The sequence below is a fragment of the Urocitellus parryii genome, chromosome 6, assembly GCF_045843805.1.
Source record: "Urocitellus parryii isolate mUroPar1 chromosome 6, mUroPar1.hap1, whole genome shotgun sequence".
Classification (NCBI taxonomy): domain Eukaryota; kingdom Metazoa; phylum Chordata; class Mammalia; order Rodentia; family Sciuridae; genus Urocitellus; species Urocitellus parryii.
In genome coordinates this window covers 61,595,032-61,667,120 of record NC_135536.1, presented here as the reverse complement: position 1 = coordinate 61,667,120, position 72,089 = coordinate 61,595,032, and positions in this window count along the sequence as shown.

The following is a 72,089-nucleotide window of genomic DNA, read 5'->3' as shown; positions in this document are numbered from 1 at the left end:
TCCTAATTCTTCAGTGTGTTTAATAGTTTCTAACCCTGGGACCAGGGAGTATACACCTTTTCAAAACTGGAAGTCAGTTTTACCTATTATCACATACGCTGAGTATTTTGACTTTTGTAAAGAATGTTATTGTGAAACATGGCATATGGCATTTTACTTGGCCAATGAAAAGTGAATTTTTTTTGAGAGAGAGAGAGAGAGAGAGAGAGAGAGAGAGAGAGAGAGAGAGAGAGAGAGAGAGTTTTAATATTTTTTAGTTTTCGGCGGATACAACATCTTTGTTTGTATGTGGTGCTGAGGATCGAACCCAGGCTGCACGCATGCCAGGCGAGCGCGCTACCGCTTGAGCCACATCCCCAGCCCCCAAAAAGCGATTTTTAAAATTTCTTAAAATCTTTAAATCAGAATTTTGAGGGTCCTGGTTCTAATTTCCTTCTGTTTTTAACCTTACTTTCGTATTTGTTTTCCATTTAAAAGTTATTGTTAAAACTCACATTTTATACTTTATTTTAAGCTTTATTCTAACTAGTACAAAAAAATTAAACAAATATCTAGCTAGTGACAGCCAATTGAGTATAAGCACTTAACTCTTTTCCTGCCTGCCTTTAATTTTTAAAAATTAAAAGGTATAAAAAGAGAATAGAATGGGAACTCTATGTCCATGAGCAATTAGAGAATTCTTGAAAACAAAGTGGCTGGAGGGGTGGTGGCCCGGAAGAAAGGAGGCTTTGGCATTTATCCACCAATTCTCCTCTCCCCTATGTCAAAAGGGACAGCGGCCCTGAGAGTGAGCCTGTGTACAGGTCAAGGGAGGAGACACTGCACAAAACTGTCAATCACAACTTCAGGTATATGATGCTCACACCAGAGGTGACTCCATGGCCCTGCACGCAGTTGAAAGTGGGTAAGTCAGAACTGGATCCTCCATCTCAACGTGAAATTCCTGCTTAAAGCCTCTTAGAGGCTTCCCCTCTGCTCAAACAAAAGGAAGGGGCCTAGAGTTTCTATGCCCTGAAACTCCGTTTATGTGCATTTGGGGGATGAGAAAAGCCATAATTTCTACCATGTTTTCTAAATGATCCATATTAAGTGTCTAATGACCACAAAGTCCTGGTCCTTACCATGACAGCTGAGGCCCTGCACAATCCAGATGAACCAACTTCTTCTGATCTGAATCTCCTGCAGGTTTCTTTTCCTCAACCCCCCTCCACTCTGGGAACACTAAATTCCAGTTTTAGAACTTCTCACCAGTTTCAATCATGCTATAAGATCTTTAATACTTGTTCAATGGAATGCATGCCTTTCTCTCTGCCAAGAATGTTATTCCTTCTTTGCCATTTGCTCTGTGCCTTCTCTGCCTGGTGAATGACCTCTTATTCTTTAAGACACAGCAATAATATTACCCCTGCTGCCATACCTTTCCCTTCTTCTTCTTATACCATTTCCTGAGCAATACATCACTGATACTTGTGGAGTTGCCCATTGGTATTGTAACTGTTCATATGCTGGTATCTTCCACTTGACTGTGAATTCTTAGAAGTACAGACCATGCCCCTTAACACTCCAACCCATTACCCATAACAGAGAGACAAAAATGATATTGATGCAAGGAATGAGAGAATGAATGATAGCATTTATCAGTTTGGCCAATTGTTTGCTTAGATCTCACAGAGAACCAGATCCAAAGAGGCTGGGATAATCATAACCAGGTTTCCTTCTCAAGTTGTTAGAATCTCTCTAGTTCAAATGTATATTTCAGGATTTCAGGCTGATTCCTACACACTTTTCGAGAACCACTGTTTTTTTTTTTTAAAGAATAATTTGAGAATGAGAAAGATACTTAGAAATTAAAAATGTAAATGATACCATAAAAAATTCAATAGGAAGTTTGGAAAATAGAGTTGGAGAAATACAGAAAGTAGAGAAGCCACTCCAAGGCCGGTGTGCATGCCCTCTTCAAGGCATCATCCAGAGCATTTGGTTGTCACCCTGCATTATGACAACTAGTTTACTGGTCTGTGATACCCAATAGACTGGGTGCCCTCAGGGGAGGAACTATATCACTTTCTAACCTTTCTATCTTATTGCAGTGTTCGGCACTTAGTAGGTGCTAACATAAGTATACATTGAAGGAATAAATGGCAAATGTGTGAATGAGTGCGGGTCAATTTCAATTACCCAAGGGGTTCAGAGGAAGATCTAAAGCAACTAGCTTTAGGGTTTGAGGAAAGATGAGAGAGGGCAAATCCCAGGGAGCTCCCACCTAGGGAAGGGCTAGTCTGGTGGTAGGAGAGAGGTTGTCAGCTTTGCAAGCATGTCTGAACACAGAAAGGGTGGCTCTCTGGACAGATACAAGGGTGTGAAATCACCAAGAAGAATTCTAAGAGAAGGAAGGAGAAGAGAAAGCTCACTCAGCAGTTTATATTTCTTGAGGAATTACTTCATGCCAGACCCTGTGTTAAGGACTTTTATGCATTCTCTCACATAAGCTGCACAACCCCATAAAGTGGCCATAATTGCTATTGCAGTGGTCTCCCCATATCTGCGGTTTTTGCTTTCCCCAGTTTTAGTAACCCATGGTCAACCACGGGTTAGTTCAAATGATTATATGGAAAATTCCAGAAATAAATAATTCATATGTTTTAAATAACTTTTATTACAGCACATTGTTATAAGTGTCCTATTTCATTATTAGTTATTGCTATTACTATTACTGTGACTAATTTATAAATGAAATTTTATCATAGGAATGTAAACATAGGAAAAAACAATATATAAGTTTCAGTACTATCCATACAGATAAGGGGAGACTATTATATATCCATTCCTTAGATGAGAAGGATAAGGTGTGCAGATAATATGTATCTGACTGAGGTTCTAGAGCCAGCGGGTCCTGAAACTGGGATTTGAGAAATAAAATCTGATGATGATGATGCCTATATTGTGTTAATATTAGGCTATTCTCTCCAATGAGAACGGCAGCCATCAAGAATACAAACAATAACAAATGCTGGAGAGGCTGTGGGGAAAGGAGCACTTTCATACTCTTGTTGGGATTGTAAATTAGTCCAAATACTATGGAGGTTCCTCAAAAGACTAGAAATGGAACCACCATAGGACCCAGCTAAAGCAATCCCCCTAAATCCTAAAGAATCAATGTCATTATACTATAGCATACATATGTACCCATGCTTATAGCAGCACAATTCACAATATTCAAACTATGAAACAGCATACGGGTTCATCAGTGAACAAATGGAGAAAGAATGTATGTATCCATAATGGAGTTTTATTCAGCCAGAAAGAAAAATGAAATTATGTCATTTGCAGGAAAATGGATGGAACTTGAGATCATTACGTTCAGTGAAATAAGCCAAACTCAGAAAACCAAGGGTTGTACATTTTCTCTCACATGTGGAAAGCTAGTGAGAAAAATAGAGGGAGTGGGAACTAGGTGGGGGGCAATGTCATGAAAATAGAAGGGAGACCAGTAGAATAGATGAAGGGAACCAGGGGAGGGAGGGAAAGGGGGAAAAGGGGAATACTGGGGAAAAATATTGACCAAATTATATCGTTACACTGTGTACATATATAAATATGTAACAACAAATCCCACTATTATGTATAATTATAATGCACCAATAAAAATATGAGGAAAAAATCTACTGAATTACTCTCCTTGGCCAAAGTGCTCTAGTCAAGCCTTCCTAGGTCCTGTTTTCCCTGAGTCCCTTTGCCTGGGCACCCAGGGTGCTCCCCACAGACCCTGCCTCCTAGCCAGGGATCTCACAGCTCCCTCTCCCACAGAGATCACTACAACCTCCCTTTCCCAGAAAATGCTGTGTGGGAGAGTAAATAGCTGGGTTTGGGGCATAATGGTTTTCTTCTGCTTTGTGTTACGGGATCTGATGCACAGAAAACTGCCCAGAACCTCAAATAATTACAGTAAGACGACTCTGCTTCCTTCACGTGGCCACAGCAGACAGGCAGGAGCCAAGACACACTGTAAAGCAGCAAGTGCTGCATCTGGAAGATGGGGAAAGGCAGGAACTCAGAATCAGGGATTTCTGTAACAACCACAGGCACCATGTGGAACTGGGCAGGAAGGGGGCAAAGATCCTGCCTGGGGACTTCTCTCTCTTTAAGACATATGATTTAAAAGCAAGAACGGTAAGTTTCAAGACATTTCATGTATTAAGGTGTCACAGACATCTGGAAAGAAGGTTCACGGACAGCCCACATTCTAGAAGACCCTATGCTGCCTGCTAACCATGGTTGACTCTAAGGAAGGGTCACCTGAGGGGAGAGGGATGACTTTGGCTTTACCTATATTTTTTGAAATTTTCACAATAATATGACATTCGTATGTTATTATATAAAGAAAATAATAAAATAAATCAAAGAAATTTAAGAAAGAAAAAATAATTCTGTGAAAGATGAATCCTGATATTTCTTTGTTGTTCAAGATTAGGATTAGCACTTCTGTGACAGGGCCAATAATTTCTTTGATTGTCTCCATATTAAACTACATGCAGAATTCACTTTCCACCATAACATACCAAACATTGCTGGTTTCACAGTTTTTTTTTTTAAAAATCAGAAGAGGCTGAAGAGATCACCCCCTTCCTTCTGCCCTCTCATTTTCTCCAACTGCAGCCTTCCTGCTTTTTAGTATTCATTTCAGACACTCAACCCTAGAGCTATTGGAATGGGAATAATTCATGGACCAAGCCCAGGAGTGTCAGGGTCACCATGAGCTCATCCCAAGGTCAGAATATCATTAGAGAAGAGGCTCTGGGAGGAAGCTGGGGCTAAGACTATTCTTTGGAAAGATCCTGCACAGTGCCCAGTAGGTGTGTGCATATATGTGCAGGAGTCCATGTGAGAGGATGTGCACATGTTATGTGAATCCTAAGAGTTCACATGGATGTCATTCTTTTGTATATATAACTGTATGTGTGTTTATATGTGTCATAGGTGTGTGTGTGTGAATGTGCGTGTGCATGTGTATTTGTGACTATTTATTTGTGTACCACTGCATGTGTGTGAATCTGTGTGTGCAAGTCTGAGTGTGAATAGTGTGGAATGGAGGATCTTTCTTTCCCCAGGCAAGGATCCCAAGTAGGTGCTATCAAGTTGCTTGGAGATGTGATGCTGTATCCTTGACTCTCTCCTCCAGGCTTCCTGGAACCTCACAGGTCCCTGCAGAAGATAGTCCTCACTTTACACTGGACAGAAGCTAGCCTCTGGGAACTTCTAGCTACAACATCAATTTTCAATTAAGGCACCAATTTCTCTGATCCTCTGGAGCCAATAGCATGGAAACTGGGTAATAAATAATCACCCTAAAGAGGTTCAGAGTATTCTGCTTCAGCAGGGGAAATATACAAGTTCTTAGACTCAAGGGTTCTAGTTCCTTCTGCCTCACATATTAATTCCATTTATAGATGAATAAAGTGATATTTTGTGAGTCAGTTGTCTTCCTTTTCAACAGGCTTCAAAATGTATAACATAATATCAAAATCTTTGCATGGTCTACTTACTATCTCCCATTACAGAGGAGGCTTCACTTCATAAAGAATCATATCCTTCCATATCCCACAGGAAGTTAATTATGTATAATCTTAGTCTACTGGGTGCCTTTTCTATAGAAGGGGTATGACATCCCCACTGGAGAGCCTCTTGGGATATATATCCTTCCTGTGCCCATGAAGGGCATTTAAGTAGAACATACATCTTTGTGGTAAGATGTAAGCAATGCAATTATAGAGATTCTAAATACTTCAGGCATAAACACATTAATAAAATAATTTATTTCCCTTGTTTGATATAGCAATAGCTTGCCTTTGCAAATCTCCCTTAAAATTTGAATAAGTAACACAATGCAAAGACTGTATGTAAATAAATAAATGTGTAAAGGAACCCACAGTCCAGAAAACAGCTTGGAAAAAGTAATGACTATGTGATGAATTAGATGGTAGCAGGACAGGGATGGAGATATAGTGAACTTGACAAAGAGATGGTTATGGTGTTGGTTGGCTTTTATTTTCTTTTACCCCTCATGTATTTTGAGATCACAACTCTTGTCGGCCATTGGCAATACAAGGATATAATCTCAAGGACTGGGCTATATTCATAGGGCAGTATTAATAGTAAGCATTAATTTAATTGTTTAGAACTAGATGGATAAGGGAAGGATCTGGAATGGTAAATGTGGAATATAAACTCCTAGTAGTATTCCCTATAAAACAAAATGAATGAGGAAGAATAAAAGAATATGGTACACTTGATGCTATCTTACCCAAGAGATGCTCCTTGGTGTCTAATATCATGGGCTAGAGACTTCACTTCTCTCCATTGTCTTAAGCTCTTAGAATTTATTCCCCTAACTAATCATTAGATTTTTTAGTGACTATTTTTATTTTTAGTCCTATCATATCAAATATTTTTTCAAGTGTAGTTATTGTACACACACACATATATATATATATGTATACATGTGTGTGTGTATATATATATATATATATGTGTGTGTGTGTGTGTGTGTGTGTGTCTGTGTGTGTGTGTATTCATTGTATTTGGACACAAAACCTTTATTTTATTTATTCATTTTTATGTGGTGCTGAGGATGGAACCCTAGGCAAGCGCTCTACCATTGAGCCACGACCCCAGCCCCAAATATAGTTATTTTAACAGCATTTTAGTAGTAATCTTCCTTTTCTTCTTGCTAACCCTGAGTGTGCAAGCATTCCTTGGAACATTGATTCCTTGAATTGTATAGGTGTGGCACAGAGCGCTCAGTGCCTCATCCCAAAGTCATCTCTCCAATCCCACCGGCTCACTCTGGAGTAGATTATGCCTTATGCATCTTGGGATGCCTGGTGCTTTTCACCTAGCAGGCACTCTAAAAAGTTAACTGTGCTGTGAACTTTTAGAATTCCTCCAAAGACCTGCACCACCACACCTACAGACATTTCATCATGCGCACCCCGCTCCCTGACCTTGCTGTCCCTGACCCAATGGCAAAGCAGAGGCCTCTTCTGAACCACTCCATCTCCACTGGATACTTGGCATTCCCACCTGCTTGCTGCCCTGCTGTTCACTCACTCACCTTCCCCACTCCTCACACCATACATTCCACCTTAAGGACATTTTTGTTGTTGTTGTTGTTTGTTTGTTTCCACAAGAGAAATTATTGTGAAAGGCTGGACAACTTTATAGCCAACATTTTCCATAAAATATGTTGAAAATTTAGTTTTTTAATGCTTCTGTGCCTGTCACCATGTGAGTCATGAGTTGTTTTTATGTTTGGTATTATTTAGTACCTTAAAAAGTCTTATGAGAATATTATTTTCCTTAATTGAAGACTTGGGAATCCAAGGCTTAGAGAGCATAAGCAGTTCACACCATATCATCCAACCAGTCACTAACATACTACAGTTATAAAGTTTTGTGGGCGGCTTGATGCCCAGGCCTTGCTTCACTGTCCCCCAGAAGATTTTATTTTTGACATTACAGAGGGATGAAAAAAATCAAATGTACTATCTGTTTTATTTTTCTATGCATGTCTAGTATCAGAGAAACAAGGGGTTTTCATTATACATTTTTACTTTTTATAAAAGTAATATTTGTTCATGGAAAACCATTTAGAGAAATACAGAGAAACAGAAGAAAAAAATTACTTGCAATCTTACTACTCAGATATAACATGTCTAAATATTAGTATAAGTCTTTGAATATACCTTTGATTAGAATACTTTTATGGACACATGCTAGATAAAGAGTTAATATTAGAAAAACTTCTACGGCACTTGTTTTATCTGTTTGGACTTCTATAACAAAACACTGTGTTGCTCATAAACAACAGAAATTTATTTCTCATAGTTTTGGAGTCTTCGGAGTATAAGATAAAGCTGCCGATACATTCATATTAAGTGTCTATTGAGGGCCTGAATTCTGGTTCATATCTGGAGGCTTCTTGCTGTGTTCCCATACAGTGGAAGAGCTAGCTGGCTCTCTGGGGTCTCTTTTATAAGGATACCACTCCCATTCATTAGGGCTGTACCTTCATACCTTCATGACTTAACCACTTCCCTAAAACCTTACCTCCTAACCATCATTTCAACATTTTAATGTGTGTGGGGTGTGTGTGTGTGTGTATGTGTGTGTGCAAGCATTTAGAACAGCACCAATAATTGATTTTATACCAGTCAACTGTATAGATGCATTATAATTTGGCCAACACCCTATGGCTAGGCATGAACTTTTGTTCTCTCTGTGTTAATAATGTTAGCATGAAAATCTCTTTAATAGTCTCTACATTTTAATACTTTTTGAAAGGAAGAAATACCATTGTTCAAAAATATTTATCAGCAATAAAAAGTTGTTCATACAAAGATATTAGAGTTAAAAAGAAAAAAGAAATCAGGAGTTAACAGAGTTTTCTTGTAAAGGGAAGGGTAGTGAATATTTTAGGCTTTTCAGGCCACAAGGTTGCTTAAAAACTACCCAACTCCACCATCATAGCAGGAAAACAGCCATAGGCAATACACCAATGAATTAGTAGGACAGTTTCAATGAAATTTTATTTATATATAGATACGGAAATTTAAATTTCATATAATTTTCATGTTATAAAATGATATTGTTATTTTGATTTTTTCCTCAACCTTTCAAAAATGTAAAAGTTACCCTTAGCTAAGGTGCCATGTAAAAACAGCTAGAGTCTGCCCACCCTATCTCCAAATCATCTGTTTTGTACTTAAAAACATAATTCTCATCTGCTTCTAGCCACAAACCAAGTTACAGAGTTAGTGAGGATTCACTTTCAAACCCTTTCTTCTCCTGGATTACACACACACACACACACACACACACACACACACACCCTGGTTACCTCAAATCCTTCCTTGGTAGTCTGGCCACAACTTCCCCGTATTCTATGGGGTCAAAAATTACTTCCATTTGTCTTAGTCCATTCTATTTCTGGGAGCATCTACCACTTGGCTGAAGTAATTCATAATAAGCAGTCACTGGCAGGGACTACTAGCCCTGCCCCTTGGAATTTCCACTCAAGTGACCGCTAGAAACGTGGCTAACCGGATGTTGGGGAAGCCCTTTCTGAGTGGCAGGATATCCAGCTCTTCATTGAAGAAGCTGATTTTGGTGTGAAGAGGCTTGCCAAGAAGGCTAAGATAACTCTGTCTACTGGGTACTCACAATTGAGTCAGGGAGACAGAACAATTTTAGTACAAGGAAAAATAAAAATTCAAACCGGAAGCTGTTAACTGCCAAGAAAGTGACAAAATAAATGAAATAGCCAAGCTATGTAAAGGACTGCTATAATTGCACAATGCTATTAAGCCTAGGCATTGGGAGACATTTGCCTGGTACTGGTAGACATAGGACCTTAACCTTTGTCAATTCTTCAACCATTCATGTGGTGATGGGCCCAAACGCATTAGAAAAACTGTCAGTTCCCAACATATATCATGGAAAATATTGGTTATAAAGATGCCCTGCCTTCCTCCATAATTTCTCTTGTGAAAAAAAAAGTCCTTAAGATGAAAGGTACAGAGCAAGGAGTGGAGGGTGGGGGGGAGGTGGATGGGTGAGTGAATAGAAGGCTGGGACTCTAGGTATCCCAAAGACAATAGAATGGAGTGGTTCAGAAGAGGCTTTGTCCTTTGGTGAAGAGGCTTCCAGTACTACTTACATAGCCTGGGACAGCTAGATGGCTAGGGGAGCAAAATATTTTGTTTCTTTTTTTGCTTTAATACCTTCTGATAAACAACTTTCTAAGGCTCATAAAATAAGCAAACAATATTTCTTCCTTTTCAAAAAACATTAGAATGTACAGAGATAGTTAGAGAGATTTATCCCAATATTAGAGATCATGGTTTTGCAACCTCCTCAGGGTCCCATTGCTTTTATCCAATTGAAGTCCCTATTTTATGGTTTTATATGTGCATAAATGATCAAAGAAAAACACTTTTTGCATTAAGCAGCAACCCAAGCTGGGAGGCAGTCCTTGAACTTTTCACTAAATTTTGAGAGATTTGTAAAGCTCCAAATAAAAGGCATACATGAGTCTTTTAGCAAGTGACTGAACCTGGGAGTTTCACCACTAACTCTCAGGCAACCACTGGACTTGGTTTTGATGCAAAATGTGGTATACAAGGGTTTCTCCCCAAGGAGAAGAAGGAAGGTAAGTTACCCAGACTGAAGTCCCAAGTCTTCTTTCCTTGAAGACACACCCTAAACACAGGGGCAGAACATCCTACTGTGAGGTGTCCCAGAAAGGTAGTCTTGGAAAAAACAAAACACACTTAAACCTAGAGGCTACAAGCCAGCCCACTTTCCCTAGCAGCAATGTTCCCTAGGTTGGTGACCCTGGCCAGAGGCTTCAAAAGCTGGAGTTTAGCTCTGCCCAGAGCACCGGGAGCTCTGGGGGAAGGGTCTTCCCAAAAGCCCCAGAGCTAGGAGAGGCAGCTTGAAGGTCAACATCTGGGCATCTCAGAGCTTCTGAAAAGCAGTGATGAAAAATGCACCTTATCTCTATGTTCTCAAAATTGCTGTCCAGATATTCTTTCCTTTAATCACCCAATTTTCATTTCAAAGCCAAGTACTAATAGGTCATTAAAATAATATTCACATTATTAGATCAGGCTATTGGTTGAAGCAAACCCTTGACATTGCCTCTCCATAACCAGACCAGGGTTCCACTTCATCTGGCTCCCTGCCTTTGGCAATGGCCAGGGTTCGGTGGTTCAGAGAAAGGCACACTGCCTAGCTAATTAAAGTCTGTGCTTTAAGAAATATTTTTCTCTCTTTTTGTCAGGCAAAGTTAAATGAGTATGACTCTCTTTTGTAAAAGCTAAAAATAAATTCTGGGCTTAGACATTGTAGATGAAATTGCTGCCTTAAATTCTAAATTGCAGAAAAATAAAGGCTTATCATGGAAATTGTTATTTAGCCGTGACTGCGGAGGAGTAGGTATAAGGCTATTATTAACCTCCTTACAAATGAAGGCATCAGGAACTTCGAAGGAAGACCCAGAGGTCGGTGGCCAAATGCCAGCCTGTGTTAAACATCCACAGTGAACTCTTCCCCCTTTGGTCATTGAAATTCTGTTTCTAGCCTTTCTCACCTTGATGATAACACTCAGCAAGAATCAAATGGATTTCTAAAGTCAACTTCAAGCAAGTATTCCAATTCCTGTTGATAAATAAATTATGTCCCAATTACTCCTGCTCTTCTGAAATATGTTACTGAATGTAGCAAAAAATTAAGCCCCTGAGCTTCAGCGCATCTTACTTTATCATCACCACAATAATTCTGTGTCTGTGTTCAACTAACTAATTCCCTTTGGTGATTCGAAAGAGAGCTTTTGCTAAGAAAGGAGGGAAAAAAATACAAATCACACTGTCTTCTTTTTGTATGCCTTTTTGGGAGAAAAATCAAGAGTCTGTAATTTTTAAAACTTCAAATAGCGACAATGTGACCTTGAATTTATAAAGGGCAGGGGTTTTCAGATTTGTGATTTCAAGTCTTCTGACAACTCCTCTGGGGTGAGAATGATCTGGAGGGAGTCTGTGTGATAGTCAGAGATGGGGTTAATGTTGGGGGAGCTGAAATGGGGACCTACACTCCAGGTTCCCTGTTCAGACCCTGAGGACCTGAGCCTTCAGGGACACACTCAGAACCCAGACTAAACTTCAAGGAGAATCTTGTTGCAGAGAAGCAAGAGAGTCTCAAAGGCATTTGTTTCAGTATCCAACAAAGAGAATTTAACCTGGGAGGCTGTTACCATTCAGAACTTGACTACCAAGCTTGAGGGGAAAAAAAAAAACTTGAAGAAGAAAAGAGCGAACATGACTAAGGAAGTTTGTACCTGCCTTAGAAAGGTAATGAGATGTGACCAGGCAAGCAAGACTGATTTCTACCCACACCAGAGAGCCTGTCTCATTAGTTCTCAGTTATTCCTGGGGTCTTTCTGCCACAGGCATGAAGGGTAAGCATGGAGGTTTGGCTCTTGGGGCCACTTTGTGTTCCAGGAATACTGATTTTAATGTTGACTTCTGGGTGTATGTTTGTTTGCTGGGTTGTTTTATTTATTTTTTTTCTCCTAAGGCAAAGCTATCTCTTCACTCTCTTTTTTAATCCTTTCATTATTAAATAAGACATGAAAGAAAGCTAAAGGAAATTCAAAGTAAGAAATTTTCCACTGGAGGCTTCCAGGGATGGTTTCTTGCTCTTCAAATTCTGTAATAATATCAACAGCAGAAGTGGGGGGGGGCAGCCCTCTGTACCTGGAGTCATCTTTATTTCCAGGCCTCTGTCTCTGACTACCCTGTTCCCCAAAACTGCCCCTAGGTTCAGTGTCACCTCAGCCTGGAGAGCTGGCTGCTCCCAGTGTCAGAGAACATGCAGAACTCTTAGTGGCCCTGAATACTAAGTCCTTTGAGTTAGAACCATTTTAGGTCATCTTGGTCTTGGGATTTCTTTACCCCTTTTGTTAATCACTAGGCTTAAACATTTATAGAGCGCTTACTATGTACCAAAGTGTGTTTCAAATATTTTGCATACTCAGCTCATTTGTTCCTCATGCAGTCCGAGCAAGTAGGCACTATTGTTTCCATTGTTTCATATAAGGACACTGGGCACAGAGAGGCTTCACAATCATTTGGGCTGGCCCTCTGCCAGGTGGCCGAGCTGCCTTTCCTCTTTATACCTTCCATATTCCAGCCAGACTTGCTGTTAAGTCCTAGGTTTTCTGTCTCCTGCCTCTGCTCACCCCTGCTCCCTTTGCTTGGAAATCATCCCACCTGGTTCTTCCACCTGGTTCCTCTGTGTTGTCCAAATCCTACTTAGCCCTCAAATACTGTCTGTCCCAGAGTCTCTGCTAATTGCGTTCAGCTGGAGTCAATCTCCTCATTTTAAATAGCAAAGTAGTTTAATTGTGCCATGTGTCATGTGCCATGTTCTACCCTGTATTCTAGTCATGGTGCATACGTTTTGTCTATAAACATAAGGTCAGCTCTCCATGGTAGGATAGAGAGCTGCTCTCTCCTCCCATACCACTCAGCTCCCACAGCACCTAGTTCATGCCTCTGCAAACATTAGACAATATGTGTTGCTCTATCTAACACACAGTGGGAAAAATGCTTGGATGAATGTGCACATAAAGGTTATGTTATTTCAGGAATAAATGCCCTCTTTTACATTGAGATGAGGCTCTTATAAAAATGCATATTTATAAAATGAATACATTAACATGTGTTATTCAAATGCTATGCAATTTTTCCTGAGGGAACAAACATTTGTGTAGCGTTTAGACTTGCTTGCAACAACAGAGCAACAAATGCAACCTGAGGAGCCCACGAATATATGCAAGGCTGTGTTTGTCTCATACAAACCAGGAGGACCTTGCTCCTCTTCGTCCTCTTGTGTAAAACAAAACATTTCTGCAGGACCTCTATATTCTCATTGCCCTCTCTGGGCCCATGAACTTTAGAACCAAGGCCGTAGGGTTCTGGTCAAGGTAACTCTGACCCATCAACTTGCCCACATGTCAAGCTCTGTTCACATGCCACAAGAAGTGTCACCATTTAACTGTGGGCCTGAGCCTCAGCCACAACTCAGGCCACCACCCTCAGGATGCAAAACATTTCCACCCTTATATAAAGCAGCACAAAGTCATTTCTGATGATTCTCTGTACCTTTAGCCACAAGGTAACTTATGAAGGAGGACACTTGTAACTTTCATGGAAGTCACAGGAGCAGTCATTAACAGAGAGAGGAGTGCTCACAAAATATTTTAATCTAATAATTTGACAGGATCTTATATAGTTTCAGCTTATGGAGTTTAAATCATCTCCCAACCTCAGACTTACACTGTGTGAAAATATTCCCTAAAGTCAAAAGAAGTGAGGATTCTTGATTCCAGTAATGCATAAGATTCCCTGTGGAATTTAAGTCCACCCCCAACTCCTGGAAATTCCACAATTCCAAAAAGCTTCATAGTTCATTCTGCTCTAACATCTGGGGTGAAAATCACTCTGACAAAATAAGACACAAAAATAATAGACAACTCTCAGTCCCAGACCTTGTCTCTAGCCATCACCACTTTTTAATCAAAAGGGCTAGAGAGGGAACATCAGAGGGAACATTAGTTCTGCAAGTGACAAGACTTACAATATTTCATTGCTGCAGAAAACAGCAGGCGGCTGTGATTTCAACAGCAGCAGAAGTAAAACATTTTTCCACAAGCACAAACCAAAACATATAAAACTCCACAAACTCTAAAATATAAGAACTATAAATTCAAGATTGTGAAACTTAGATTCCATTCACATTAGAATCCTATTAATTAATTATTTTAATATTAAAATCAGAATCAAATTTAATATTTTAATATTAAAATCAGAATGGAGAAGACCCATTATTGCCTAAGACTTGAAGGAAAGCTGTTGTATAGTGAAATATTTTTAATGAACCCATAGTCTGTAACAATATGGAAAACTTGTGCCTTCTATTTTATTGCATATAAAATTGATCTATAATATTATCTTCAATTCATCCTTATGAATTGTGTTTTCCATGAAGCAGAAGGGTACCTCTCTTGCCATCTTTGATTTGGCAGATACTGTTGGATTTGATGCTGTTATGGTATTACCCTATGTTCCCTTCTCTAAATATTCTTTTTCTTTTTGACGCTTCACTCCAGAGATAACCCTCACACTGCTAATGACACTTTCATAGCAGGTCTACCCTGGAGGCAGGCTTTATTATCATTCTTTTTAATACAATAATTTTACCAGTCCTATGTATTATGATTTCTGAATATCTTTTCCCCAGTCTCTGTTAAAGGAACATTAAAGTGTTTTATAAAATAATCTAGAGAAATAAGAGCTAATAAAAATTAAATTGTATTTCCAGGGCACATATTTGCATTCAAAGGAATCTTCTGACCATAATGCCTTTACCTACCATTGCTATTTTTTTTTTTTTTTTTTTTTTAGTATTAGAGATTGAACCCAGGGGTGCTTAACCACTGAGCCACATCCCCAGCACTTTTTCATTTTTATTTTAAGACAGGGTCTTGCTAAATTGCTTTGGGTCTCACTAAGTTGTTGAGGCTGGCTTTAAACTTGCAATCTTCCTGCCTCAGCCTTCTGAGTGGCTGGGATTATAGACCTGCACCACTGTGACTAGCTCTGCCACTGCTATCCTAAAAGGCGGAAGTCTGGGCACCCAGGTGTAGAGGATTGACATAGCTTTGGCAACATGAATTTTTCAAGAACTCTCAAATCATATTTTATAAGTATGTGCTTCATTTACTTGTTCTAAAAACCTTGGTCTATTGGTCCCTGTGGACTTCTGGGACCATTGGGGATGAGAAATACAAGCTCTTCTGGTTTCCAGCACAGTTCAGAGCTCCACATCCCTTCTGTTAAGGCTGGATGAACCCCCAAAGGGCATCATTCAGTTCTTTATATCTCTTCTATACAAGTTCTTGTAGTTTTCTGGATAGTATCATATCCAAAGGAAGGAATGAAAATTCAAAGCAGTCAGTTTTGCTAAATAGCTCTGCAAAGCCCTCCTACCTGTAAATAGCAGGAGCACTTTCTGCTCTATTTCCTGTTTCTAAATGTAATGGAGAGTTGGATTACTGGGGTGGAAGAGGGTTGAAACAAGTACTCATTTCCTGTTCTTCATAAATCTCTGGAAAGAATAAGAAAAGAGTTTGAGGTTTCTATCAACAACTCACCCTGACATCCCCACTTCCACACCCCAAAATTACATCTATATATGCAAACCCATTTTGTCCCATCTTTGGTTAGAAAGTGTGGGGATTCAATTCTTGACAAGAAAGAACAGAAATTTCACAGTGGTAGACAAGGGGGCTTCACAAATATATAGTAAACATGTTAAATTGCCATTTTTGATTTTGTACTTAATATATCCAACAACTGTTCTGGTATCCAGAAGTGAGAATCAATGTTTATCTAGATTATTCACTTTAAGAATGAAGCCCATAAACTCCAACAGGGCAGACAGAGTCAAAACAATCGGGTTTGTCATTAGAAAGCTCAAGTTCACCATTGTCTGGCACATTCACATGTTCATTATCATCTCCAAGGCTGAGGGCAGAGGATCTGAGCATCCTTCAGAGGCATGGGACATGTGGGCACCAGCCAACTTTGGGTATTGACACAAGTCTAAAAGTAGTCACTCATTTGTCACTTGTCACCGGTACAGTTGAATAAACCAGCAAGGAGGAAGCTGTTTATTAAAAAGGCTAGGAGAGGAGAGCTAGACATTCTAGATACGTTTTGAAGTTAGAATTTGCCTTTGCTTTTACTTATTCACATTCTTCAGGAAAAGGTGAATGCAAAAAGCTAAGAAGGGAGGCAGAGTCTCTCTTGGACTGGCTTAGAGGTATACTGCAAACACCTTTGTTTTTAGAAGGGAGAGTCTGCTGGAGCTGTTGGGTAGCAGGTGGTAGATAGCCCCTCCTCTACACTCCTGGTCAAGTGGAGGTGGGGACATAGGCATCAGGGATGTCAGATTAAGATGGGGGCAATGCAGTGAGATACAACTCAGGAGCATATTATGAAAAATAAGGAGGCGGCTTAGGTGAAAACTACCAAATGCATTCTGTACTAAATGGAGTGACAAAATAACATCACACACCTGCCTAATTCTTCCATATCACTATCAGTCTTGAGCTGGTTCAGATAGTGAATCCTTAAATGTAATGAAGAAGGTTCAGAGTTTTTCTTTCATTGTATTTCATGCATTTTTTTAACAAGGACATGTATGTTTTTTCAAAGTCATGTTTGAGATAGGTTTTAAGGAACAACATTTAAGAAATAGAAGCTGTGGATTTTAAAACATCATAACTTTCCTTTGACCTGTAGATATGGATAATAAATTTCACCCCATTTGCCATAATCCAAAGAAATGTCAAGACACTGAAGCTGCACTGAAGTTACCATGGAAACCTCAAAAATGTAACTAACATGATTTAGAAGCCTCTAGATTCTCAATCATTATATTGTTTGAAGAAGAGGAATTAAATTTTTAATCAAATGAATAGAATATTTAAATAATTTTACATGAATTTTTGTAAAATATGTTCAAATGTTATCTAATATGTTCCTTGAGCATCTGTGGGTAATTTTTCCCCAGCAATAGTTAGCAGGTTTTTGGAAGATAGGTTAGAATATATATTTAAGTGCCTGTTGTGTATGTAGAACATTGTATATTCTTGGAGGATAGGAGAGATAACACATGAAATATACTGTCCATACCCACAAGAAATTTTAATCTAGTTGAGAAAATTTTAAAATTACAGGCAGCAATACAAAGCTTTTATAGAGTTACAGTATAGCAAAAAGGCATCTTAATTATGTTTTGTTTAAAAGAGAGAGAGAGAGAGAATTTTTTAATATTTATTTTTCAGTTTTCGGTGGACACAACATCTTTATTTTTTTTATTTTTATGTGGTGCTGAGGATCGAACCCAGCACCTCGTGCATGCCAGGTTAGCGTGTTACCGCTTGAGCCACATCCCCAGCCCTTAATCATGTTTGGTTGAGGGTCCCTGAACAAAATATAGCAAGGACCACTCAAAAGTGTCTTAAGCTCCTAACTACTTTATAAATAACTTTTTATCTGATCATAAAAGTAATGTATGCTAATGGTTGAACATTTAAAAATATAAAAATTTCAGAGAGGAAATTAAAATCAGCTGTAATTCTAATATTAACTTTTTGGTGGATTTTCATTTAGTTGTTTCTTTTTTTTCTTATGGAGATATAGGTATAGGCATGTTGGTTAGATTCTGTCACTTGACAAATACCTGAGATATCATCAACTTAAGCAAGGAGAGGTTTCAGAGGTTTTAGTTCATGGTTGCTTGACACCATTGCTTTTGAGCCTGTGGCAAAGCAGAACATTATGGTAGGATGCATGTGGTAGAACAAAGCTGCTCACTTCACAGCAGCTGGGAATGGAGGAGCAGGGTACAATATTTCCTTCAAGTGCCCACCCATGACCTAACTTCCTTCTAGTAGGTCCCACCTGGTCAATGTTCCACCATCTCTCACTAACACCACAGGTTGGGGACCACGCACTCAACACATAGGCCTTTGGGGGATATTCAAGTATATCAAGACAGTTGTCACTTTGCATGATTATGTGGATTGTAGAAAGGATTATGCAAGCTGAAAACATGCAAAGTGACAATAATTATTAATGGGGAAAATTTAATTTCAATGACTTTTACTTTTTTTAAATCAAAACACTAAAATCTTGCTTACTGTTTGGTTACAAGTATATAGGGAAATAAAAATAGTAAAATTAATATTTAGTACTCTTAAAATATAGGAACACTGTCTGGCATGATGGCGCATACCTTTAAATCCTAGCACCTCGGGAGGCTGAGCAGGAGGATCACTGGTTTGAAGCCAGCCTCAGCAACCATTGAGGTTGTAAAAAACCTAGTGAGAACCTGTCTCAAAATAAAAAAATTTAAAAAGCTAGGGATGTGACTCAGTAGTTAAGTGCCCTTTGGTTCAATCCTGGTACCTAACAGACAGACAGACAGACAGACAGACACACACACACACACACACACAGTTTATTTTTTTATTTTTGTAAAAAATAAAAGCCATTTGAACAGTACTTGTCTGGTTTTCATTGTACAACTTTAAATACAGAGGGAGCATATTTACTACATTTTGGCAAATTATCATATCATATCATATCATGATATTATCATATCATACCAAATTATCATTTAGGTCTGGATTGGCTTCTACTTTCAAAGATGTGAGCTACCTTTGAGACTTTCTTTAATGTAAAGATTTACTAGTTTCCATTCGTCTTTGACATTTTCATACTTTTAATCACAACCACTTTCCTCATCTGTCAGTTTCATCTTAACTAAGTTTTATCTGTGTATCATGTCTAGAATCTCTCAAAGGTGGCAGCCTCAATATTTCCATAGTCAGCAATTTCTTCTACAACTCAATATACATTCAATTCAAATTTCATTTCCACCATTACAACTTTTCATTTCTTTGCTGCACTTTCATTAACATTGACCAATTTATTCTATTATTCATTAAAAAGCATGCCATGTGTGTTTATCACTGAGAGACAAGGAGGCAACACAGCCACATACTTTGCTGCCTGTGCATGAACTGATCAATCACAGACTTGGTGATATGAATGGTCAGTGATCATGATGTGAACTGTCATTCATATAGTAATTTGTGGACTATACTGATAGACCTGAAGTTTTACTCTGTACAATTGCTCAATATACTAAGGGAAATTGAACTATGCTTCTGGGAGACAAGTATTATTTAACTAATCCACAATAACTAAAGTGAGCCCAATGTAAAACATGGATACGTATATTCTCAACATTTTTTATTTTACAAAATTAGGATTGTGAGTATATTATTTTGTATCATGATCTTTAAGTTAGATTTGAATCTTATGATATAGAACTATCATAAGAATTAATTCCTATCATTAACTAGTCTCTAGTAATGTTGTAGCATGATTTATATCATGTTCGCTGTGATTGACCAAGACTGAGCTACTTTCTGGTAAGAAGCATCATAAGGAAAGGCCCAGCAATTGGCCAATGGACCTTGTTACATTGGGAAGAAGATTAATTTGGCTAGAAGGATCTACACTAGAATAAAAATTGATAATAATGCCCAAAAGTCCACTTTAACATGCTTTAATAATAATAGTAATTACTAACATTTATTGAGTGTTTACTCTAGTCCAGGTTCTTTTAGACATTATCTCACTTAATATTCTCTTGGAGTTCATATGCTATCATTCTCAATTTATCATGAGGACACTGGGCTAGGAAGAGGTTGATGAGTTTGCACAGATCACATAGCTGTAGCACAGTCAGTAATGAGACCAAGATCTAGGCAGTGCTATCTTTGACTGCTCTACCACACTGCCTGACGAAAGCATCTTTCAGTTTACAAAGTCCTCTTGGATATGTTGATACTAGCTGTGCAGTTTTGGAAGAGTCATACCAGGCTTAGGAGTAGGTGGGGTTGAAATCTAGCCCGAGCTGCTAGCCAAACCTGAGCAAGCAGGCTGCAAATTTCCCAAAGTACTGCCTTTTCCTAATTGGCACAAAGCTACAATATGAGCCAGCCTTGGTCCTGACCAATATGATCCATATTTAGCATGATCCTCAGAATTAAGAAAGCATATGATTTCCCCAAATTTATGCTAAAACAAACTAACAAAACAGAACCCACAGAGACTCACATTGGCTAAGTGATTTATCTAAGGTGAGAAATGAATTGGTGAGAGATAAAGATGCCATTGAGGGAGGTATCAGATACCAGGCTGAACAGGTTTCATTTGAGGAAAAAGGCAATAGGGCCCTCCTAGGCATTTATAAATCAGGCTACATATTGACTTCAACAGAGCAAAATGATAAGTCAGAGCTGTCCTCCTGGAATAGATGGCCCTGGGCAGCTCAGTGCCTTCCATCCAGCTAAATCATTTCCTCCCCAGAACTTGAGTTCCTTTCTGCATTTGGATCAGACCTTTGAAGAGACGGCCATATCTCTTAAGGGGTAAATATATAACCACCAGGATTTAGAAAGAGTAAGTCTGAAAGCAAGTTTCCCTTCCCTTCACTGCCTTTGGTAATTGAACTTTATAGATCTCTTAATTAAGGACATGTAATTACTAACATGAGAATATCAAAGCCTAGGATTTTCTGGCTGCTTCTTGTGCTCTTCCTCACAGGGAAATGCTGCACATAAACCAGGCCCTTCAGCTATAAGGGACCCAGACTGGCTTACCTTTCCTGGGTGAATTTAGCATTTCTTCCAGGATTTTCTAGTTTTATAAGAAACCTTGTTAAAAAAAAAAAGTGGTTGGATAAGAACAATTTTTCTCCCTCCAAGAATAGCCAAATGATATTAGCAGACATTAGCAGGTTTGGAAAAACCAAACCAAAAATTTCCAAGAGACAGATCCTGAGAGACTCGACTTGAAAAATGGATCTGTTGTCAAATATTTGGAAAATTCTAGACACATCTTTGAAGAAGTGTCTAGATACTTCAATGGAGTGTCGACTATGCTCTGAGAAATCTGTCATTGTAAAAAAAAATGTTTAGCAACCTGTTGTTTTCCATATTATTAGCTAAGAGAAAGTCAACTTTAAAAATTTTTTCTTCTTTTATTGCTTATTAATATCCTGATGAACTAGTGTTTTATGGAACATATTTGGAGAAGTACTGGACCATGGCCATGGATAAAACTGGGTATGAACAGAGAACTCTCTGTTTGAACTCTGAGCTATTTCCTGTCCTGAGCCCAGGGCTAGAGAAGTAGTGACAGGAAATGAACCAGCAGTGGTCAGCCTCTTCCAACCCTCAGTGGTGAGTGTTTTGTGTGTTTGAAATAAGGAGTATGAAGCCAAGTAAATGGGGCTGTGTTTTACCCTATCCTTCTTCAACCCAAATAGCTCTGCTTGTATCTGCCTTAGAGATTGAGGTTTCTTGTGAGGTTTTAGTAGAAAAATTTTTAAAAAAAGTTTTCATTGTCAAAAAACAAACCAAAGATAAAATCCAACAAACAGGTGTTTTAAAACCTGTACATAGTGACAATTGCTCTCAGTGACTTTCTAAAGTCTCTTAACCCTTTCAAGATTTGACTTTCCCTTTTATAAAATGGGATTTGTTATATTCTATGGATTCGACATTTTGGGGGGGGGCAGGAGTGGGAGGACAAGCTTTATACTTAATTCAGAGTAGAATGGGAACAGGTAGAGGGGGATGAGAAAGAAAGTGAATATTTCATCTTATGGCTCTGCATCACCTCAATCTCCCGCCTATGCTTGGAGATGTCACCAACTGTGTGGTTTGAGGCCAAGAAGCTATTCCCTTTGGGAGATCTGATACCAGCATGAGTGACACAGAGAAGTCTGGACAGTTTAGGGCTCATTTGAGTAGTGGCAGCATCACCATAATGATGGTGGTGTCAGCTGTGACATATAGTCCCAGAGATGGCAGCACCTGGGCCCAACTTTTCATGCAGCATGGAACTTTTTGAATTTTCTTTGTTCTGTACATGGGTGTTGAGTCTGGTTCTCTCGTTTCCCATAGAGTCTGTGAGCTTCTCTAGGTTCTTTGATTTAATTCTTTTTTTTTTTTTTTATTTAATTCTTCACAACTTAGTCTGCAGAACTCTTTCAACTGAGAACCACGACAGGCCTAGATGATGGCATATCAGAGCATGGAGCTGAGGACAGTCTGCCTGTGGCAGTAGTTTTAGGAGATCCATTGCTTTCCTGATGTTAGACTTCCAGCTAAACACTAAAATGTGTCTTAAAAGGTTGGGAGAGTTGATCCCTATTTGGACTGTACTTTTGCAGATCTAGAAGATGCTGCATCGGGGGGAGATTTTCTGCTCTATGTATAATTTATAATTTTAATTATGCAATCAATTAGAGACCTGCAGAATACTTTTTTTATTTTTAAATTTCTCTCTCTGCTAGTTTTGCTAGGATCTAAGGAAAATTCATCTTTTAAAATGTCTAGAAACAAATTAGAAGAAAGCATATGAAATAGCTGCATAATGTAGACAATATTCATGCCAGAGAACATAATAAAGAAGAAAGAAAATACAAGTGAAAAATAGTCTGCTAGAATCCTAACTTGAACAGTCCTCGACTCCAGGCCCTAGGGAGTTCATTTCCATCTTGCTGTAACCCTAAGCCTTGCTTTGTTCTGTTTAATGTACAGAGGAGGAAAAAGATGTCAAATCAGCTAATCTCAGTGGGAAGGACCTTCAAGGTTACCTTCATGGACAAGAATAGGGATCAATCTGGTGTCATTTGCACAGTACCCCCTAGAAATTGGAGGTGTCACTGCTTTCTCATTTATAGTTCTAGAAAAGTCACCTCAATCTACTTTTAAAATTTAGCTGAAGATAAAACCAACATGTCAAGGTTAGTCATGTGCCTCAGAGAGCTACTAAAAAGCCTGAATGGCCTATGATATCTCTGTTAGCTTTTTAGTCATTGTGACAAGATACCTAAGAATAACAAGAAGGGGAAAGATTTATTTGGGCTCATGGTTTTAGAAGTTTTAGTGCATGGTCATCTGGCTCTATGGCTTTTAGGCTTGGCCCAAGGCAGGAACATCATGACATGACAGAGGAAAGCTGCTTATCTCTTGGTGGCCAGGAAGTGGAGAGAGAGGAAGGGGCCAGGAGCAAATCACAGTCCCCAAGGGCTTGCACCCAAGGACCCAGTTCCTTCTACTAGGTTCCACCTCCTGTGATTTCAACTACTTCCTAATAGTCCATGTAGCTAATTGATGAGGTCAGAGCCCTCAGAAGCCAGCCATTTCCCAAAAGCTCCACCTCTGAACATTGCTCTCTCGGGGACCAAGCCTGCAACACATGAATCTTTGGGGGATGCCTCATATCCATACCATAACAATATCTTTACAAAGAATCAAAAAATAAAGCAGGCGGTAGTATTACCATATCAACGTAGAACCAATATAGTAGTGGTTGAATCTTCTCAAAGAGCTGTTTCTGCAACAGTTCAGCATCCCCACAGCACTGAAACCCTCTGGCATTGCAGAGATGACTGAAATGCTTGGCTGGTGGCACCGCTGTTGGCACCTCTAGCTTGAAGAGCCAACATTCACAATGGGAAATCCAAACAATGAGATTATGGTTTGGCTGCCACTTTGCTCTAATGCCTTCCAATGTTGGCCCTCACCAGCAGCAGCTTAGTTGAGTTATTAAAGCCAGAAACAATTTTCAAACTTTGTTGAAAGATCTTTTCACACATTACATTTTCAAACATGAGGTATACTCATAATTAGAGATGGCTTTGCAGTCATTTCCTTAATGATCTAGAAATACCTACACCTGTAACAGCTTGGAAGGTTGATGGAGTCATGACAACAACAACAACAACAACAATAATAATAATATTAGCAAGAGGCAGCTCATTGAGCATTCACTATGTGTTGGGTAGAACACTTTCCCTAAGTTTAGAACTTTTCATCCTTACAACAAGTAAAATGAGGATTCCTATTTTATAGGTGAGGAAACCATGTTACAGGTGTTATTTGATCTAAAGTCACAGAGCTGGTAAATGTGAAGCCTGGATTTGGACCTAGATCATCTGCCTCTCAAATCCTTGCCTTTGATCCCTTCTCAGTCCTGCGTCAGAAGCAGAAACCTTAGTTTTGAAACATCTGCATCATCTACTTAGTCTGAGATTTTGTAGGTAAAAACTTGGGTGGACTAATCATAATTTTAGGGTTTAAGATTGCAAAAAGAAGGAGAAATGATGCTCTGGGATCAAACTTGGCCAATTGCATGTATGTGATGGGGAGGAATGGTGGTTTCCTAGGGAAGGTCTTAAATGTAGTGGGGAGTCTGTGAAGACTAGAGCACCTGTTCTGGAGAGGCAGAGGGGGCTGCTTGTGCTGAATGTAACATACTCATTAATGTTACAATACAAGCCATGGGAGTGAGGTACCTGGTGGAAACGGAGAACTCCATCTTGCCCGGCTGTCATAGAAGAAACATAACAAAATAAGCAAACAAACAAACAAACTCCAACAAAACAAAACCGTAATGGAGCAAAAGGAGAATCCTGGAATAGTAACAACATAGCTACCATCTGCGAATGTCTGCTATATGCAGGGACTGTTCTCAGTGCTTGACCTGCATTCATTTGCTGAATACTTGCATTGGTGCTTGAAGGTGAGCACTGACCACAATATCATCTTATGGATGAGGAAACTGAGGCACAAAGAAGGTAAGTGATTTGCCCAAGTCATCCAAGTTGTAGAACCAGAATTCCAACCTAGGCCATTTGCCTTCAGCACTTTTACAATTGCATTGGTTGCTTAACTGTACAGCTTCTGAGGGGAGTGATCATGGTGAACACGCATAGGCTGATGGCAGTAGAAGAAGTCACCAAAGGAAAGGTGAAGGTGGAGAAGTCAATGAACAGTAAAGCAAAACAGAACTGAACCTCCCTTCATAGTGCCTTGATTTTACTATGGGTAAAATGGGATAATAATAGCAGCTGCTTGGTAAGAATGCTATGAGGATTAATATATGTGTTAATATATGTTAAACATATAGAAAAGCTTTGGGTACCTAGTAATTTTCATTTTCATTATTACAACTAAATCTCATACAATTAAAAGATTTAAGAATTCAACGATTTCATGCATATAGATATTGTGACACAAGTAAATAGCAAGGATCTTCACTATTTTTGAATTTTTACTGGCCCTGTCCAAAAAACAAACAGAAAACAACAACAACAACAAAAACTGGTGCTTAATAAAAGCTTTGAATGACTTATGGGTTAAGTAAATAGAAAAATAAAAGTTGTTTTCCATCAGCCTCAACAGGAGGCAGAGGTAGATGCAAAGTTCATTTTCATATAATTTTGGAGGAGGAGCCTGAATTTACCTGACGTCCTTCATACATGTACTGCATGATAGTTTGCTCAGTTCCTAAGCAAGGGAATTGCACTATAGCTTGTTTTGCAGAAGATTAAACCAGGAAAATGAAAATGAGGCCGAAAATCCATTCAATATCAACACCATATCTATGGACATTTCCAACTTCCAGGAAGAGATTGTTAACAGGGGGCAGCCTCCTATACCTCTCAGAAGAGACGGGGTATTTCTTCAACTCTTTAGGAAGAAAACCACATTTTTTCAGTCTGGTGGGCCAAAAGATAGGGAAACATCAACAATGTACAAGCAGGAATTCAAAAAAATCGATAGCTCTAGAGAATGTGATAGACTTCTTTAATTCTTTTTTCTTCTTTAATTCTTCTTCTTCTTCTTCTTCTTCTTCTTCTTCTTCTTCTTCTTCTTCTTCCTCCTCCTCCTCTTCCTCCTCCTCCTCCTCCTCCTCCTTTCTTCTTCCTCCTTCTTTCTTCTTCTTCTTCCTCCTTCTTTCCTCCTCCTCCTCCTCCTCCTCCTTCTTCTTCTTCTTCTTCCTCCTCCTCCTCCTCCTCCTCCTTTCTTCTTCTTCCTCCTTCTTTCTTCTTCTTCTTCCTCCTTCTTTCCTCCTCCTCCTCCTCCTCCTCCTCCTCCTCCTCCTCCTCCTCCTCCTCCTTCTTCTTCTTCTTCTTCCCTTTACCATCAAATGTCTTTTTGCTCTTTAAACAGGATATCATTATATTGCTCAGGCTGGTCTTGAATTCTCAGGCTCAAGTGATCCTCCTGCCTCGGCCTCCTATGGAAGCTCCCACTGTGCTCAGTTCCAAATCCCTAATTTTTAAACCCAGGAGTCTATTTCAGATCAATAGTGGTCCCCTTTGTTACTGGCATCAATTTGATTTAAGTCCCCAGAGACAGAGCTACAGCCCCAGTGCGTGGCAGGGGAAAAACTGAGGATGAAGCACACCAGGCGTGGAGAAGGGAAGTCAGTGCACTGACAGGCAGCATGTCTTCCAGACACACGTGAAGGCAGGAAGAAGTGACAACCAGGGAGGTGAACAAACTTAAGCCTCTTGGGTTTGACAAACAAAAATCACATCACAAACGAACATCATAACGTTTCTGCAGCTGCAACAGCTGGCTTCTTCTTAATGTCCCCATTTCTTTTTTGTATTAATTTTTTTAAATTTCTATATGTCAGCAGAATGCATTACAATTCTTATTACACATAGAGAGCACACATTTTTCATATCTCTGGTTGTATACAAAGTATATTGACACCAATTTGTGTTTTCATACATGTACTTTGCATAATGATGTCCATCACATTCCACCATCCTTGCTAACCCCCTGCCCCTCCCTTCCCCTCCCACCCCTCTGCCTTATCTAGAGTTTGCCTATTCCTCCCATGCTCCCCCTCCCTACCCCACTATGAATCAGCCCTCCTTATATCAGAGAAAACATTCTGCATTTGGTTTTTTGGGATTGGCTAACTTAGCATTGTCTTCTCTAATTACATCCATTTACCTGCAAATGCCATGATTTTATTCTCTTTTATTGCTGAGTAATATTCCATTGTGTATATATGCCACATTTTTTATCCATTCATCTACTGAAGGGCATCTAGGTTAGTTCCACAGTTTAGCTATTGTGAATTGTGCTGCTATAAATATTGATGTGGCTCCATCCTTGTAGTATGCTGTTTTTAAGTCCTTTGGGTATAGACCGAGGAGAGGGCTAGCTGGGTCAAATGGTGGTTCCATTCCTAATTTTCCAAGAAATATCCATACTGCTTTCCAGATTGGCTGCACCAATTTGCAGTACCATCAGCAACCTTTATAGTCCAATTATAAGAGTCAGGAATTAGACTTTTCTAATGGGTCTACTAAAATGAATTTATATAATTCAATGTGATAAAACAGAAATTCTTTGAAAACGCACACAAAGTGTCATTACGTTGAAGAGAAGTTATTAGAGGAAAGAGGAGAAAGTTTAATGTGTAGAATGAAATGACAAAATTTCCTTATCTCACCAATTTATCTTTTCCATCCTTTTTACTGTGAGTTCCAAAAATGGGGGAGATGAAATGTGTGTACTTGGCCTTGAACCTTCTCACTAATACACACAAGGGGCATTTCATGAATGCTAAGCAATGCAGATTTCCTGTTTAAGCAACTAAGCTCCCTTAAAAAGTGCTCTGGCAGGAGAATTTCTCAAGGTTTTGTTGAATTTCTCACCATCCAGCCAAACCAAACACCAATGCCAAGTTTGACAGGAAAAGAGGGTGGTGACATCAAATACTGCATTCCACAGAAGGTATGATGGACACACATAATGAGTGATTCCGGCTGAGCCTGGCTGAGCCTGAGCCACTCTTATTGGCAAGTTGATCTCACAGGTGATCCACACCGTGTCATCAGGACAGGGTGGCCAGAAGACTCCGGGCTTTCTGAGGGCTTGTGCAGCTTTTGGAAGGAATGTGGGGATCTGAAGCCATAGAATGCTCTGGTGACAATTCGTAAGGTAAAAGTTCAGCTAAACTTCCAGGTTAATAGGGGATTAACATTGTTGGACAATTATTTTCTTGAGCGCTGACCACAAGGGAGTTAAGCTTTTGGAGGGTGTTCCTCTTTAAGTGGGATCATCAATGGGACGATATCTACAGGATCTTGATGGACCCGGTCTTTGATCTCATCCTGGTCTCTTCTGGATTTTGACATTTCTTGACAAATGAAGCAACAGAATTCTTCTATGGCTCCTCTCCAAACAAAGAAACAAAATAGAAATAAACTCTAATGCCCTTTCCTCCAGAACATTAGGGAGATGGCCAGCCAGGAGGAAATGGCATAGTCTTCTACTGAGATCACTGTGTATAATATATTCACAGGTATTTATGAAGCCCTGTGCTAAAGGCTTGGACGAGAGAAATATATAGGACACCACCCCCCTCTCTTCAGGAGCCGACAGTCTGCTAAGATGCTCCAAGCGGAGCAGGCATGTCCAGCCAGGGCTTGATATTCACAGCAGAGGATTTTTACAAGTCTCACCTGCTGTGGTTCCCTTCAGATAATTTGCTACATTATTTCTCTGGGGATGAAATTATTTTCCCACTGTGTACTTCTGTCCAGGTCAAGCCTCACACATTATGGGGAGACAAAAAGCATTTCCAGTCTAGAATGAAATATGAAGCTTTCTTTTTTCCCCTCAACTGACTCTTCACCAGCACTACTTAGCCCCTTGGAGTGCTGGAAACGCAGTGGAATGCCATGCCATGAAATTGGCAAGAATCTGGAGAAAATGGACTGAGCTTTAAACTCAGCATTTTATTGCCTTCTTGCAAATGAACTCAGAAGGGAGATGAGCATACTGTATAACTTACTGATTTATAGCTTCCAAATATTGTCTAAGTTTCTCTGCAATATATTTGCTTTGCTTTAAGCATTTTGGATTGTTATTTGACTGATAAGGATATATATTTTAAATGCTTCCAAAAGTTAAGAACTTCTCTAGCTGGGGGAAATAGAGAATGATCATAGAAGTTCCTGGACAGGACTCACTTTAATTTCATTCCCCCTCTAGACTGTGAGCAACTGGGGGGGAGGTGGGAAACACCTCACTCATCCTGAGCAATTCTGCACCTGCTTCAGGTGCTCCCCAAATGGTTTTTGAATGAAGGCATGAAGGATGGAGAGAGGGAAAGGTAGGTCTTGAAGGAGACAGAAGTAGTGAGTAAAGGAAGGTGGGGGAGAGGTTGAGGAGGAAGGAGAAGCATTTGTACAGACTGGGAGGTAAGGAGCATGCATGTTGGGGGCTGTGGCAAGCTAAAGGACACTGGAATAATTGAAGGGGAATCGTGGCAGCAGAGGAAGCTACAGAGATACTGGTGAAAAATAGCTTCTTTTCATGGTACTGTTGCAGCCAATTTATTGTTTTTATATGTTTCCCCCATTTTTTCTCTAGTTTTTAAAGGCCACACTAACATAAATTCCATTAATAGATCACCATTAATGGAGAATTCAGTCCCTATTAATTTTTAGATATAAAGAAACTTGCCCTTTCAGGGTCACCATGCAAAGTTGAGCCGGTCGTGCACTGCACAATTCTGGAGAGCACTCTATATGCAACACAGGGTGTTCCAGCACCATATTTCCTTGATCTCCCTTAAACGTGTGATGGAATACGTTGACAAATTATAAATAAACTGAAGGTGCAAGATATTAGGAAATATTTTTTAATTATTTTTTCATCCAGTACATATTTCTCAAGACCTAATGATCCCTCCATTTCCTAAGTCTATAAGGATTCTATCATAAAAGCTAGTAGTATTGCTGTTTTACTTTCTAACTCAGTAATCAAAGGGTACTGTCTTTGAATCATTCCCCATTCAATGGGATTTCTTACTTTGGAGTTCTTGGGTTCAAATCCTGCATTAACCACTTACTGTGAGAACTTGTGCAAGCTACTTAGCTTCTCTGGGCCTCTTTTCATAAGTAGTAACACAGGAATATTAAGCTTCCAACTTTATAGGATTGATGTAAGAAATAATTGAGATAATCTATGCAAAGCACCTAGCACAGTGATTGGAAAATAGGGATTGCTTATAGGCGTTGGCAGATATGCTGCTAAAATAATTATTATTATTGCTAGTTGGGACTTCCACGTGTGGCCTGCTGGGCAGAACTCCTCCCGATCCCCTCCAGCTGAATCTGCCCATGCAGAGCCCACTCCTTTCCAATGAGGAGGCGGATATCCATGTTGCTCCCATGTTGTCCATTCCAAGAGAGTTCACCAGACACCTCCCCACCACACGCACACCCTCATGCTGTATGCGCACACAATTCCCTTCTACTTCAAGAAACACTCTAAAATCAAATGCTGTCAACAATCCCCTCCGTGTCGCTTTTTTTCCCCATCTAGTCCATTTGTACGTCATTGTGGAATTTGAAAGGGAAATGACAGACCTGAGTCCCTGGGAGACTTTGTGGGAAACAGCAGTAGAGCCCTGGCAGGTAATAATGGCTTGAAGGAAAGACTGAGCCCCAGAAAGAGAAAGAAAGAAGCCCTGGGTTGTTGGTGGCTTTTGGTGGCAGTAAGTGTGCAAATATGTCAGATTGTGAAAGGGCTGGGGAATATGTTGGATCTGGAGCTGAATCTGGGGGAAAAAAATGATCAAGTTGTTGGAGGTCCAAGGTCAGGTGGACCATCAGAGCCACACCCTGGCAAATGAAAGACCAGGGTCCAACGATGAGTAAGGGTCATGACATCAGGCACCGCTCTCTCACTTAGTCACTTGCTCATTCCCTTGACAAACTGTTATTGAGCGTCAACTACGAGCTGTGATGTGTTAGATGAGGGGAACCGAGGAGAAAGAGACAGGACCCCTCCTGTCATGGAGCCTCTGGTCTCATGTAGACAAGTAAGCCCACCCCTTGGAGGAGCGGTACCTGGCCGTCAGTACCAGGTGTTATGAGGTTGGGGTGGAGTGTGGTTTAATGACGTTTTCTGGAGATTCTCTGGTGCTGGCAGTGAACTGCTATGGGGTCAGTCTGGCTGGAGTGCTTTGGGGAGTGAAGTGAGATGAGGGTTGAAAGGTAAACAGGAGCAGTGTCATGAACTTCTTAAGGATCAAAAGCTAAGGAATGTGTTCTTTATTTACAGCGCTCTCCCCATTGCAAGACAAATATTAGAAGTCAAGGGCTGGAACCCAGGGAGGGAAACTGGTGGCCAGTTCTTAAAAATGATGTCATCTTCCTGTAATCCCAGTGGCTTGGGAGGCTGAGGCAGGAGGATGGCAAGTCCAAAGCCAGCCTTAGCAAGGGCGAGAAGCTAAGCAACTCAGTGAGACCCTCTGTGTCTCTAAATAAAATACAAAAATAGGGCTGGGGATGTTGCTCAGTGGCCAAGTGTCCCTGAGTTCAACCCCTGGTACCAAAAAAAAAAAAAAAAAATGAGGTTATCTATAGCTCAACTGAGAACATGGAGTAGAAGGACCTTCCTCCCTGTGTTTTCATGAGAGATGGAGGACTGCCCCTGCCTAGAGCAGGTCATTCTCCAAAAAGAACTCTCCTTTGGAGTCACCTAGCATCTCTCCCTATCTAGGGCAAGCAAACCTGGTGGCAGCCTATGTATTTGCTGTGGGTGGGTTTTCATGAAGCTGTAAAGAAGAAAAGGAAACCTGACATTTATTAGCTTCCCATAGCCACATTCCAGTGGCTAAGCCTGGCCTTCAAGGTCCTTCAGCCTCTTTCACCCAAACTCATCCTACTGCCCGGCATGCATCCTCCCTCTGCAATCAAGGCTTAGAACATGCCATGAACTCCCCTGCTTCTGTGTCTCTGATTTGCCCACCTCGTGGCTTTACCCTGAGACCCAGTCTACTCATCTGGAAATTGGGGGTGACCCTACCTTGTTCAGGATGTTACATGAGTCACGTGCCTGGAACAGCGCCTCGAACACATTGGTCAACTAAAGCAAGCAGTCACCACCCTCAATTCTAGATCCTTGTCCACCTATTGCAAACTTTGCTACTCAAAGGTTTTCAGGGCCTTGCATGACATGAGTTGTGTGAGCTAGAGCAAACCGGAAAGGGTATGTTCTGCTTAGAGGCAACAAACGTGCAGAGAAACAAAAATGAAAGCTAAAGCAAATGGAGAAAATGAAAATGAAAACAAAGACACACCCGTGAGCATTTGGCTCAGATCCACCATTTTGGTACTGGGGGTTGAATTAGGGTCACTTTGCCCTTGAGTTACACCCATGGCCCCTTCAACTTTGTAATCTGAGGCAGCGTCTCACCAGTCTCCATCTTGAGATCCTCTTGTCTCACCTCCCAAGTCCCTGGGATCACAGGCTGTGCCACTGTGCCCAGTGTGGACATGTCCCCTTGTGTCATTCTCATTCTCTCTGTGCTGCTTGTCTTTCATCTGCTTCATGTTCTTTATGCTGCTATTGACATTTCAATGTAGACTGTTTGGTTCTCAAGATTGTTGTGAGAACTAAATGAAATTACAGATGCATAGAGTCCAGTGCCTGACTCATAAAAATGATAGCATTAATGTTACTGATAATGATAACGACGCTATTATAAATCTCTTAAATTCAGAGACCAGGTTGCTAAGAATTCCAAGAATCTCTTTCCTGCTTGTTGACTTAGTAAAGAACAAACATAGCAATCCTAATGGCCATTGCTTCCTGAGCGATTGATCCTACGACAGGAGCTGCCTGGGCACTCTATCTGCCTTAACTCATTTCTGTTCATGGGCATCCGAGAGGTAGCCCCTATTAGATGAAAGCAGACGAGGAAACTGAGGCATCAAAATATGAGGTAACTAGCCAAGTTATGCAGTTAGGAAGTTTCCAGGATCTAGACCAGGTGGACTGGCCCCCCAGCCCATGTGTGGAACCACTCCTTTGTATTCACTCTCTGGCCAATTTCTGTTCATCTTTTAAGGCTCAGCTCTCAGGATATCACCTCTTCAGTTTTCCATAGAGTTTGTTTCTCCATCGTATTATATGCTCCCACAGCACTTTCAATGTAGCAATTATCCCTGATAGCAATTAGCACATTCTTAATGTGTGTGTTTATCTATACACAAACTCCTTAAGGAAGAATCCATGATTTACTCAAGGCTCTATACTTAACATAGGACTTGGCACATACTTGGTAAGCAGAAATATATGTTGAAGTCTCATGGAATTAATAGTGACTCAGTTAAATTCGATGTTCATAATGATGATAGCTGCTGGAGATGAAACATGGTTAAATAGAAATTTCAAATGGCAAGGACCACAGTGCTAAGCAATTGGTTATTTGTGCCATGGGGGTGATAATATATGGTTGTTCTTTCCTGATTTGGAGTAGATAAAATGGCTTCTAACTTGTCTCATCTGATGGAATCCCCAAATCCCTTTTGACTACATTATCTCCCCCCTCCATTCCTTCGAGAAGGATCAGCTCTTGGCAGATGTGAGTGCTTTGTGAGTGCCACAGGAGAAACAAAGAATGTGCTGAAACCTATGCTTAGCAGCAATTATTAATATTTCACCAGAGGTTACACAAACATGCTGAAAGAATGACTGACACAGGCTCCACCCCACCCCACTGGGAGCCCAGGATCCATGTTTTATAATAACTACGCCTTCCATGTGTATAGTGCTTTAAAGCGTATAATCCTCCCCCTCCATTATTTTCTCTGTTTCTTACACTAGCTCAGAAGAGGAGGCTGGAGAGGGTTAGGGAAAGGGAGGGACTTGCCTGACAGCACATGGCCAGCCAACGATGGAATCCAAACAAGGACATATTTTCTGAGTATTTGAATGACATACCAGACAGGATGGCCTGAGTGGTTAATTTGCTATTAGGAGTTTCCTGTCCCCAGAGCATGGATATTTGAACTCTTACATGTTATGAAGGGAGAGAAGATTTTGCAAAGGATGGAAATGGAAATACGGAAAGCCTGGGCCAGTGGACAACATGCTGAGGGCCAAAGAAGAAGAGATGAAGGTCATGAGGTTAGATGGAGTACAGGGTGAAGCTTGGTCACTGAAGGAGGTCAGATGTTGAAATTGATAGGATTAAAAAAGAACTTTAAAGCATTATGCTTCAAAAGAGATGAAACAGGCATGCTTGAGATTAAAGACAGGAGTTTTCAGTCAGCATGAACTGCCTCTGCAAACCACATTATATTCACTGTTTCACGTGGGAGCTTTGAAAGAACTCTTCCTTCTCTATGAGGTCACGATCTCTTAGGGGATCTAAGAGATATATCCATGAGATCACCTGTCCCTATGCTTCCTGTCCCAGTCCCCTGTTTCTACCTATACAGGGTTTCCTGTCTGCACAAGAAGAACAAGGAGGAGCCCTGAAGCAAAAATGATTGGCATGTCTTCTTCCCCGTTGGCATGTAGCTTGCTTTGAACTTCCTTGTGTCTTGTCCCTCTGGTTCTGCAGCCTCTGTGGGCCCTGCTCTCAGATCCTCCACATCTTGGGTGTCATGTCTGCTCTGACCCTTATCTGTTCTGGCTCCCTTGCTCCCTCCTCCATGGAGGAAGGAGCAGCTAGCTCTCCTCCCCAGGCTGACCACAGGCTCAAGCTGGTCTTGCTCCATTCTGGATCATGATCATTACCACCAGCTTCCAGCAGCCTGATGCTGACAGGGGTCTCCAACGTACATCGACTTTCAAAGGATGTTGGATAATACCAGAGACTATCTGAAATAAGGTAACATTTGCCCCATTTGGGAATATTTACTGGTGAGTTCACATTCATAAAGATGCAGATCATGCTCATGAGCTCTTGCTGGTTGCAGAGAGAGAGGGGGATGGGGAGAGGGAGGTGGAGAGGGGATGGGAGAGTCAGGCATCTGCAAATGACGACGAAAGTAGGCAAAGACATAGTGGATTCTAAAGTACAGCTGAAAGCTCTGCAGTTTGGGCAGCTGAATCCCATTAAGAAATCATGAGAAAGCTCTGTATTCCTGCCATTGTGATGAAGAGGAAAAATAATCTCTGAGGGTTTCACAAAGAAAACATTTTGTGACCGGGAGGCTTAAAGTTCTGCAAAAATCCAATGAAAATTAAAAGTTTGACAGGCACCCAGCAAGTCCCTCCTGGGATGCTTTCTTACAGGTTTTACCCAGGGAGGCCCTAGAAGGGACATTCCATCCTTCAGCCACTGCCACCACCACTATTGCCACCTGGGAGCATCTGCAAGGAAGGCAGAGCCAGGTGGCCCCTCAGCTGATGGGAGACCACAGCCCTCAGGCTGCAGGGAGCAGACAAAGCTATTATTCACAGCCTGTTTTTCTAAGTCACTTTATGTCAGTAGAATGATCTGCCTTAATTCTTTTGTCTCTAACCTTTACTTTAGACTGTGACTACATCTTAAAGTTAAAATTTAAGACACATTTTAAAATTAAATTAAATTAAAAATCTTAAAATTCAAATCTAGGCCATTCTCAGGAATAAGATAGGATTCATAAAAATATTCCTGGTAGCCATTTTGAGTGACTGATGGGGCACCATCTCTCCAGGCATGTGAGATTTTTTAATAGGCTCCATGCTGTGATAGAAAAGGCCAAATTGGTCTTATGTAAAAGCAACATGTTTACATTGTATTTTAATAATACAAAATGCATGTAGATGTCAAAGCAAAGACCTTTTACCAGAATGGTTTTAAAGGCTCAGTGGATATTTGTATTCTATTTCTGTATGCACCCTGATCTATGCTTGAAGGACAATAAACCTCAGGATACACCAGAAGAAGGCTGAGCAAGCGGAGGTGGGGGGCATTCTATACACCTTTTAGCCTGCAGAGACAAAAGCTGAGGGAAGAGAGAATTGATGTTTACAAAATCATAAGAAGGACACCAACACCTTCCCTGAAGTTGAATCAAAGGCAGCTTTTGCATAAAAAACGGCAAGCATTCAGTCCCGTGGTGACTAGCAATTCTATGGAAACCATTACCCAAAAGAGATGCTTCCATCAGAAAATAAAAAAATAATATGAAGAGGATGATGAATTTAATAATAAATAATTGATGCAGGATTCTGGTATGCCTCACAGAAAGCAACTTTGTCTTCTTTCTTTCCCTGCTGTTATTCCTAGTTGTCATTTTTGGACCAGGTCACTTGGTTGAAGAGACAAGCAGGCCTGGGGTCTGAATACATACAGGGTGACTCTTTGGTTCTTTTAAGAGCATGATGGTCTTGGCCTGTGTTCACCTGCCCCTCCTCCACCTCCTTTAAGGCTGGGGTGTCCAGTCTCTTGCTTTTAATAACTTGGGCAGAAAGATGTAAGACACAGGGGCTGTGTCCATCCTCATAACTTGAAGTCAAAAGACCAGCCCAGTGTGAGGCTGGCTCTGCAGCAGCACCGTGGGAGTCCAGCAGCCAGAATTTCATAAACATAGCTTATGCTAATGTAGGATTCCTTTCTATCCCTTCCCTGGGATCTGGCCTCTCACAATATTTACTTTCTTGAAAGTACTTGAGAGAAGCGTAGCAAATTGATGAGGGTGCAGAGTGTCCCTGGAATATCTATTTCACTTCCAGACATTTCCTCTGTCCCTTTTCACCTTACTCTCCTCCTCCTCCTCCTCCTCCTCTCCCCTTCTCTCCTCTCCTTTGTCTCCTGCAGGATGAAGGGGTGATAAAAGATGCAGCAGGCATGGGCATAAAATAACTCAGGGGTCTCCTCAGAATTCCAACACGGACCACCTTCTTGGCCTGTAACACCTGACTTCCCTACAGAAAGTGGGCAGCTACAGGCCCCAGCAAGCACCTACACTACAGCATCACACAGGTGGGGTTTAAAGGAGTTCTAACCCCTCCTCTTTCCTCCTTGGTTTGTCTTGGCCAGAAGCCTATCCATGGCACATTCCAGGACAGCTGAATCTTCCCCTGAAATGAAAACTACGAAACAGCCTCATTTGTAACCTCCCAGCTATGTCTATAATAAATTTAACGGCAACATCTGGGCAGACACCCCCCCCTCTTAGGAGGGGTCTTAGGTACTTCTTTTGTGTATATGAGTTGGGGGAGGGAATGTTGGCTATAAAAGAATCATATAACTTAAGAATGTGAATAAAATTGGTCTTCTTTCTCCAAAAATTGACTATGTAATTGAAAATGGATCTAGAAGGCTTTAAGTGTGAATTCAAACGGAACAAGGAGGCTCGTCTGAGGAGACAGCTTTTTTTTTAATTAATTAACTTACTCATTTTAATTAGGTATATATGACAGCAGAATGCAATTGGATTCATTGGACACAAATGCAGCACAACTTTTCATTTGACAGCTTTAAGCTCAGCTGATGAGAAGTCGAAGCTCTTTGAAATGGTTCCTTTTAAGGTCTTGGCATTCTGAATTCAATGCATTCTCTTTTCCACCACCTTAGGCATTTGTTTTTAATAAGTCTTTACAAAGTAAATGCTTCAACAAAGGACTTCAAGGCTGTGTTTCTGACCAGCAAAGTAAGTATAGGCTCCAGATGTTTCTCATTTTTCTATGTCACTAATTCAAACTCAAAAGTCTCTTGTTCATTGGGCATTTATTTGATCCTAATGTTTTACAATACCTCTCTTCCAAGAATCCCCTTTTCCTGTCTCTCACCAAAGTCATCTACAGGGTAATTTTCCATAGATGGAAGTGTAGCTTTCCAGCATATTCTAAGTATCTAGAGAGATAAATCATCTTTCAAGGTTCTCTTCAGGCCCTTTGATCTTCTTATGGCTGCATTTGAATCACCGGATGGCCTTTTTTAGATTTCACTCCAAAGGCTGGTTGACATTAGAGGAGCTAATAGCAGTTGCTATTCTGTGCTCTATGGAGGGACTGTGTCATACTTCACTATGTCCCCAATTCTACCTGGGCCCATGTTGTACTGCCAGGAATGGCCAGCGAAACAGAGAAGTAGAGAATAGGCAAGTGGCAACAACAGCAGCAAATCTTTTGGAAAATAAAGCTGAGTAGCGTTGCAGGTGGCATTCTGGTGGTGATGGGGACACATGGAGGTGAATTATGCAAGGAAGAAACTCTTGAGGTCTTCCCTATGTTTGTTCTTAATGAGACAAGGTCTGATGTGACATTTAAAATTTTATAATTTTATTAATAAAATTATCTGTAATTAAGGCCAGTGTTTAACACTGTCACTGTATTAAGTGTTCCTGGATTCTCTTCTGGATTTCTTAGACCATCCTAACAAGTGAATTCTATTCTCTCAATTTCATAAGTGAGGAAACTGAGTCTTAGAGACTCTAATACCTATTTTCTCAAGAAATAGGCATAATGTGAAGAAAAAACTATGCATTTCTTTGCAAAGGAGGGGTCATCTTAAGCAGATATTTTGGGGTGACAATCAGTCATCATTTCATAATGAGAGTATCCCCATATATATTCTTTTTTTTTTTTGGTTGAGCAGATAATTCATAGGCATCCCCAAGGTTACATCAAAGCATAGTAATTTGGAGGAGATATGGGTGCTGGGCAGCTATCTAGGCTGGCTTCCCCACTTGGTGACAATGAATGTCACAGAGAACTCCAACATATAAATAAAAGAGAACAGGACCACACTTTGTACAACACATTGCTTTGCAATGACTTCAGAGGTGACAATTCAATACTTCCAGCACATACAAATATTGCTTCACTTGTAAAGAGAATGTCCTTTGCATATTAAGTGTAAAAAATAGTCATCTCAGAGGTTAGGTGCCCTTTCATAGATGTATCTTCAGGGACTATTTTCCTTCTCAAAGCTAACAAGGGATTTATATAGGTGAAAATTTCTACTGAAAGCCTGGTTTTGTTGGGGTCCTGATTACATAGCATTTACATTTTCATAAAGAACAAAGTGTGAGGGTTGGGGATGTAGCTCAGTTGGTAGAGTGCTTACCTTGCTTGCCAGCCCTGGGTTCAATCCCCAGCACCACACACACACACACACACACACACACACACACACACTCACAAACACACACACACTCACAAACACACACACACTCACACACACACACACAAAGAACAAAGCATGATTTTTATGAAGCAAACCTGAGCTTGCCAGATGAGGAATGGATAAAGTGAAAGGAAAGAAAAGCAATGGAGAAAGGAAATGAATAACAGACATTTCAAACTAAATGCTAGCCCCAATCTAGCTCAACCAAGAGGAGACATATTCTTTTCCTTTGGTCTGTGAAGCCAGTCTAAAACTGGTGCTTAAAATTGTGTGTGTTTCAGAATCATCTGGGAAGTTTACTAAAACACTGTGGGAGGGCCTGAGATATCTGTAGAAATCCATAGAACATTTCTAATTAGCTCTCAGGCAGTGTTTATGCTGCTGGCTGGGGACCCTCATCATCAGAATCAAAACGTATCCTGAACTGAGTATGTTTGGAGATCCTGTTCGACCTTCCCTAGTTTACATTCTAGGTATCTCTGTCCAAGGCTGATACCATCTTTAGATTTTCAAGAGAGTTTTTAGAAATAAACGTTTCAAGAGAGTTTTTAGAAATAAACGTTTATAAGGTTAACATTTAATGTATCTCACCTGATGAAATCTGAGAAGTTTTCAACCAGAACAAGCTTCATGAGAGAAAATGGATGTGAAAGCTGTTGAGAGAAAGATAAGGGACAATCAAGAAAGGGAATATATATTTCTCTTTCAATATAACATATTAATTCTTGGACAGAGTGAACACCATTATGTCATGGATATGTAAGTTATATTTTTGGCATCATTTTTTAATTAAACAAATGTGTAGTTGAAAAAGATGCAACGGATCAATACAGTGACTAGGGAAAAAAGGATATTGTAATTTGCCTTAGTTATGAAACAATTTTTAATAATTGAAGGATTAAAAATACATTTTTTTTACTCCAAATTCTGCTTTCTAATGCAATGATGTGATCTGCTAATTCAATATGTGATCTGCTAATTCAATGGTTTCTTTCTTTTTTAGATTATCAAATAATACAGGGAAGTCATAAGCTCTGAAACCTTTCTCAAAATAAAATAAAAAGGATAGGGGATGTAGCTCTGTGGTAAAGTGTCCCTGGGTTCAATCCCCAGCACCAAAGAAAGAAAGAAAGAAAGATATTTAAAAAAGTGCCCGAGAAAGGCACGTGTCTATGGTGTTTTTGTGTTTATAAGGGCAAGTATGGAATTGGGGCTTCTTCGGTAACAGCACTTTCTAGATATTTTATCTACAGCATTTCCAGGTGCGAGAGGGGATACAATGCCTTCCTTGGTCAGGCATTTCACCTCAGCCTCTGGATTCCCCATCACGCCAAGCCCAGCAGTCTCAGGGATCCCTAGGCAGCATTGTTTCCACACTTCTTGATCACTTGCAGGTGGTACTGAACAACGCAAACCAAATGCCAGCCCCACTCCAGCCCAGCACACCTGCCTGACTGTTTTGGCTTTTTAGCCTGCTCCTGGTGGTACAGGGATAACTTTGAAGACCAAGACATGGCGCTGGTTTGACCACCCCATTCTCAATTCGTATAGGATCCCAAATAGTGGCCATTCCTCTCAGGAGCTTCAATGCTTCCTCACTTCTTCTCCTGCCACACTGGTTTCTGGATTCAGTCTGATTACAATTCATGCCCTGTTACTCCAGAGCAGTCTGGGAAGGCCCAGGGAGTCCAGACTTGTGAAGGTGAAACATGAGTTTGGCTTTCTTTAACTGAGCTCATCAGATTTTTAATGTCAAAATCAATGAAAGGTTTCCTGCAGACAACAGTCTCAGAAAATTTCCCATTCACAGTCAAGGTTTATAAAGGGCCACATCCCCTCCATAGGATTAAATATAGCCTACAATATTTTTATTCTAGGAAGACATGATGAACTCGCAGCTATTTTGCTAAGTGCTTTCTTCTTTAAAAATTATGTTCATCAGATCATCAGGGAAAGGTGCCATGACTATCTTTCTAGCTTGCCTGGGTATAAATTTGGCAATTTCAAAACTCTAAACTCACTCCAAGTATAGCTATGTATTTGTGTGTCAGCAAAGGCTATTTTCTTTGTCCTTTATTGGAAAAAAAATATCAATAGCAAACAGTTATTGAGCTTTGAGGTTGACATAATAATGTGAGTCTTGCCTTGGAAGTGCTTACAATGAAGTGTGAATATAAGATCGGCAAACATGAAATAATTAGAAACAATGAAAGAGGATAGAGTTAAGCATCAGCTGTGTGGTACAGACCTTAGACCTTAGTGTATGATGTCAGAGAATTGGAGACAGCTTTAGGAAAGAAGTGACTGAGGCCAAATGTCTTCTTTGATATAATGAGAGCAACTAAGAACAGAGCAAGGAGGAAGAATAGGAAGAAAAGATTAACATTAAACAGAGACATGAGGTGGGAGGGAAAGGGAGAGAAAAGGGAAATTGCATGGAAATGGAGGGAGACCCTCATTGTTATACAAAATTACATATAAGAGGTTGTGAGGGGAATGGGAAAATAAACAAGGAGAGAAATGAATTACAGTAGATGGGGTAGAGAGAGAAGATGGGAGGGGAGAGGAGGGGGGATAGTAGAGGATAGGAAAGGCAGCAGAATACAACAGTTACTAATAGGGCATTATGTAAAAATGTGGATGTGTAACCGATGTGATTCTGCAATCTGTATTTGGGGTAAAAATGGGAGTTCATAACCCACTTGAATCTAATGTATGAAATATGAAATGTCAAGAGCTTTGTAATGTTTTGAACAACAATAAAAAAAACAAAGTGAAAAAAAAAGAAGTGACTAAGGCAAAGATTAAAGGAAGCATATGATTTCTAAAAACCAATGGGTCATCTTTGTTTTATTTAGAAAATAAGTACATTAGATTATACAATTTAATCCCACTCACTAAATATCATGGTAGGAATCTAGAAGTCTCGTACCGGTAACTAGTGGGCTAAAGAACTTTGCTATTTCACCTTCACTTGTAATATTTTTAAACAAATTCAAAGTCATTGCCAACATTAACACATTGAAAGATTTTAGATTAAAAAGCCTAGATCTCCTTTCTATTTTTGTGAGATCCTGTTTTTTATAGAAGTGGATTGAAAGGGAAGGGGGAGGGAAGAGCATGGGGAAATATTGGGAAACAAAACCACCAAATCATGTTATAATCATGTACAAGTATACCACAATGAATCATACACACACACACACACACACACACACATACAAACACACATGTATATATTCATATATAATGAAAATGCACTAATAATAATAATAGAAGGGAGATCAGTGGGGGAGAACATGTGGATCGAGGGAAGGGAGGAAGAGATGGAAAAGAAAGTTCTGGAAAGGAGATTGAGCAAATTATATGACATGCATATATAAATATGACATAATGAATCCCACTATTATGTATAATTACAGTGTATGAATAAAAAATAAATTCAAAAAATTTTAAAAGTCTAGATTGATATTTTCCTTTAAAACAATTAGATAATCTGTCACAACCTGGCCTACATTTCTGCATGGTGACCATAAACTGGAGCTGAGAGTACCTGCCCCATCAGATGGGGTCCTAGCTCCCCTGTCTCTATGCTCACATGACTGCCTGTTGCTGCTCCCCCTAACCTGCTTTGCTCACCTCTGTCAACTGGCTGTTTCCTGCAGCAGTGAAATTTACAACTCCGGCTGGACAGTAACAGAGTCTCCTGTGTGTGTGTGTGGGGGGGGGGCGGGGAGGGGGCGTTCTAGCAAGTGTTCTACTCCAACTAATTCAATAAAAATAAGTGGTCACATTTGTGTATATGTGAAAATGAATCCCACCATTATGCACAACTACAATGCACTGTAAATTTTAAAAAACCAGAATAGTTATCATAATTTTTAAAAAGTGATCCTGCCTCTTTTGCAAAGTAAAAGTTACACACAGAAGGATAAATGATAAAACATTGTTCTTGATCTAGAGCCGAAACCAACATGGATGACACATGAGAAGAGGTTAGCTTTAGGTTCTGAAAGTGTATTGGGACTCTGACTTTTAAAATGCATGCTCTACAGGTGGTGTTGTATAAGAAGGATAGTGCTTCATTAAATTCCAGGTTAGTTAATTAAGAAAGACCCCAAATTAAACAAATTATATGTAGGAAAATTTGGATTGATAAAGCAGGTAAATTGAGGTTTTGACAATTATATATTTTTCAGAAACATTTCTGATTTACAAAGAATTTTACTTAAACAGAATTGTTCATATATATTTGAAAATTAGTCCAATTCACCTGCAAAATATTGCTGTTGTCCTATAAAATGAAGCATGTCTATATGAATATTTAATGTGAATAAGCAATTCCTTACTGACAGTTCTGAGGAAATGTATGAAGCATAGAAATCAGCAGACAATGCAAGCAGCCCATGTTAGATTTGGAATGAGTCTCCATGCTGGTATTGGAATAGTCACCCACTTGTTCACTTGGCCATTCTAAACATATGAATTTCTTTAGCCCCTCAGACTTCCTTCTTATAAATAGCTCTGTGAACATGGGTAGATCCATTATCCTTTCTTCTTTCTTATTCCTCCAATGAGGGGGTCATATTAAATGATCTCCAAATCCCTCCAAGATGGAACATGTCACATTCTTAAATAAGGTTCCAAGGGTAAAGGGCACCCAGTTTGATTGGCTTAGAACTTGATCTGCAATTGGCTGACCTTGGAAACCTCTTTCTAACTTGGTCTGTGTATAGTTTGCAGCCACCAGTGAGACTGCTTTGCTCCGTCACAGTGAGTTCCCCTTCCAAATGCTTAGGCCTTTTTGGTCATCAAGTACATCGCCTAAGTCTATATTCTCTTTTTAGTCCCAATTTTCTCTGATTGGTTTAGAGGACAAGATTTCACCCTTACTGTTTGGAGTCAGGAAAAAGAAGGGACCCAATTTGTTATACTCCCAAATGAAAAAAAAAAATTTTAAATTGTGGAGAATATTACATGAAATATTTGAGTTGTTTTTGTTGTTTTTAGAAGGAGGGAAGAAAATTCTGTGGGGGCATTTGTTCCTTTTTAAATTTTTTCCTTTTCAAAGTTTACCTTGTCTTAAAAAAACACATGGAGATACTGTTTCAGAATAGTGCTCAGGGAAGAGATCATGAAAGATGAGGGAATTTTTTATTGAATGGGAATCAGGGTTGGGGTGGCTGATTATAAGTATAGTAGCTTATTTAGAGCAGAAGTCAGCTTCTGTAAGGCCCTAGGGAGCTCTGAGTGGTGCTGCCCTATGAACATTCTCTTTTATTCCTTTTATTTTTAGCAATAATTATTAACTAGGTATTATAATTATATGAAAAATGTAAGTCCTTCAAATTTCCACCACCCAGAGACTTCCATAGTTAGCATTTTGATGTATATACTTCTAGTCAATATAAACATGTACATTATGTAGTTTGAAAAATGGAATATATACTATACATATTCCTATATATGCATATATATGAACATGCATATAAATATTACATGTATATATGAATGATAATGAAAACCTACAACTGATTAGGAAGACTTGTGTTTTGAAAGATATAGTCAAACTCTTGTTCTGAGGTAGGTGTATACTTTAAAACACTCCGTTGCCAGGCCCAGTGGTGCACGCTTGAAATCCCAGAGGCTCAGGAGGCTGAGGCAGGAGGATCGTGAGTTTAAATCCAGCCTTACCAAATTAGTGAGGCCCTAAGCAACTCATTGAGACCTTGTCTCTAAATACTTTTTTTTTAAGGGGCTGGGGATGTGGCTCAGTGGTTAAGCACCCTGAGCTCAATCCCCAGTACCAAAATAACCACAACGAAAGAAAAAAATCCCACTCCCTTTGCATTATGGTTTCATAAGCTTGCCCATCAGAAAATGGACAAATTTAATATAGCAGTACAATGTAAACTAATGTCTATAAGCCTGGTGACATTAATAAAAAAATACTACAGAAATACAAAGTAGCATTTTCACAGATGTATTTCTGATAATGTAGAAGTAGAATATTTTTGATGGTGTAGGAGTGCATTTTGGAAAAGCACTGCTAATCGTTTTCTCTCCAGTGTGACAACTGGGAGAATTTGTTTCCACTAAATTCTCAGTGGGTGACGCATCACCAGTCCTGGCACCACCTAGTGTCGAGGTCACTTCACTCTCAGACACAGAAGACTGGATGATGGAGTTCATTAGGTAAGTACTCAGAGACTGTTCAAACCAAGAGCCAGAGGCTCATTTGGAGAATTTTTAATGACTTTACTATGACCTTTGGAAAGACATAACTTACACTGTAACCAAGAACAACACATGCATACGTGTAAGACTGATATTAAAATTACTTGGTTTGGGCTGGGGTTGTGGCTCAGTGGTAGAGCACTTGCCTCACACATGTGAGGCACTGGGTTTGATCCTTAGCACCACATAAAAATAAATAAAGATGTTGTTTTCATCACTAAAAATATAATTTAAAAAAATTACTTGGTTCAGTCTTAACCAAGACAAAATAGGTTCTGATATTTTCTATTTTAATCTGTGCATTTTCATTCGATTTCATTCATTGTGTTTTATTCTTTTTGTCTTTTACATTATTGATGAAGGCACATTAAACTGATTTCCCAACCCATTGATACTAGGCTAAGGGAAAATGAATATCCACCTACCTTGACATGTAAATTTAGGACAACACTGCCTATAAAAAGTTCCCTCAGCATGGAAGGAATGGAGGAACTCTAGATAGGTTAGAGGGGTAGAAGGGGAAGGGAAGGGGCATGGGGTTTAAATGATGATGGAATGTGATAGACATCATTATCCAAAGTACATGTATGAATGAAGACATGAATTGGTGTGAATATATTTTGTATATAACCAGAGATATAAAAAATGGTGCTATATGTGTGTAATATGAATTGTAATGCATTCTGCTGTCATATATAAATAAAAAAATTAATTAAAAAAGTTCCCTCTTTCTGGGCACAGAGGTACACACCTATAATGCCAGCAGCTTGGGAGGCTGAGGCAGGAGGATTGTGAGTTCAAAGCTAGCCACAGCAACTTAGTGAGGACCTAAGCAACTCAGTGAGAACTTGTCTCTAAACAAAAGTACTGGAGATGTAGCTCAGTGGTTAATTGCCCCTGAGTTCAATCCTGGTACAATCAACCAATCAATCAATTTCTGCTTAATTTATGTAAATAAGGTCTATAAATAATAATATAGAATAAATTTCATTTATTTTCAGCTACTTAAGATATTTGGGAATATTACATCTCTGGAATCCATATTTATTTAGAATAAATTAAAACTTGATTTCTATGTAGAATATAAAAATCCACATAGGACTGCTTGAAATCAATAGCTGTACTCATGTAGGAATGCGTAACTTTCTGGTTAATTGGACTTCCAGCAAAGTTAACCAACTAATACAACCTTTGGAGGTCACATCTAGTTGCTTTTTCATAGCAGGACCAAAACTCAGAAACTAAACCTTAGCAGTAATTCAGGTCAAATAAAAAACTGATTTTTCCATGGCAATTGTCTAAGCTGGTAGCCATTTTTAAAACACTGTGGAACCCAAAAGAGCCCTTGACCCAGGGCAGAGGAATGTGATGCACCTCTACCATGACTGCTGGCCGGGCTTCACAGCTCCTGGGGCTGGGTGGGTTCCCAGAGGCTCTCTCCCCTCCCTTCCCGGCTGACAGGGATTGGGCTAGATCTGCGCAGAATAACTTCCTGACAAGGCACTCTATCCTTCATGGTGATTCATTCAAGCAAAAACAAGGGCAACCACCACCATCACCATCATCAAAGAACTCTGCCCATTTCCTAGGCTGAAAGTGAAAAATATTGTTTCTCCTTAAATATTTAAAAATAAACCCCAAACTACCTTAGGGCAAGAGGCGTGCCTTAGAAGGGTGTGCCTCATCTCTGCCATCACTTCTTGGTTCTTGAACCAGGTCACATCTGGTGTTCCAGCAACATCTTCAAGCTCAGTGGAGCTAACAGCTTCCACCAAGTGGGTTGCAATAGTGTTTGGCATGGTTACTCCAAGTGCAACAACTTCCTGTGAAGAAGTTACTTAGGTTTGGGGAAAATACTGTAATTTGGCCATTCAATTTGAATTGTTCTGAAGGTTGCCAGACTTGTCCTGCCAGGCATTAGTGTCAAGAACTTTCATCTCCCTGGGCTCCACCTCTCCCTTGTCCCCCATGGAGAGCAGAACAAAGGGAGCAGGCCCCAGGCTGTGCCATCCAAAGAGCCAGTGAATGATGACTTCTGAATGATAAAAGCTTCTCCACCAAAGCTTTCCCTCAAGACTTCTATAGGCTACACAATGGAAATTAGTCCAAGCTGAGTACACCCCTGGCAAGTGACTTGGACAGGACTGTGAATATACTTGCTCTTTTTCATTATCTTAAAATATGCACACAGAGGGAATACACACACACACACACACACACACACACACACACACACACACAGAGTTCCTCCCCTGTATTTTTTTTTTTCCGGAAAATATCACACATTGATAACCTTTCTGCAAGTGACGTGGCACCAGATTTTGGCAAACACAAGCTCCTACATGCAAGTGAAGTCACTCTTTAACTAGTGTGTGAACTGCCTATTTAAACATTTGCTTTCACTCATGCTTGGAAGGAGGCTGTTGCCCTGGGGCCTTTCAAACAGGGCCCTTGACCCCTGTTGGTAAGGCTGTTGTTCTGCTCCTCAGAAGAAGGTTGTTAATTATATTCTTTAAGTCACCCATTATTCTGAGCTCCTGAGGTCCCTAATCTCTTTGTCAAAGTTGTCCTTAGACTGCTCTTTCTCCATTGCTCTCAGACCCCAGTGTTCCATACTCAAAATGGAGGCCACTCAATCTCTCCAAGTCCAGGCTTCTCCATTTTTACTTCTTCTTTCCTCAAAGGGGCCAATTTCTTTTTCATCTCCTCATTTAAAAACCATAAAAAAGAGATTTTGTCTAAAACTAGGCTATGCCTGTTTCTGCCCAAATTCACTCCTATTAGAGAGGAAACCGAGGGTCTGAGACAAACTTCAATCACACAGAGCCTCAAAGATCAAAGACACCAGCACAAATGCATTTTCTAATGCACAGCCCTAATAAGAAGATGATCCAAGCTTAGGAATTTAAGTGTTTTAAAGTGGTGACAAGTCTGAGTACAGTGCAGAAAAAGACTCAGTAAAATGGGGCATGAAAGTCTGACCCAGGGAGGTGGAGGGAAACTGGGGCCTCCTGGTGGGGCATGAAATAACACTGAGCAAGGGGTAGTGTGAATAATCAATAGAGCTAGGATACACAAAATTGGTCCATAGCAGCATTGCCAAGAACATTTCATAAGAGTTTAAAATTGGTTAAAAAACAACTGTTTTTAAGAGGCAAAGTTGATTAGAACCTGGAAAGTTTTTGACTTGCAATTGCAAAGTTACCTACCCTGAATTCTGAAAACAAAATTGTTTCTACATACCTCCAAGTGCATAGTTATAACACCTAATGTGCGTGAATAAGGCTGCTCTTTCCCACACTTGACTATATTAAGCATTTTTAATAGCCATCAGTATCATGTTTTAATATTCTTCCTTCACTTCTTTATGACCTATTGTAATGTAGATACACATTTAATCAAAGTTGTAATGTAACTATGATAGCATTTACTCTTTTATGGCTCTGGTTCTTGATAGTTATGTCTTATAGGAATGAGGAGATTTTAAAACATATTCAAAGCATTTATAAAAATTCTTGCTGGGCGCGGTGGCACACACCTGTAATCCCAGAGGCTTAAGAGGCTGGGACAGGAGAATTGCAAGTTCAGAGCTAGCCTCAGCCACAGCAAGGTGCTTAGCAGCTCAGTGAGACCCTGTCTCTAAATAAAATACAATAAAATAGCACTGGGGATATGGCGTTTCAGCTTGTAAGGAATAATTCATGGAGTGATGCTATGATAGGTCAGAAAGGACCATGAAGCACCTTCTGGGTTCTCTTGGGAAACTCACTCTGGTCATCATGGAAAAAGTCCTACTGTTCTGAGACTCATGTGAGAGGTGCTGCTTGATGGCACTGGAGTCAGTAACCCTACTGAGCTCTGAGCCTACAGTCAACACAAACTACCAGGCATGTCAGAAAGAAACCTACAGATCATTCCAGCCCCCAGTTACCAAGTCACCCTAGCTCTTGAGTCTCCCTAACTGAGATTCCTGGCTTTGTGGAAAAAGGCAAACTCTCCTTACTATGTCCTGTCTGAATTCCTGACTCAGAGAACCCAATAGCATATGGAATGGTTGTTTTTGTCAGTAAGTTTTGGGGTGGTTTGGTATGCAGCAGTGATCACTGGAATAATCCATAATCACTATAATGGAAACCGTGTCAGTTCATCGACCATGTTTAATTCAATTCAGGTTATAAACTCTTATGCTGGGGAATATCCTGTACTGATTCAAATCTTCTTGGTGATACATTTTTCGTACCCATTATGATTTAGCCATTCTGCAGAAATTGCACTTGGGCTGGAGAAGAGAATGTAGGGAAAGGATGGCTTGGATGTGAAGTGAGATGAAGAAGCTTTATCTAGGTTAACACTGCAGGGGGCTCAGAGATTCACCATGCACACTGGAGTTCCCACTCTTACTCAACTTGAACTACTTTAGCCTCAGAGTTTTCATAACATTATGTCTCCAGAGTGCATACATCTGGGCCAACTTGCAGTTCCCTTGGTGCCATGTGGTGTGAACCATGCTCCTGCCATCTCTAGCTACCAGATAATGCCATTATGCATGGCCTCCTGAACAGAGATGTCTGTGTGCACCTGGATCAGTCTAGATAGACCTAAGCTCCTGGCCTAATTCCTTTAGTCCCTGGGTCCAGAAAATCTCTAGCTAATACTTATCATCTGGTTAGGAAAGCAAGATGTTTATTTTGGGATCACAGGGCCTGCAGATGTTGGGATGGGGCAGGTTGTAGATGCTGGGGTAGGCGATGAATGTGTAGTTTGCAGTAATGTGTGCTTTCTCAAATTGTCATTTCTGAGCCACAACCCCCAGGCCCATTTCTCAACTCATTTTGAAGCTGAAGAAACACTGATGCCAGACTTGGGCCCTGGAAGGCAGATAAAAATTCTAGGATGGAAATCTTTGATTTTGGCCAAGTTCTACTCTACACAGTAAAATCGGAAATTTTGAAGAAGTAGTCCTATAAAATAGTTTAGCACCAGGATCTTTGTATAAGATAAGATTTTCTAGGGAAGATATTCCAAATACATATAAATTTGAGATAAGACTGAAAATGAGTCTCTGCTGCCTTTTTTCCCTTTTTTTCTTCTTCTCACTGAATCAAGATATTGGAAAATCTCAATTAAAATAGCCTGAAAGGATCACACACATCATTCAGATGCCCTTGACCTTCATTTTCACTGAATAAAGTTAGCTCATCATGGAAACCTCTGCTGGAAAGTGAGAGCCCTTCAGATCAAGAGTAGTTTTTCAAAACTCATCAGGTCAATGTCAGGTTGAAATCATAAAAAACCACCCAAGCCTGTTGTCAAATTCAATATAATCTTTGCCTGCAAGTCCCCTGCTGTTTGCCTGCAGCTCTCTGACCTATCATATGCATGATTCACAGCTGCAGACTCTATAGTGCATAGATGACACCTTTTCCCTGCTCTCTAAATCCTAGTGATTTATAATACATTTCCAGTTCGGGGGATATAGCAGGCTCTACTACATAGGTGACAGATCCCCTCCAATATCAAAGAGATCATCAAATTAAACTGTTTTGTTCAATTCCATAGTAAACTCCTCAATAATTAAAAATGTCTTCTTTTAGTAGGGTTAGGGTTAGAGACTGTAAGAGAGACCATACTGATAGCTTGATAAATTAATGTCATTTATATGAGTCATAGACACAGTGATTTCTTTCCTCTATAGCCATGCATGGCTGAATTCTTCCTTGAGAGGCAACTGGTATTCATGCTTCTTGCCGAAGAACTTCATCTTACACACACCATCTAGATTCAGAGGTCAAAGATTCTCTACTCAGAAGTTAGCTCAATCTTCCCCCAAAGTATCACCTTTGCCAATGGATGGCAAGTTACGACCATAGTATTCTGATGGCGGGGAGTGGACCTTGAGAATATGGACTTTTAGATGTCAATAATCCAAAATTCATTTCATCCAGTAACATTTGTTTTTAAAATGCCAAAAGCAAATCACTTTCTGCCTAATACCAAGCTCAGCAAGTTGATAGGCTAGAAACTTTTATAAGGGAGGACAAAAGTAATTTTGGATTTGGGAGAAATTCATTCGAGGAGAGGTCAGGATAGGGGGAAGGATGGGCCCCTTTGGGAGGACTCTTGATGAAAATAAATAAATAAATAAATAAATAGTTTTTAAAAATAAAGCAAAACAACCACATACAGGATCAATGTAAGGAAGTGAGAGGTTCAGAAATCACCTCCCACTGGACTGTGACACCAAGCCCCTCCCACCCTGCCAGGAAGCTGCTGCCTGCCTACATGAATATGAATATCATCATAACATTGCTGACTATTACCACTCCATCCAGGGTATTATTTGCTACATGAAGACATAGGAGCCGGGCACAGTGATATATACCTGTAATCCCAGCAACTCAGGAGGCTGAGGCAGGAAGATTACAAGTTCAAAGCCAGTTTGGGCAATTTAGCAAGACTCTCAGCAACTTAATGAGACCCTGTTTCGAAATAAAAAACAAATTTAAAAACAACAGGGGATATAGCTTGGTGGTACAAGTGACCCTAGGTTCAATTCCAGTCCAAAAGAAAGAAAGAAAAAAGGAAAGAAGACATAGGACACTAATATAGATCTCTTAAGAGTTTCTTATGAAAGAAAATTGAAATAAGTATAAATATTCACTTGGTTTTTTGTTGGCTGATGTTTATTTCATTGTAATAACTGAATCTCTGCCTTCTCTCACTACTTTGTGATATAGAAACCAATGATGCAAAACGCAGATTAACACCTATTTATTCCACATCAATAAATGTACTGAAGATTGTTAGTGCTATTATGGACGGTATAAAATAATTATAAAATACAGTCCCAAGATAGAAAACTTTAAAATATAAAGACAGGAGACTAAAATAAACATAATAGAAGGAAAAGGATAGAACATTAATAATTAATTTACTATTTACAATGTAAAGACTTTATGGAAGTCTAGAAATGGCTTTATAAGTAAATGAGTTCATCTTTCTACCTATGAACATGAATGTAATTATATTCACTTCTTAAGAACTTCCAAAAAGGATGTTTCTGTCACTTTGTATAGCCCATTTACCTAATTGTGGGCACAGGAAAGTGGTTAGACAGATTGCAGGAATCACATTTGCAGAAAGAAAATTGTTACCCTTTACTCTAGATTAGAGGAAGATCAATGAAGAGATAGACAATGTTCCAAGAAAAGTTCTTGAAGTTTCAGAATCTGAAGAATCTGGAGAGCAGAAAATTCAAGAAAAAGTGGGTAAGCAAAACATGTGGAAAATCCCAGAAATAAAAGGAAAGTTGGTGGATGAGAACTATAAAGTATGGTAGAGGAAACATAAGTTCAGAGATACAAACTCTAGTGTGCCTGAGACTGAATCAACAGGAGAGCTTGTTGAAAGAAAGAAAGAGAGAGGTGGGGAGGGAGGGAGGGAGATACCCTAACATACATCACAGCTGGGGATGCTGATTGGATTGGCCAGGGATAGGGCACAAGAATCTGCATGTTAGCAAGAAATCTGAGTGTTTTTGATGCAACTGGTCCTAGGACCACACTTCAGGAAACACTGAAAACATAATTGTTGAAATCTTTTAGGAAGCAAAAATTTCCTAGATAGAAAGAGATGGAGGGAATAAAATAATATGTTCCTTTTGAATTTACATTTGTTCTTTTTCAGAGTTAGTATATTCTCTGGTATCAGAGGGCAGGTACCAAACCAAATGAAGTACTACTTGTTAGGACATGTTTACATGTGTCTTTCTCTTGTCTAGATATTTAAGAAATGGGGCAAAAAATGTTTCCTAGTGGACAAACTGGCTTAAATAATTCTAGACATCTTGCTCAAAATAATTCCTCAGAGCATTTCTTAGAGTTTTTTTTTTTTTTTTTAATTGTCTTAGAAATATCTAAAGAATTAGCTACTGGATTTTCTAACTCTAAATCGTTAAAAATCACAAAATTTGGCAAGGCAGGGTACCTTCAGAGGGCAAGAATGAGGCAGATGCTAGAGGTAGACATATAAGTGACAGCAAGAAATGACAAGGTGACATCCTGACAATGAAGAATATGGAAAGCACACAAAGGAACTCATTTCGAGGAGGACCAGTTTTCTCAAGTGATTAATAACACTGAAGGGCTAACTATATTACTGTATGTTATAGCAACTGATATTCAAAATGGTAATTTTTAAGTTAAAAAACGATTAAATTATACATAGGATACTTTGTTGAAAAGATATGAAATAATATTTTATGACTTTTTGAAAGAGTTCCTATTTAAAATGGCTAAAGTTTTTTAGCTCTTAAGAGAGTCAACTTTGATTTTTTTGCATTTATATTCAATTATTAATTTGTTCAGTTAAAAAATCTTTACTGGGCTGGGAATGTGGCTCAGGCGGTAGCGCGCTCGTCTAGCATGCGAGCGGCCCGGGTTCGATCCTCAGCACCACATACCAACAAAGATGTTGTGTCCGCCGAGAACTAAAAAATAAATATTAAAAATTCTCTCTCTCTCTCTCTCTCTCTCTCTCTCTCTCTCTCCTCTCTCACTCTCTCTTTAAAAACAATTTTAAAAAATCTTTACTGACAAAATTGTATATTCTTATAGTGTACATCATGATATTTTGATACATGCATATGGTGTGGAATGGCTAAATAAGCAAACTAGTATATACATTACTTTGCATACTTTTTTGGTGAAAAACATTTAAAATCTAGTCTCAGTAATTTTCAAGCATGAAATGCAGTATTATTAACTATAGTTGCCATGTTGTAAAGATCTCCTGAAATTAGGTATCTTATCTGACTGAAATTCTGTATCCTTTGAAGAATATTCTCCAAATCCCACCCCTCCCCTGGCCCTGGTGACCATTTCTGCATCTATGAGTTGGATGTTTTTAGACTTCGCATATCAGTGTGATTGTGCAGTATTTGTTCTTCTGTGGCCTGATTAATTTCACTTAGCACTGTGTCCTCCAGATTCATCCAGGTTGTTGTTGCAATAACAGGATTTTATTCTTTTTAAGGTTGAGTAGTTTTACATTGTGTATATATACCACATATCTATTGATCTACACTTACTGATTCCATACATTGGCTATTGTGAATAATGCTTTCTTTCTCATTTATCCCTTTCTCACTGCATGCAAGACATCATGCTAAGTACCAGGAGAAAATAATGTGGTCCCTCAAAAAACAAAATTTGGAGTCTGGAAATGCAGGAATTTGGAGTTTAGCCTAAAGATCAGAGATGTACATCTTGACTTGGAAGCCACTAGTACAGACATCCCAGCTGAAGCTGAATGAGTACAGTGGAGAGAGTAGAGCAGAGAGGGAAGCTTGGGACAGAACTAAGTGGTGACCTCACTCTTCAATGATAAGTGAGGCAGTACTGTGTTATATTTAAGATCTGTATCCTCATGAAAATAAGAATAGATTATGAATTAGTGTTGAGAGCCACAGCCGAAGGGGCCCCAGCAAACTTCCAGCTGCCAGCAAACTTCCAGCTGCCCGCTGATGATTGGCTCACAGCGGCCCCAGCAACATCTAGCTAATGAGCATCACCACAGAGGAGCCAATCAGCTAGATGTTGGTGGGGCCGCTGTGAGCCAATCATCAGCCGGCAGCTGAAGTTTGCTAGCAGCTGGAAGTTTGCTGGGGCCCCTTCGGCTGTGGCTCTCAACAAATTAGGAAGTTGGACTTAATTATAGACTAGACCTCCTTTGGAACAGAATACTTACCAACTGTTACCCCAAACCTTCCCCTACTTACCCACGGACTTATCTAAATGCATAAAGGGTTCAGACATAAGAATTGCTGAGAAAGACAAGCTTGAATGAGCCTCAGTCTTATAAAGCAATTAAGCAAATTTTACCACAGAGTCAGGTTCAGAGCTTAAGGTTGACACTGATCAGGAAGGCTCTCACCTACTCACAACATAAAATTTTGCAAAATAAAACTGGTACAATGAAATATTTTTGACAACTGTTAAGAAAATTTCTAATTATTCAGTGATTGGTGTGAAAAATGAATACAGAGCATTCAAGTACATAAATCAATTAAGTTGACTGAATACAGTGTTACCATTGGTGTTTGTGGGTGCAAAGGATGTGATACATAAGATGGCCGTATTCTACATGTGGGGTAATCTCCATTCAAGGCTCCTGCTAAGTCATAGGAGCAGTCTAGGCAAACTGGGTTTAATTCATTCATCAAATGTACTGAACCTCTACTATATGCAAGGCCCTTTGGTATTTACACAGAAGACAGGAAGGTAAATAATATTTAGCCCTGACTTTGAAGGAGTTTATAAATAGCTGAGGTATGTACAAATGACTACATCAGAAGCAGGGGGTAATTATAAATTGTCTTTGCATTTTTCATGTTTTGACCTTTGAACAAATCACCCAAAGAATTTTGCACCTTATGTAGGCAGTAAACTGAACCCAACATGTAATTAAGTTAACAGCATCAACAGTTGTATCCTTCTTTAATCTATCACTACTATTTATCAGTTGCCTTTTTAACCAGGAGCAGACTTGCACCTCTGTTTTGTTAAAGCTACAAATTTATAAGTGCTTGGAATTAATCCATTCCAAAAACAAATCCTACATGACCCAGTTTTGAAAATCAAATGCACATGGTTTAAATATTTCTTGGTACATAGTAGACAATCATGTATTTGTTGAATGAATAATAAAACATAAAATTTGGTTTAAATTTGGTATGAACTGGTTATGTTTTGTTAATGCTTATACATTAATTTCCATGTTAAAATTTGACATTATTTAGATAGACAATCAGTAGGGCTTTTTCTTGGAAGATAAATATTCCCCAATATGCATCTGAAGATCACATATTCTGCCAGAAAGCTTAGAAAGTAGACTTTTGCCAGATGATAGCCATCTGGAGGCCCTTAGGTAAAACAAAGCCTAAGTTTTCACATTATTACCCCCTTAACCAAGAAAGCTACGGAGGAAATCTTGTATTGAAGAGAAGGGTCCATGGTGTGTGTACCATTAGTGTTTCCAAGCACAGACTAGGGTGCCATTTTTAAAAAATAAATTTTATTTTTCAGAAGAGCTTTAAGTTTACAGACTATTTGTAAACATAGTAGAGTTCCTATTTCTTCATGCTCAGTTCTTTCTGTTACAAACATCTTATATTACTATGATATATATTAGACCTAATGAATAAATACCAACATACTAACTAAAGTCACATTCTTACTTTATTCAGATTTCTGTGGGTTTTACCTAATGTTCCTTTTCTGTTCCAGGATTCCATACAGGATGCCACGTATGCTTATTTGTCATGTCACCTGGCTGTGGCAGTTTCTCAGGTTTTCCTTGGTTTTAGTGACCTTAATAGACTTGTTGAGGGGTACCAGTCGAGTGTTTTGTGGAAAGTCCCTCTATTGGGAATTGCCTGATGCTTTGCTTATGGTTAGCCTGTGGTGAAGACTTTGGGAAAGATTCAACTCAGAGGAAAACAGTAAGGAAATCATTAATTCAGTGACTCAATAATGACATCAAGAATCCAGTATTTTCCCAACTTTCTGCCACACTCTCTTAGCATGAGGCCTGTCTTTCAACTGGATGCCCTCAAGACCACAGAATGCTGGCCATAAGTCTGAGCATCATAACTAGGTACAGAAGAGTCACTGCCTGCCATTGGAGTAAGAGAATCAAATTTCTAGAATTCTCCAGCAGACTGCCTCTTAGGTCTCTATCGGGCCCAAACTGGGTCATATATTCATGCCCAAATCCATCATTAATAAATTAAATGGTTTAGATTGCATAGAATGAATACTTGAGCTTCCCTCAAATGGGATTTTATCAACCTGGAAGAAGAGGGAAATGACTTATCAGATAGGAAACCGAAAGTGTCTAGTACAACAGCTATTACATTAATATATTCCTTTATGGCCCAGATATCCAGATTAAATGTGTGTGTGTGTGTGTGTGTGTGTGTGTGTGTGTTGGGGGGCACACGTGTACATTCTCTCAGAGTCTTTATATTTCTTATTAGCCTCAGGTCCTTGAAACAGAGCCTGAAAATGGTTTACATGAAGGTAGTTTATTTGGGGATTGCTCTCAGGAGGAAGAGTGGGAGGCAAGGGAATGAAACTAGGCAGAGGGAAAGCCAACATAAAGATAAATTATGCTTTGGTTATTGCTGTGGATAACTGATGCTCAATCCTGCTGGAACATTATGAAGAGCCTGATGAAAAGCATCTTGGAACTTCCCATCCATAGGATAAAAAGGAGAAGCATTAATTTATTAGCCTTGGTCTCTCTTATTGGAGAAATGTGGCCTCACTGGTATTAATTTACCACACACACCCCCACCTCCAGGCTGGATAATTGTGAGTTCTCAGAAGGTTCCCACACCTCGGCATCAGACCCTTGAGGCAAAAAGCCACAATCATCATGACCCTGAAGACAGCCACAATCCAATGACTCCTCTCTCAGTTGACCTAAGTCTGTCTGGAATTGATTGCCCCAGCCCTAATTAGACAAGAGGTAGGGTTAGAGGATACGAAAAGGAGGTATAAAAGAAAGGCTCAATACTATAATACTTGTAGTATACTTGTAGGAGTACTTAATAGGCATCTTCATCAGAGGGCAAGTTCTATAAGGACAGAAACTTTTAGTGTCAGTGTTACTATCCTTGTCCCCCAGCATAGTGCCTGATACAATGTAGGTGCTCACTGAAATTTGGATGAATGTATGGATATCAGAAAATGAAGGGGAAAAAGAATCTAATCATCAGACACATCATTTCAAAGAGAAAGTGTTGAATAATAAACTACAAACTAGTCCAACCTCTCCCAGATGCTTCCTCAAATCCTAAGAACTTTGAAGGGTCAGTACCTATGGAGTGTCCCTTCTTGCCTCCTCCCAGTGTGCATTCTGTACAACTCTGTAGGATCCACAGAAGTTCTTGTTCAGGTATATTTTCTAAGAAATAAATCCTAATATCTCCAAGGATTTGTGAAAGGTCAGTTCCTGAGGTTTCTTCAGTGTCAATCCTCCTGTACTATGTAGTCATGAACTAAGGCACAGGAATTGGGCACTGAATCTAACTTGAACTCTACTAGTTTCAGAGAGTACCTCTACCACCTTGGGACCAGGAACAAAGCCAGGTATACACACTGCACCAAGTGGTCACTCCATTGAGTATCACTTTATTTGAAGTGCTCTTTCCTGTGCCTCTTTTCTTATAATTGTGGATTTATGACTCTCTGTACTTTAAAATGAAATTCAAAATGTCCAGGGTAGTGCCTGTGTCAGTCTCTGTTCTTCAATCAATTCAAGTACTCGTAGACACTGAATAATAAAGATGACTAGCTATCCATTTCCTTCATAAAGTATTTTAACTGCAAACAAAACTGTTCTGGGTTTCTTTCCTTTGTAGATCAAGTAGCACATAATCTCCAGTTTGCATTCTAACGTAACCTGATCTAAGGACCTGTCTGATTAAAGCCATATCCCTATCCTGTAGAGTTAAGGGCATTTACGGGAAAGAATATATTTTAATGACCATTGTGCAGAGGCTATTAAGGCAATTAACTTAAAATGACATTTCCTATCACTTGGCTGGGGTTTGTCTGTTTTTGACATTTGTTTTTCTTTTAAGATGTGGTAGAGGCTTTTATCTCCAGAATCCAGAGTTCCAAGAGAAGGTACACCTGAGGGCTTTTACAATTTAGTCTAGGAGATCTTTATAAAAATAAGAATGTATTCACATCATATTAATTCAACATGACAAATCTAAAATCTATTTTTCCTTTGAAATTTGGAGGAATTAATCTACTTGCTAAATTTACTAAACTAGTCGAAAGTTTTGGCAGTCTCCTCTTTGAACTGACAGCAGAATTGACATCTTGGGACTCCCTGCATCCACTTGTGACTTCCTGCAGGAGCCACTGAGAATCTAGGTCTGGTTTACAGGAACCACGTGCTGTGCCCCCTGATAACAGCAGGTGCAGCACATCTTTGAAGCAGTCTTAACACCTGGCATTTCAGTGCCTGAGGTTTTCTAGGTAATTTAAACAACTTCCTAACCTAGCACAGAGGTTTCTCAAGTGGATTTTGTTTGGCTTACATAGTTTTACATTTTTTAAACTGAATAAGTTGCCATTGTTTCAGAATTAGGAATTTCACATACTGAAAATTTTGACTTCTTTTGAAAATTAAGAAGGTATGGTGCCCCTGAGCCCCATGTTAATACAATAATGGGGTTCAGTAGTGGCTGCCCTTTGGAAGGAGGTGGCACTGCAGTTTCTCAGCGACTCTGTGGGTTTACATCTGCATCATGTCCAGTCTGCTTCACATGTCAAATCACAGCTTGCCCCTATAGTCATCAGGACCTGATAGTGGATAGTGCCTACTGGTAGGGGACACAAGGGCTCTTGTCACTCTTGTAACAGGTTGTCCGTTCCCTGAAAATACTGCAGTTAATTCTTCCAAATTTCAAAGGAAAAATAGTTTTTAGATTTGCAGTGCTGAATTAGTCCAGACAGAGTGCCAATACCAAACCTGTGCTCAGTTCTGAAATGAAAAGTTATGATAGACAGGAGTCCACCTAGATATTCCTTAGATAAGGCTTTTTTTTTTAATTGAAAACTTTTTTCATCCATATGGGGGATTAAATCCAGGACCTTGTGCATGCTAAACAAGCCATAAATATATACACTTTTGGTACCAATTTATTGACATTTACTACACTTAAAAGAAATCCAACATAGAAAATTCAAAATTTACACAGAAAATACTAGGGATGTTTCCTCATCCATACATATTCATGGTACACTATTGTGAGCTAAGCAATGTTCTAGGCATTGACTTGTTTAAATAATGATTTATATTCAACAGCACAAATGATAAATGAAAAAGAGACTCACAAAACAATAAGAACATAAGAATAATAAGAATATTCAGTTTCGGATAGTTTCTGAAAACATGGTAGTTAGAGACAAATATATACATATATATTCAAAATATTTGAATATACCTGACATGTTAATGTATTTTATATTATACGCCTTTATATAAAAGTATATAAAATACATGTATGTAAATATATGTATATTATAGTATATGTTCATTTATGTAAAGATTTCAAAGGCTGCTTATCAAGGTGCCGAATACTGGTTCTAATTATGGCAAGATTATGATTGACTTCCTTTTTCTTCCCTTTTATTATATGTATTTACATTGTTTTTTCTTCTTAAAAGAACCTATATAATCTAAGTTAAATTTTTGAAAATTGTCCAAGAATACCCAAAATACTGAAGTTAGAGGTGGAAGTGGCCCAAGAATCTTCTGGATTCTGATCATTTTCTACCAGTCAGTTAACAGTGGCAAATGAGGCAAATCCTTTCCTTGGGTGTAGGCAGTCCCTGGATCTAGATACAGGCTTCTGGTGGGTAGTCAGGGATGGGCAAAAGTGACTCTAGGCTGGAAGAAAGTCTACTTGACAGAGAGACCTTGACTTCAGGCCACTGCAACAAGGGACAAATAGAAAGTAATCCAAATGGAACATTTGACCCTAAGGAGATCCTGTGTAGGAAAGGGGACATGACAAACAGTGTAGGTGGCACCAAGGACCAGCAAACCAGAGGGAACTGGAAGAATTCATTATACATGTTCAGCATGCTAGCTACTAAAGTACGTGATAATTTTACGCATCACAGTGAAGAAACGGAGTCTAGAGATGCAAGAGCAACTAGCATTTGGTGAACCTGACTCCCCATCACATAAGGTATTTCAGACCTTATGAGAATTGCCAAGTTCATACTGGAGTCACTGAGAAAGCTGGAATCCAAATCCAGGTTTCCTGATTTTGTGACCAGTGCTTTCTTACCTCTGTCTAACTGCCTGCTTCTTCCTCTACATCTCGGAGCATTATTTCAGGAATCTATCTGGGCTGTCTATTCAGGAGTCATGGAGTGTCTCCTGTGAGGCTGGCACTGGAGAGGACTCTCAGGGGAACCGCTTCCTGAGGGCAGGGGGGACAAAGAGGCACAAATGCCATTTTCATTCAAGTGTCAGAAAGGCAGAAGCCGCCCAATATAATTTCAGTTGGTTCTAATTTCCAACAATATATTGAATGTAATAAAGTGAGTATAAAATGAAAATATTCTTATTTTTGAAAGAAATGGCAATCTAGAGACGAGAAAGTAAGGGCACAGATTGTTCTCTGGAGAGTATTCCTTCATGTTGTCGTCTGGTTCTCAGTAGAGATGGCATGAGTACTATTATGGCATTGATTCAGCTCAGGGGACATGTGCTGGGTGCAGAGGACTCAATGTTTCAGACACTGTCCCCTCCTATAAAAGGTTTATACTCTAGCTATGGAGATGGCAAACAGCCAGAAACAGGAACACAATAACAGACAGCATAAACACAGATGGCTTCAGGGAAGGGAAGGTATTCTTATTGGCCTGAAGACATACCCTTCCACATCCCAAACCTGGCTCTATGGGCAGGTGGAGGCCTGGAACTCTTCAGTCAGTTCCTAAAATAAGAGGGTTTTTGTTGTTGTTGTTTTTTTTTTAAACTGACATGTAATCCACTGTCATCATACAATGAAGCAAACCTATTTAGGTAATAACAAAACACTACTCTTTAACTGATTTTTTAAAATATTCATTTCTTGCTGGGCATGGTGGCATATGCCTATAATTCCAGAGGCTTAGGAGGTGGCGGCAGGAGAATCGCAAGTTCAAAGCCAGCCTCAGCAATTTAGCAAGGCCCTAAACAACTTAGCAAGATAAATCTCAAAATAAAACAAAAAGGGCTGGGGGTGTGATTCAGTGGTTAAGCACTCCTGGGTTCCATCCATGGTACCAACAAATAAAAAATAAACCTTGCCCTTAAACCTTCTTTCTCTCCTCCACCTCAATATGTCATACATTGAGCTAGGTGCTGGGAACCCATCAACCAGAGAGGCATGGCGCTGTGTCTTTTCAATACCCTCTGCCTCTGGGGAACAGCCCTGCACTGCTTCCTCTGGGTCTGTTTTGCAGTCATACCTGGAATATAAATGCCTTCTAGATGAAACGATAAACTTCCTGAATGGATTAAGAATGCCTTACCCCTGTAGTTCTCAGATGCTGATGTGAATGCAAGAACCTGGGTTCCTGTTAAGACACAGATTCTGATTCAGATCTGGGGTGGCCAAGATTCTGCATTTCCAGTTAGTTCCCAGGAGATGTTCATGTTGCTAGTCCTCTGATCATACTTTTAAAGGCAAGGTTTTATAGTACATCAAGATGATGCTAAGTCCGGACTATTGAGTACTAGGAAGAGTCATGCCTCTTTAATTCAAGGGCAAATAGATTACCACCAAATTCACTTTTCTTAAGGACAGGGCTTCAAAGAAGCACTTTAGCCTTTAGCTCCTACGTCACCTGTCTTTCCTATACTTCCCCTTCCCAAGTTGAGACTTTAGTACAGACTTTTATCTATTTCACAGATTTCTTCAATTATCTTTCAAGAAAGGCAAAATGGGGCTTCAGAAATCCACTGAGAGTTAGACACACTTCAGAACAAGGAGAGGGATCCAGAGCTAATTACCCTAAACCTGCCAGGTTGTGTTAGGAATCTATCATGATCACATTTACTGTGTTTTGCAGACCCTCAGAGGCACCTGCAATTAATTCTGATGGCTACAAGCCACAGGGTACCTAACAGCTTGTGGGTGATTAAGAATAAATTACTAACCTTTCCTTTAAAAGGTCCCAGGAAGAAAACGAGGACAAATGCCAGCTATGTTTACATGACTCGTAGTGCTTAACGATCGTGAATATTCTCATTTATTTTCTGGCAAGGCTTCTCTAAAATTTTTCCTGTCCTTTGGTGTGACAGTTGTGCAGCCTTAACGATAACTTTGCAAATAATGGAAATTCCCTTCTAAGATCCAAAAATCCTTGGGTATTAGAAAAGAAAATGGTAATTATTCCCATCTTTTGATGTTGACATATATTGTATTTTTTAGTAAAAGATAATTTTTATATTGCCTCCCCCAACATTGCTTTCCATTTCAAAATCAATGTTAGAAGATACTATTTACAAAATCTGGATAGGTATGCAGTTTCTAGTTCAATTATCAAAGACCCAAGATATTTTTTTCAGTGTTATACAGAATGACAACATCCATCCAATCTCAAAATCTTTGGGAACTATGTCATCATAATGCTTACAAATGCGCCCCTATTTGATAAAATAATACTCTTCTTATATTTGGTGTTTCCTTGACATGGTCACAAGATTATTTGGTATGCCATATTTAAAGAAGATAAAGGTGAGTATCACAAGGTTTTTTTTTTTTTTTTTTAAACACAAGGGTTTTTTTTTTGTTGTTGTTGTTGTTGTTGTTTTGTGTGTACCATAAGAAAGTTTCTGGGGATATAAAAATGGTTTGCTTAAATCATTCCATACTAATAATTGTAGGGCTCTCAGTATACTTTGCCAGAGGAGACGATGCCTTTGGTTAGGACACACCAGGCTAGGACATGAATCATGGAGTGTTCCTCCAGGACTATTACAGAATGTGCATATGGTACAAACCAGAAAAGGCTGCATTTTAACCTCCATGACTCAGGCATCACAACCTGTGGCTTCAAGAGGAGGCTTAGGACTGACATCTGGCTCAGGACAGGCAACTTACAACCAAGAGAAATAGAAGCATTGGCTTCCCAGCAGAGAGCAGGATGCACAGAGCTTCCTACGTTGCATTAGATAGAATTATATAATCTGTCAGTGGTTGAGACTCTGGGGTGGAGGGTTTTGTGCTGGCTTTTATTTTCCCCTCCTAGAATAAATATTTAAACTTCTCCATAACATTAGAGTTAGAAGTTACTTTCCTGGAATGAAATTCTAAAACAAATTGACAGCCAAATACTCTGTGGAATTTCTAAATGCCAACAGGTTTATTTCCATTACAGAACACACAGAATTTTTATCTCTCACTTTTCTTGGTGGTTACTGCTTCCAAAATTTCGAAGGGCACTGAACCACAGGGCTCTGGTTCTCAGTGGACAAGGAAAGCACCCAGAGCATACTAGAAAAATTCTCTGATAATCTGAATTTTCATTGAGAAATTATGTTTTTGTTATTACTTGCTTTTTTATACTCTTCTACCTGGATTTCTCAAATCAGTTCCCTATGGAGACACAACCTCTATTTTTGCTTCTTTATGACTAATGGCATCAGAAGTGCCCAGGTCTAAAACCCCACCTCATATGGTCATTATCAGAATTTTCTTCAATGGGAAAGCTGTGCGTTTATATGTATACGAGTTGTCATCAATAGCTATTCAATTTCGATGATGAACATTATTTGTAGAGGGCAATTTTTTTCTTCTTCTTCTATGCCTGACCTCCCATTTATTTATTTATTTATTTATTTCAGTGCTGGGATCAAACCCAGGGCCTTGTTCATGGCTAATGCTAGGCAAGTACTCCACCACTGAGCTACATCTCCATTCCCCCTCTCATCTTTTCAATGTAACAGCACTCCATATTTTAGACAGTCAATCACCTCTACCCTATTAAAATTCTGTTAGGACTTCCACACAGGAGTCAGGTGTGTAAACAAAGCCCGTTCAGAGTGAATTTAGGAATTTTGCAGGAACTATAAGAAAAGCATTTTGCTTTCCTGATGAATCACCACCTGGTGACCTAATAAAAGGCAGACAAAACAAGAACTCATAACCTATAAAAGCCTACAATGAGCTGTGTCCAAAACCAGACACACTCCTTGATTTTTACCTCTGCAATAAATATGAGCAAAAAAATCCCATTTTGCCTAAGGTAATTTGGGTTAGGAATCTATTATTTGTTATAAATGCCAGAATTTTCATATTTTCCTATCAAGTGTTCAAAAGTGTTCATTATTTTGTCATTTGCTGTTTATAAATAAATCATGAGCTGTTTCAAGGAAGACACAGGTAGAGAGACTATTTGGAGTGTAGGTAGAATCCTCTACTTTTATTTTTTCACAACTTCCATTCTTTTTTTTTCTCTCTCTCCCATGAAATATTTTATCAAGATTAAGATGCTACTAAGCATTACAATGAGTTAAGTTTTCACTGCTTTTTTATGTGTCTGAACATGTTCCCTGGTATAATGCTAGTAAACATGTCGAATTGGGGCAAAAAGAAAAATACATAGGATATAGATGATTTATTAATTTGACAATTAGACCACCCTTACCAATCAGCAGACTCACTCTGGGGCCCAGGCCCAGGCCTAGGACTGCCCCTGCCAACGTATATGGGAGCCCAGGCCCAGGTTAGACCCAGGTTCACCCCTACCCACCAGCAGACCCACACAGGAGCTCAGGCCCAGGTCAGGGCCAGAATCCCCACACATACCTGGGAGCCCTGGCCAACTCACCTCATCTTGGGACTCTGCAGACATCGCCATAGCCCTTCCCATGCAGTAGCCTCCACCTTGTGACAACAGACAGGGCCTATAAGCAGCTGCATCTCAGAACAGGCATCCCAAAGCCAGTGTAAGGACCACCCTTTCAGCCCATCTCTGAATGAGGTTGCATTCATCCTGGGACACGCCCACTGCTATCTCAAGTTACCTCTGCTATTGCTGCCACCATCCTTAGTTGCAGTAGCATCCATTGCAAGACACTGGTAGGGTCTGGAAGCACAACACCAAAGTGAAGTACAGATAATTTGCATGGATACTGCAAGATTATAGGTTAGAAACTGTAATATCTTAGATCTACACTGCAAGAAAGGAAGACACATAGGCGACATGAAAAAACAAGGGAAGAAAGTGCCCCAAACAAACCAGGATGTTACAATAACAGAACCCATGGACAATGCAGTTGATGAAATGTCAGAGAAGGAGTTCAAAAGGTTCATAATTAAAATCATCTGTGAATTAAAGAATGACCTAAATGTGCAAATACAGGCAAAAATTGATCACTCCAACAAAGAGATAAGGGACCAAATACAGATAGCAAAAGATTACTTCAAGAAAGAAATAGAGATTCTGAAAAAAAAATCAGAAATCCTTGAAATGAAGGAAATAAAAAATTCAATAGAAAGCATTACCAACAGACTAGATAACTTGGAAGACAGAACATCAGATAATGAAGACAAAGTATATAATCTGGAAAATAAAGTTAACCACACAATGAAGATGATAAAAAACCATGAACAGAACATCCAAAAATTATGGGATAGCATCAAAAGACCAAATCTAAGATTTATTGAGCTAGGGGAAGGCACAGAGATTCAAACCAAAGGAATGCACAATCTCTTCAATGAGATAATATTGGGAAATTTCCCAAATATGAATAATGAATTGGAAAATCAAATTCAAGAGGCTTACAGGACACCAAATGTACAAAATTACAGCAGATCTACACCAAGGCACATTATAATGAAAATGCTTAGCATACAGAATAAAGATAGAGGAATCAGATCACATATAGGGGGAGACCAATTCATATCAGCAGATTTTTCAAACCAGACCCTCAAAGCTAGGAGATCCTGGAACAACACATACCAAGCTCTGAAAGAAAATGGATGCCAACCAAGAATCTTATATCCAGTAAAATTAAGCTTTAGATTTGATGACAAAATCAAAACCTTTCTTGATACAAAAAAAAGTTAAAAGAATTTACAGGGAGAAAGCCTGCACTACAGGGCATACTCAGCAAAATATTCCAGGAGGAGGATATTAAAAACAACAATGAAAATCAGCAAAGGGAAAAACTACACTAAAGGAAAGGCCGATCAAAGGAGAAACCAAGTCAAGTTAAAAACCCAAAATATCTGAAAATACAAATCATATTTCAATAATAACCCTGAATGTGAATGGCCTAAATGGATCAGTGAAAAGACATAGACTGACAGATTGGATTTAAAAAAAAAAAAAGAACCAACAATATGTTGCCTTCAAGAGACTCATCTTACAGGAAAAGACATCAACAGACTGAAGGTGAAAGGGTGGGAAAAAATATACCACTCACATGGACCAAGCAGGGGTTTCCATCTTCATATCATATAGAGTGGACTTCAAACCGAAGCTAGTGAAAGGGAATAAAGAAGGTCATTTCATACTGCTTAAGGGACTCATACATCAACAAGACAAAACAATCATAAATATCTATGCCCCAAACAATGGGGCATCTTTGTATGTCAAACAAACCCTTCTCAAATACAAGAACCAAATAGACCACAACACAATAATACTGGGTGACTTTAATACACCTCTCTCACCACTGGATAGATCTTCCAAACAAAAACTTAACAAAGAAACTATAGAACTCAATAATACAATCAATAATTTGGACTTAACAGACATATATAGAATATTCCATCCATCAATGAGTGAATACACTTTCTTCTAGCAGCACATGGATCCTCCTCCAAAATAAACCCTACATTATGCCATAAAGCATAATCAAGTCTTAGCAAATAAAAAAAAATAGAAATACTACCCTGCATTCTATCTGACCATAATGGAATGAAATTAGAAATCAATGATAAAATTAAAAAGAGAAGCCACTCCAACACCTGGAGACTAAACAATATGCTACTGATGATGCATAGATAACAGAAGATATCAGGAAGGAGATACAAAATTCTTAGAGGTAAATGAGAACTCTGATACAACTTATTAAAATCTCTGAGACACTAGGAAGGCAGTGCTAGGAGGAAAGTTCATTGCATTAAGCTCATTCATTTAAAAAAAGAAATATCAAAAAAAAAGGAAGAAAAAAATCAACAAATAAGCCACCTGACATTTCATCTTAAAGCCCTAGAAAAAGAAGAACAAACCAACACCAAAAGTAGAAGACAGGAAATAATTAAAATCAGGGCGGAAATCAATGAAATTGAAACAAAAGAAACAATTCAAAAAATTGACAAAATAAAAAGCTGGTTTTATGAAAAAACTAATAAAATGACAAACCCTCAATGACCCTAATAAAAAGAAGAAGGGAAAAAAACTCAAATTACTACAATTTGTGATGAAAAAGGAAATATCATGACAGACACATTGAGATACAGAAGACAGAAACTATTTTGAAAATGTATACTCCAGTAAAATAGAAAACCTCAAAAACTCTGTCTAATTTCTAGAGGCATATGATCAACCCAAACTGAGTCAAGAAGATAGACACAATTTAAACAGATCAATTTCAAGCAAGGAAATAGAAGACATCATCAAAAGTCTACCAACCAAGAAAAGTCCGGGACCAGACAGATTCACAGCTGAGTTCTACAAGACCTACAAAGAAGAATTCTTACCAATACTCCTTAAATTATTTCATGAAATAGGAAAGAAAGAAACCCTTCTAAATTCATTCTCTGAAGCTAGTATCCTCCTGATAACCAAAACCAGGCAGAGACACATCAAGGTAAGAAAATTTCAGACCAATATCCCTGATGAACATTGATGCAAAAAAATATATTTAAAAAAATAGTACACCATGACCAAGCAGGGTTCATTCCAGGGATGCAAGGTTGGTTCAAAATACAGAAATCAATAATTATAATTCATCACATCAAAAGTCTTAAAGATAAGAATCATACGATTATATCAATTGATGCAGAGAAAGCTTGACAAAGTACAGCACCCTTTCATGTTTAAAACACTAGAAAAACTAGGGATAGTAGAAACATACCTCAAAATTGTAAAAGCTATCTATGCTAAACCCAAGGCCAACATCATTCTAAATGGAGAAAAATTGGAAGCATTCCCTCTAAGAATTGGAACAAGATAGGGATGCCCTCTTTCACTACTTCTATTCAACAGAGTCCTTGAAACTCTAGCCAGAGCAATTAGACAGATGAAAGAAATTAAAGGGATACAAATAGAAAAAGAATAACTAAAACTATCATTATTTGCGATGACATGATTCTATACTTAGAGGATCCAAAATTTCCACCAGAAAACTTCTAGAATTAACTAATGAATTTAGCAACATAGCAGGATATAAAATAAATACCCATAAATCAAATGCATTTCTATACATCAGTGATGAATCCTGATTAGATAAACTACCCCATTCACAATAGCCTCAAAACAAAAACAAAAACAAACAAAAAAAAAAAACCATGGGAATCAACTTAACAAAAGAGGTAAAAGACCTCTACAATGAAAACTACAGAACACTAAAGGAAGAAATTGAAGAAAACCTTAGAAGATGAAAAGATTTCCCATGCTCTTGGACAGGCAAACTTGATATTGTCAAAATGTCCATACTACCCAAAGTGCTATACTGATTCAATGTGATTTTAAGTGCATCGCCATTCCTTATAGAAATGGAAAAAGCAATCATCAAATTCTTTTGGAAAAATAATAAGAAAACCAGAATAGCCAAAGCAATCCTTAGCAAGAAGAGTAAGGCAGGAGGCATCACAATATCAGAACTTTTACTACAAAGCTATAGTAACAAAAACAGCATGGTATTGGCATCAAAATAGACACGTAGACCAATGGTACAGAATAGAAGATACAGAGACAAACCCACATAAATACAGTCATCTCATACTAGAAAAGGTGCCAAAAACATTCATTGGAGAATAGATAGCCTCTTTAACAAATGGTGCTGGGAGAACTGAAAATCCATATGCAGCAAAATGAAACTAAACCCCTATCTCTCACGATGCACAAAATTCAACTCAAAGTGGATCAAGGACCTAGGAATTAGTTCAGAGACCCTGCACCTAATAGAGGAAAAAGTAGGCTCAAATGTTCATCATGTTGGATTAGGCCCCAACTTCCTTAACAGGACTCCTAAAGCACAAGAAATAAAATCAAGAATTAATAAATGGGATGGACTCAAACTAAAAGCTTCTTCCCAGCAAAAGAAACAATTAATGAGGTGAAAAGAGAGCCTACATTTTGGGGGCAAATTTTTGCCACACGCACATCAGATAGATCACTAATCTCTAGGATTTACAAAGAGCTCAAAAAAACTTAACAGCAAATAAACAAACAAACCAATCAATAAGTGGGCTAAGGAGCTGAACAGATACTTCTCAGAAGATATACGTTCTATCAATAAATATATGAAAAAATGGTCAACAGCTCTAGTAATTAAAGAAATGCAAATCAAATCCACTCTAAGATTTCATCTCACACCAGTCAAAATGGCAGTTATCAAGAATACAGACAACAATAAATGTTGGCAAGGATGTGGGATGAAAGGCACACTCATACATTGCTGGTGGGACTGCAAATTGGTGCAACCAATCTGGAAAGCAGTATGGAGATTCCTTAGAAAACTTCGAATGGAACCACCATTTGACCCAGCTATCCCACTCCTTGGTCTATACTCAAAGGACTTAAAATCAGCTCACTCTAGTAATGCAGCCAACATCAATGTTTATAGCAGCCCAATTCACAATAGCTAAACTGTGGAAGCAACCTAGATACCCTTCAATAGATGAATGGATAAAGAAACTGGTACATATACACAATGGAATAATACTCAGCATTAAAAGAGAATAAAGTTATGGTATTTGCAGGTAAACGGATTGAATTGGAGAAAATCATGCTAAGCGAAGTAAGCCAATCCCCTGAAACCAAAGGCCAAATGTTCTGATAAGTGGATGCTGATCCATAATGGGGTGGAGGAGCATAGAAAAAAAGAGGAACTTTGATTGGGCAAAGGGGAGGGAAGAGTGAATAGGGGGCAAGGGGGCAGGAAAGATGGTGGAATGAGATGGACATCATTACCCTTGGTACATATATGACTACACATATAGTGCAATGCTACATCGTGTACAACCAGAGAAATGAAAAGTTGTGCTGCAGTTGTGTACAATGAATCAAAATGCATTCTGCTATCAAATATACTTAATTATAATTAAGTAATTAATTTTAAAAAATTGACAACTAAACAATTGGGAGTTATTTGCAATTGTTTTATGGCAAATAATAATATCAATAATAATAGCATGCGTTTATTGGATACTTTCTATAAATAGTGTATGGTTAGCTTTCCATATCCACAAGTTGTATTACTTTGGATTCAACCAATGTTAAATCAGAAATATTTGGGGAAAAATTACATTTATATTGAATATCTACAATTTTTTTCTTGTCATTATTCCCTAAGCAATACAGTATAACAACTATTACATTGTGTTAGGTATTATAGTAATCCATAGATGAATGAAAGTACACAGGAGGACTGCATAGGTTATATGTGAACAATACACCATTTTACATAAAGGACTTAGCCTCCATAGATTTTAATATCCATGGGGGATCCTGAAACCAAATCTCATGGAGATTAAGGGTCAACTATACTATGTAAAGTTGCAATAACTCACTTGTTTTGTCCTTAAACCTTCTAACTAGGCAGGTGTGTGGTGGTAAATCAGTTCTGGGAAAAGAAAAGGAAATTCTCTCTCTCTCTCTCTCTCTCTCTATATATATATATATATACATATAATTGGCAAATTCTATGTATTATATATGTGTATGCATACTCTCTCTCTCTCTCTCTCTCTCTCTCTCTATATATATATATATATATATAGAAATTGCCAATTTCCATGTTATAAATATTCACACCTTGGATTTCAACTAACCAACAGTTTAAACACTGGCTCACAAATTTCTTGTGTATTTAGCAATCAGCTCTTGGAAGCAGGTAAAATAGAATCTGGCACATCACTGGAGGAACCTGAATCAGAGAACAGCTAAGCAGCTGGTCCAAATCCAGTGGTTTGTAAACCCAGATATGCTCTATTCCTGAGCCCACAGTCTCAACGTCTGTTCTCCTTTCCAATCTTGGGGCATGTTTTCACTGTGTCATATGGGAATACAAAGGCAGTTCAAATATCCTTTGCCTTCAGACAAATACAATTACATTTAGTTTTTAAGGAGCACCTCAATT